This window comes from Anastrepha obliqua, chromosome 4 (assembly GCF_027943255.1).
Source record: "Anastrepha obliqua isolate idAnaObli1 chromosome 4, idAnaObli1_1.0, whole genome shotgun sequence".
NCBI classification, from domain to species: domain Eukaryota; kingdom Metazoa; phylum Arthropoda; class Insecta; order Diptera; family Tephritidae; genus Anastrepha; species Anastrepha obliqua.
Window position 1 is genome coordinate 15,732,008 of NC_072895.1, and position 53,895 is coordinate 15,785,902.

Genomic DNA, 53,895 nt, shown 5'->3' on the forward strand with positions numbered 1-53,895 from the left:
CAATTTGTAATATTAATATAAATTTTTTTCAAACAATGCTTTATGTCATTTTTATTATTATTATTTAATTTTTGTTTAATCTTGTGAGCGATTCTCTCCGTCGAAATATATAAGTGGTATATCCATGTATTTCTCAATCCATCTACACATTTCGGCTCATTATGGTAATAATGCGATTTTTTTCCATTATTTAAATTGCGCTAATACCAAGCCGCTCACGCACACACTCTGAAAAACAAAAGCGCTGGTCATCCCTATGCAATTTTACACATCCCCCGACACCCAAATGTACAAATAAGGATATAATCCATGGCGCCATCAATTCAATTTCGAGCATATTTTCCTTCCTTTGAATTTTGGGCTTGTGGCCAATAATAAAAAAAATCTCAAGCCTATTCACATTCCTACAAAACGTTGAAGAGAAATTATACACGCATGCATGTGCACACACACACACATACGTACATATTCGTATGTGTAAATGCGTGCTGTGTAGCGGCTCCACCGCTGAGTGGCTGTGCGAAATCCGCTTTTGTTTTAACCTCAAATCACGGTCGAGGATAATGGATTTAATGAGTTTATTATTGGTGGCCAACGCGGTGAGTTGGGGCAACATAACGGTGCTTGTGGCCTACACACCTACATGTTTAGCTGTGGAGGTACAAAAGATGAGGGAGTAAGTGCGTGTACGTTACGGGGCAATTGTGTACCAGTGCGAATAATTCTCAGACTGGAACTGATGTTGTTTGCGGCAAATTGGGACCAGTAATGGAAGTAGCTAAATGTGGGCTACTGGAAGAGGCTATAAAACAGGTTAATAACTCAAGTCAATAAAAAAAACTTTTTTTCTGGTTTTCGGCTTTATGCATGAACTTTGGTGTGAAGCGTCGAAAGGCACTAAATTATCAAAATTACTGGATTTTACAGTTTATTTTTCTCTATTTTACATCGATAAGAGAATTAATACGAAAAAGTCCAAATAAGAAAATAACTAAAAAAATTCGTTCTTCAAAATGATTTTTTAATATTTTTCACTTTTATGCTATTGTAAGTCATTATTTTTGAGTTACAAACAATTATAAACAATTAATGAAAAAAAAAATTAAAAATTGGAAAATGTTTTATGGTTTCTACAAAAGTGATATTTGTTAAAAAAAAAATATATGTCCCCTCTATTAGTAACGCAAAAAAAAAAAGAGATACTCAGCAGCCAGACCCAAAAAACGTGTCGACAAGTGTACAGCCCACGAGGAAACTATAGTACCACAATACTTTGACCAGTTTTTCGTAAAAATATATTTATATGCAATTTCTAGCAGACAAAGCCCAGTAACCTTGTTCGCCAGGCAGAGATATTATCATATCTACCAATCCCATATACATGCCGCGTGGCGTTATTAAATGCCACATTAAATTTATGGCAAGATGAAGAAATTTTGAAAACAGATTAAAAAACTTAAAATCTAGTAAATGTTGATAATTAGGTATAGAGTTTTTTACAAGAGAAATACTTTTCACATTTAACATTTAATATTTAGAATTTAAAAAAAAAATTTTTTTTTTAATTTTTTGATGAAGTTTTTTTTTTAATTTGTTTTTTAAGTTTTTTTTGGGATAAGATATACTTTTCAAAGATTTTTTGTGAAGAAAATTTTTAAGTTCTGTAAAAATTTATTGTGATTTTTAATTTTTTGTCATATAAAAAGCACTAACGGCCTACCATTCGGGAGTTCGTAAGTGTGAATCTCCGTGCAAGAAACAGCAAAATGATGGAAAAAGTTTTTTTCCAATAGCGGTCGCTCCTCGGCTGGCAATAGCAAACCTCCGAGTGTATTTCTGCCATGAAAAAGCCCCTCATAAAAATATCTGCCCGTTCGGAGTCGGCTTGAAAGTGTAGGTCCTTTCATTTATTGAAAAACATCAAGACACACGCCACAAATAGGAGGAGGAGCTCGGCCAAGCATCTAACAGAAGTGTACGCGCCAAGTATTTATTTATTTATTATGAATAGCACTCCAGTTTTTTTTTTGTCGGGACTTCTAGCAAGTACAGCATTCCATTGTGCTGCACTCGGATTTCCTTTTAATTTTCTTTAAATCTAACCGATCTCCGAAGGTGTCATGGAGCCAAGGTGGTCGCTTCTTAACACATCAGTGCCAAAGACCTCAAAACTGATTCGAGCGAATGCGGGATCGACGCATAGAAAATGGTCCACCGTCTCCTCCTTCTCTTCACAAGCTGGGCAGAGTACACTGTCTGACATGCACACCTTTTCCATATGCTACGCCCACAGAAAGTGGCCCGTCATCAGTCCAACCAGCTGTCTGTAGTCCCTTCTGCTTAATGATAGAAGGAACTGCGACAGCCGGTCGGACATGACAGGTAACATCAGTTTTGTCCATCTGCAGCCTCTCTCAGCCTCCCAAGCCCGCTTGTGGGTTGTAGTACTCCATTTAGTTTCTTTCGTTATTTAAAATTTTTTTTTGTTTATTGATTGCGGAGACTATGCTCAGTAATACCTGAGAGTTTCAAAGTGAGATTCACATAATTTTTTGAATTCTACTCAAATACACACAGCGAATAAGTGAAAAATACTGCGTGCCTGTTTACATATTTGGATACCAACGCTTCGTTCGATTTGTAAATGGGCGGAACAGGTATACGAGCAGTGCTTCGCTAGAGCAGTACTTTTCCACTGTTTCAAACGTGACAAGAAAAAAATCGCCAAATGACGGGAATGCCTCTCTGTTCGCTCAGAGATTTCACGATTAGACAGTTCTTCGTCGTAGTAAACTTTGATACTTCCGACTTGGTTCAAGCGATTTGCTAATCTCAGTTTTCAAATCGGGCACTACTTTTGAAAAAGAAATGAGTTCCTAGGTCACGCAAGGTTCATCAGCTGCTTACAGTCAAAAAAACGAATACGAACTAGTCATAGTTTCAAATCCTCTGGAATGGCACCAGTTCCAAAGCAGCTCATTTTTCTGCGGGCACTTTGGTGTGTCCGCGTATGTGCGGCAAAATGCATTAACGTAATAACATGACAACAAAAACATCACCATAGTAGCGAGAAAAGACAACAACATCAACCAAATATAACGATAACTTTGCGCCCTTTTTGCGCCCAACGAAATCACAAACAACTATCAGCAGCACTACAAACAACAACAATTCACCTTCAAAAAACAATAGTCCACACGGCACGCAGACGCATTCACAACAACAACAAAGCCTGTGTCCACTTTGGAGTTCACAAAAAATTAGAATAAGTATAAACGCCAAATATGCCGCGGGCGTGGCGTTGGCATTAGCGTACCGTAGTATTACCGGCCAACAACAACAACTACACTACCAAATTCTAACTCAACTACTACAACCCTCTCAACGAACCCCGCGATTTAGCGAATAATGTTTTGTGTTTATTTGTTTGGTTGCGTGCATTTGCGCACACAACTAAGTCGCTGTTTGGTTTTGGCCTATTGCTGTTAATATGGCTGCTGTGGCTGCCACATCATAGCGCACGCATTACGACCAATATGCCAATATTGGCAGCTGGGGTCACATGCACTTACTGCAGTGCAGTGGGAGGTTGAGTATGCTCCTGTGTGTATGTGTGTGTGCGTGTGTGGCAAAAACTCTTAATATGCCTGCTGGTCAACAGTTTCACCCACAACTTCGCTATGTTTTTGGCCACTAATAGTGTTGTAGATGATGACGACGTTCTAATTTATTAAATTCATGATTGATTGCTGAAAGTGTATTAATAAAATGCGCCTGTTTGCCTAACATAAAAAAACGAAAATTTAAATTTGAAATATTTTGTCAATGCCGAAAAAAATTCAAAATTTTTGAAAACAAATTTGTTTCAAATAAAAGCCAAAGCAATCACAAAAAAGCTAAGAAAAAAATATACATTTATTTTTTTCAATGTGTGCTTTATTTCTAAGCCATGGCTGAATAATAAAGTTAAAGTAATGGACTGACCGCGTTAAAGACGTGGAAGTCGTCAGAAGATGCAGAAAAAAACGAAAATTGCTGCAAAAAAACAGCCTACCTAGTACACCTCATTCGTAGAGCGAAATATGAGTTACCCCAACAAATAATCGAGCGAAAATTAGAAGGAAAAAGGGGCAAAGGACGAAAACAGATGTGCTGGTTGAGAAACATCCGCGAATGGACCGGATTGAGGACAATTAGACAACTCATCCGCATGGCCCAAAACAGAGAAGCATATTTCAGTTTTATAGGCAATATAATTTTAATAATTTATTATTTATATTTTTTTATATTGTATTAAGAAATAAATTTTATTAATAAATGTGACCACCAACATACATCAGTGGATGGGCAGTTAAAGAAGCATAGGGCATCTTGTTTTGACTATACATTTTTCACAATTCGGCTGCCTTATATTTTAAAATGTTGCCCTTATTCGTTGGAAGTTTCTTGCGCTGCTTCTTGGAAGGCATTTACATTCTACGAGGGGGCTAACAAAAGTACGATAAATTGAATTGAAAAAAAGGAAAACATTTTTTTTTTAATTTATATTTTTAATTGTTTTTTTTTTTTATTCTTAATCTTCATTACCTTTTAACTTCTCCACAAACTCGCCACTAATTTCAATAATTTTTTTTATTTGTAAATTCACTGTTAAAAACATTACTTCAAATCGCGTTTTTGCAGCTTCTTAAGCTCACACGAACCGCATTTATTAGGCAATGTAGAGCTCCTTGTTGATCGTGGCACTCTTTTCGAGCATTTCCCAGATCACCATGGCCTGCTAGTCTCACCAAACACATATCATGATCTGCTTTGGATGAAGACTAGGCTTGACACTCTGCTTTGGCGTATCTCCTGAAGCCACCCACTCTTTTCTTTGCTTCATATTGATGTATGGACACCATTTCTCATCTCCCGTGACGATTCGCTACAAAAGGCGCTGTAGGCGGTCATACCGCGTGTTACTCGATGGCGGGCGAGATGCTGAAAAGCAATTTGAAAGTGACTTTTTTTGCTATTTTCATTGAGCTCGTGAAGCATCCAGGCTTCCAATTTATTAGATTCAAAATCCCATTGAATGAAGATAATTGAGAAACGTTTTATGATCGCAGCCCATTTTTTCCGCCAAGTTATGACTGATTTGGCGAACGTGCCTCCACTCCTACAAAAGTGATTTGAGACGTTCTTCAACGAATTCAGAAGGCCTTCGCTGCGGAATGTGTGATCGACGTCAAAGTCGCCAATTGAATTTGAACTTTGCAAACCATTTCCGTACTACAGATTCACCTATCGAATCTTCTCCATGCACGTCGCAAGTGTCTCGGTCTGCTTCAACAGCTTTTTCACCTCGATGAAAAGCAAAGGAGAGAGGATGTCGAAAATGTTGATTTTTGCCTCGTGGGTATTCCATCTCTAAACATCAAAACTAATAAAAAATTAAATTGCTCAAAAATGCAATTAACATAGTTTTGCGGAAGCGAAAAGGTTCTAATAAATAAATACTTACCCCTTGCCAAACAGCAAACAAATCGTTGTAAAATAAAGAAAATTTGCAAACGCTATGAACTTATTCCCCAACCCAATACAAAAAAAAATTAAAATTATTATACAATGAAAATTCAATCCATAAATACAAAGTACATAAAACTGCGAATTGAAATTAGTAAACTATTCATCGCTACTTGATTATGAGCGTCCACGTTTATTAGAGACTGCTCAAAAAATGCGATCATCAGTAGATGTATCAAATATGCCCAGGCCATCTATCGAGTTTATTAAAAAACCAAATTGGATGCTTAATTTTGCGCCACCTTGCCCCATACAGATTTTCATCACTCAAAGTTATTTTTATATTCAGGAAAAAAATTATTCAAAAACCAAATTGGATGATTAATTTTGCGCCACCTTGTTCAATACAGATTTTCATCAGTCAAAATTATTTGTAATAGGTAATAAAATAAAAATTCAGTAAAAAATAATTTAAAAAACCAAATTGGATGATTAATTTTGCGCCACCTTGTTCCATACAGATTTTCATCACTCAAAATGATTTGTAATATTGTATATAATAAAATAAAAATTCAGAAAAAAAAAAATGGATGATTGATTTTGCGCCTCCCTTTTCAATACAGATTTTCATCACTCAAAGTTATATTTTTTATTCAGTAAAAAAAATTATTCAAAAACCAAATTGGATGATTAATTGTGCGCCACCTTATTCAATACAGATTTTCATCACTCAAAATGATTTGTTTTATTCAGTAAAAAAAAATATTCAAAAACCAAATTGGATGATTAATTGTGCGCCCCCTTGTTCAATTCTTGTCATCCAGCTACACGCGACCTACATATGTAGACATTACGCTGAAACTTTAATGCACAGTAGGAGTTGGTTAGTTCTAAAATCTACTTATTGCTTTTAAACGAACAATTTTTTCTAATAAGAAAGCCTTTTAGGAATTACATTTGGCTTAGAAAAATATTTTTTTGTTTTGAGATTCGTGCAAGAGCGAAAATTTCGTGAAAGAAATGTATTAGTGAACCGTGGTAATTCCAAAGTTCTGAAAAACAAAACAATCAATTTCAATCAAAATTGTTTACTTCAAGTAGATTAAATATTTGTAAGCATCTCGATACGCAATCTAAAAACTGTATTTGAGTCTTTATTGAATGCCTAATCGTATCTAATAATCTCATATTGTTTTTCATAATGCATCTCATTGGCGAATATTTGCTACAATGAACCTTACTACATACACAAATAAGTCGACTAACATCACACAGTAGTCTTCCTTCCCCTGTGCAAGTGCAATATGTAACTACACACATACATATGTACATGCACCACCTCCTCCTCAAAGCAAAGCAATCGCTCCTTTGCACGCAATTCTGCCGTCATATCATATCATCTTTGTAGCAATTTGTAGCATGCAAAGAGCAGATAGTATTAAAGAACAGCAGATAGCAAAAAAAAAAAACAATACACACTCCTCAGCAACCTCTAACAGCCAACAGTCAATATTAAGTGGCTATGGATTTATTAAGCAAGAGCTCAAAATACAATCCGCACTCGGCTGTACCAGGATTTACAACCGCGCACTGCCTGTATTGATATGAAAATAATGAAGCTGTTTCCACAGAAGAAAAAAGATAAAGCGTAAAAAAATAAACAGGCAAAAATTGAAAGCCGCAAAAAATGAGCCACGCCGCCACCACTCGTTCAAACTTCGCCGCAGCAACTCAAGACAATTTGAATTGATACCTACATACACACATACATGCATACATATTTACCACGCGTATAATCCACTGTGACGTTGGCACGCGTGGTCTAGCTGTCAGTGAGATTGTTGGCGACGATTGAGGGGTGGTTTAACTTTGGTTTATCACCGACAGTTGCAATTGATTTGTGCGTGCATTTGTGCCGGAAAGAAGACGTGGTTTTAACGTGACATTGCGGCAATACGTTGCCGATAACCTTACATTTCATTTCTTCTGCCATTCGATTTGTTTTTTGTTTGGTTTGTTGCGGGCGGCACACAACAGTTGTCACAGGATTTATTTATGCGTGAGCAACTTTTCGCTGATAAGGTCATTAAAGCGATGTCGTTGTTGGGTGGTGGTGGTGGTGGAAGATTACGGCTAAGCAGCGCTAAGATGATAGATAGATGGATATTCTATTAAAAAAATAAATAACTTTCGAAAGATGTTCATAGAAGTTGGGTGGGTATTAGGGAAGGTAATGGGAGAAAGCTAATGATATTATTAAAAAAAAATATGATTTTGTATGTATGTATGGGTGTACGCATGTACCAGCTTTTACTTACCTGCGGCTTTTACCTCACGTTTTTGTACATTTTACTTGTTACTGCCCACGTCCCTTTTTCAATATTCCCAACTATGATTCCATAAAGTGGCATTAATAAAATATGTTTTCATGCTTTACCTCAGAAATAACTTTTTCTTCTTGATTGGCGCGATAACCGCTTAAGCGCATTTGGACGAGTTTAAAAAAGCCTTTCTTTCCTCCGTCAGTCGCTTCTTTCTCGTGCTAACCGGCGCCAGATGCAAACACCAAGTGAAGTCAAGCACTGCTCCACCTGATATTTCCAACGCAGTTGAGGCCTGCCTCTTCCTCTATTAACTCCAGTTGGTACCGCATCGAAATCTTTCAGGGCCGGAGCCTTTGTATACATTCGGACGACATGACCCAGCCAACGAAGACCCTAGACCTTCATTCGCTGCAGAATGTCTATGTGGTCGTAAAGCCCATACAGTGCATTGTTCCATCGCCTACGATACTCGTCCTCGCTAATGTGCAAAGGTCCAAAAATCTTCCGCAAAATTTTTCTGTCAAACACTACAAGCGTCGCTTCATCGGATGTTGACATCGTCCACGCTTCTGCGCCGTACGTTAGGACGGGCAGGATGAGAGTCTTGTAGAGTGTTAGTTTTGTTCGTCGAGAGAGGAATTTACTACTCAATTGCCTACTCAGTTCAAATTAGCCCTTGTTAGCAAGCCAAGTAGCCCTCCGTTGGATTTCAAGGCTTATGTTGTTATCGGTGTGAGTGCTGGTTCCTAAATAATCGAACTCTCTTAAACCCTTTTTAGGTGTTTGACTGAGCTCCTGCTCCTATATGTGGCGTATGTCTTGATATTGCTCCACAAATGGAGGGACCTACAGTTTTAGGCCAACTCCGAATGGCAGATATTTTTTTATGGCAGAAATCCACTCGGAGGTTAGCAATTTCCTGCCGAGGGACGAAACAACTTTTTCGATGTCTCTTACAACCTCGAAATAATGACTGTCAACAGAGATGTGGGTGCCAATACGCGAATGCGCCGACTGTTTGTTTGATGGCAGGAGGTACGTCGTTTTGTCCACGTTCACCACGAGACCCATTCGCTTTCCTTCTTTCTCAGAAATATGCAGTATGACAATTTCGGTTTTTATGGGAGGTATGCCGCGCTTTCCTTGAATAATTTTTCTCCAATGGAATGGGATTGGTAAAAACAACTTTCCAAACATAGGGTTTTTCCAATAAGAAGTGTTATTTTAATAAAAGATCAATGGTTTCGTTGCTTGTGTGGCACGTAGCGTCGTCTTGTTGAAAATAAACGTTGTCCAGACCAATATCATCCAATTCCGGTCATAAATAATCGTTAATCATCTCTCGATCCATTCACCGTAACTGTTGCTCCAGCTTCATTTTCGAAAAAGTTAGCTCCAATGACTCCGCCGGAACAAACAGTCCACACCAAACAGTCACATGTTAAGGATAGGGAGGCTTTTCTACAGTAACTCTTGGATTTTCTGAGCCCCAGATCCAATAATTTTGCTTGTTGACGAAGCCACCGAGGTGGAAATGGGCCTCATCAATCAAGATGATTTTTCGATGGAATTCCGGATCATTTTCATGCATTTCAATGACCCAATCAGCAAAAACACGACGTTGTTTATGATCGGCCGGCTTGAGTTCTTGTGGTAACTGAAGTTCATAAGCCTTAAGACCCAAATCTATATGCAAAATGCGGTGTAATGACATTTGTGGAATGCCTCATTCCAAACGACGCCGAGGAATGGACAAACCTGGGTGTTTTTCAACACTTTCGGCTACAACAGCAATATTTTCGGCTGTTCTTGAGCGACGTGCACGAGTTTTATACTTCACATCACTAACTTGTCTCAACGGCTCGAATTTTTTTACCAATTCCTGTATTGCGGTCCGACAAGGTGCTTCGCGATGACCCTAAAATGTTCCGGTTTTACGAACCGTCTCTGCCAAATTTTCACCATTTTTATAGTGAATTTTAATAATTGCAATGTGCTGTTTATGAGTGTCTCGTTTCATTTTTATTAATGGCATTGTTTCTACTTATCAAATATCAAAAAAGGACAGCTTAAAAAATGGCATCTACCGAAATAGCGGGCTATTCAAAATAACACCTGTTATTGGAAAGCCCTTTATATGTATATATTTATAAATGCGTGTGTATGTGTAATATAATATTTGTAATTATCGTATAAACGCTTGCTTATTATGTCAACCGTCAGAGCTCAGGCACAGTATCATGGGATTAGTCACATAAGTTTTTTCCGTTAAGAAAGATCCGAGTGAAAATGAGCTCAATAAATCGTAAGCAAGATTTCACTTACATACATACATACATGAATATTTTTATTATTATTATTATTTTTTTTTTTCAAAAGCATATTACTTCATTTTTCTCTGTATAAAATGAATTTTTATTTGTTATTTCCCTTTTAATAAATGTTTTGCATCATTTCTTCATATTCTACTTGCAGCAAAATCGCTACCGTTGCATTGTGTCGTCGAATCGGTGCATTCATTGCAGGCCTCACTCGCCATCGATTCACGTAGTCCATGGAAGCGACGCACGAATATCGAGACAGACAGTTATGTGATTATGGCCGCAGCAACGCCATGGTCGGAATTGGTGCAGACAGCATTGCAGCGACTCGGCTACTCACAAGAGGCGGTCAATACGGCAAGAGGTAAGTGCGGAGCAGAACTTTCGGTATCAGTTTAATTGCTTACATGACCGACAATCACATGCATACACACATAAATTATTTACATACATACATTTACATATATATGCATATGTTCTTGTTTTGTCTCTAAGGTTCGATTATGATTAAAAACTGGAAACCCATACCGTTGGAAATGATCTCTGATAATCCGGTAGTGCCCGTGAGTGATATAATCGGTGAATTGACCTCGGTGGTCACACTACGTATTGTCATATTACGTTCCAAGCCATCCACATTCGGTGAAATCAAGGATAAATTACTGAAGTTGCTGGTTTTGCAATCACACACCGTACTGCGCTCCACCGGTTGTCCACTCGATGAGGTGAGAGTGCTGATAATAAATAATGATTTTACATCATTTTTTTTAAATATTTTTAATTAAGCATACATCAATTTTTTGCCATTTTATTATCCCACATCCTGGGAAAAATAGTTTTTAATCAAAATATATCACTCCAAAGCGAAAAGGTATTCACGTCCATAGCTCCCAAAAATCATATCCCGCGGCGCTTAGAAAGTATCAAAGCAATTTTGTCTTGCTGTTCAATTAAGAATTTTGAGAGATGTGGAAGCTATCAAATCAAAATTCACTGCAATTCCGAGCAAATTGATTGGTTCTAAACAAAGCTAATTATTAAAGGTGGTGTTGGTAAATCAGCTGAATTGTTTTTTTTTTCTTTCGCCGTGTCCATGTGGCTGTCAGCTCAGAATGAAACAAGGCGAATTCAGTACTTGTTTTCTAGTTTTTCAGTACTTTGCTTTGACAATCAAACGTACAGAACATTGTTGTTGGTCTAATGCCACCACCTTTAATGAATGCGCCTTAGTTTTATTTTACTTTAAAAAACTGTTAAAATTAAATGAGAAACAAAAAATAATCAAAACTTTCCAATAAATCCTTGTGCTAAAGTTATTTAACGCAGCGTATGTATGTACACATAGCAGATAATCGAAAACCGACTAGAGAGTCATGGTAATATTACAAAAAAAAAAATTATATTATATTAATAATATGGCCTTTCAATTTGCACTGACTTGGGTTTGTGTATAGGAGGGTCTCTTTCTATGCTAAATTACCACACTTGCCAACAACCCTCAATTGATCTAAGAGCGGATTAACTCTCTAATAAAAGCTGTGCTGATACATCTATAGGACACACATTAGCTACATATCTAAGCAAAACTTGTTGGGTAAGCAAGCAGTGAAGTGCTTCTACCTGTACAGATGGAAATGTGTAAGTGATTGAGGCGGCTTTTTATACTTTTATGTAAAATGTTTCAAGTATTCGGCAATAAACCGATTAGTGACATAAAATACTCATTTCATTAGTTTTATTGTTAGCGACAAAACGATTTTGGTGCACTTTTCTCAAGATCAAAGAGAATAGACAAAGAAGTACTAATTAGTGTTTTTAACTATGAGTTTACATGCAAATCCATGGTAATTGGTAGTGATGTAGTGGAGTGCAGTCGCTTTGGGGATTATGAGTGATAGGAATTAAAAATTCGTTAGCTTCTAGAAAAGCATAAGTTAATTAAACAGTTGCGGTTATTGAAATCTGTGCACTCTACACTTAATAGTTTTATATTTTTTTTCAACTAAAAGTTCGAGATTTCGTTTTTTAACAGTAAAAATTCATAGTAAAAAAATAAATGGTAGAAATGCTCTGAACTATGCTCATATTAGGGCAGCCCATTCTGGGATGTCGATGTTTTCAGGTCCAGAAAATCCCGGTATTAGCTTTTTTAATCGCGGGATTCCACAATATCAGATTTAAAACATCTATCTGAGGAAGTGAAAACTGGTTTAGTACAAAATTTGATTGCTCACAAAAACATTTGAATTTTCCCATATACTACAGGCTACCTGTTATGTTGTACCCTCCGTGACAAAAATTCAACGCACTTGGAACGAGTCGAGCAGCCACGCGTCTCATGCTCAATTGACGGCGGAAAATGTTGCGAATTGATTCGTGAGACCCGCTAAGGTCTCGAGCTACCTCCCTCAAACTTAAATGATGGTTTTTCATCACCATTCCCATGACTTTGTCGACGACTTTGTTTTCATCCGTTGAAGACGTTGATGGGCGACCAGATCGGGGCAAATCTTCCATGACTTTTCGGCCCCCCGCAAAAGCCTTATACCACTCGTAGACCCGTGTTTTTGATAAAGCACACTCGCCATAGGCTGTTTGCAACATTTTCAACGATTCGGCACACGAAATCCCGTTCAAAGCACAAAATTTTAGACAAATTCTTTGTTCGATATTTTTATATTTTTTATATATAGTGAAAATCGCAAGGCGCACCTGCGGTTGACTGATATAATTAAATGCCAAAAACAAGCTGATTGACAGATCAGGCTCAAACTCTGCGACACTATAGAGGATAGTTGTACCAACATTCCAGCAAAAAAAAGTTTAGACATACAAGTATGTGTAACGCCCGATTTTTAATCGAACAATTCCCGATATTTTTTTGACAGAATGTATATATGAATCTTTTGCTAAGCCAAAAGAAAATACGAAAGTTTTTACAATTAAATACTCAGTTACACTTCATCCTTAATAATAATTAATTTGTCTTCACAATAATTCATCCTGCGGGAATTAGACTCTGACTGACTAATTTATTTTATTGTACTTTACTTCTGGTAAGGCGGTGTTCGGAACCGACCATTTTCAAGTCGGCAGTCTAATTTTTAGGGCAACTCGACTTGCAAAAAAAATGTGAAATTTCTAAAAAAAATTGTAAATAAATTAAAAATTTAAATTGGAAGTAAAATTTTGTTTCGAAATCGCTAGTACACCTAAATTGCTTTATTGAAGCGATTTCATTGCACAGTAGTATGGAGTTAATGGACTCTGAAATATTTAAATTACTTATCATTCAATGGCAAACAAAATTTTGGCTTTATGGAAAGCTACTAAAAAATATATTTATAAAACTATGGCTAAATTTAAGATTTTTTAAAAAGTGGAGTTAATCGAGCTGTACACCGAACTGCTCATACTTGTATGTATGTATCTCCGACAAGCTACGCCGTTATCTCGCTGCCATGGCATTTAATTCTATATACAAACATTTGACTCATATTTCCGAGGAAAGGTTGTCTAACTATTTGACTCATTGCAAATATTTACGATTATGGGTTAACACTTGAAAAAATGAAGAGATTTCGATACCTAAACGAATAAATTATATCACTATTAAAAGTTTGCTGGAAAAATACACTCATATTAGATAGGTTAATGGCTGTACACAGGAAATTTTATTTCTATTTATTTTCTTTCATTTCGCACATTAATCTTTTTCTGTCCTGTGATAAACAACCCAAAAACAATAACATTTCTTTACATTTAGGTGATACGTTTTTTTTTTTTTGGTTTTTTATTTAATTAATTTGCAGTTATTTTATTTGTGTAAGCACAAAATGCCAAGTTACCAATGCACAGTGGGTGTCGACGGTCTTACTTCGATTTGATTTTATTGATTTAAATTGATTTGAATTTATTACAATTTTTTGTACCATAAATATTTGAGCTTTAAGTGATGAATAAAATACAACTAAAGTAAGCAGAGAGAGTTTTATGAAGTATAAACTATTTTTTTTTTAATTTTAGAAGCTCTATATTTTTAGTAAACATATAAACGCATGTCACAAATAGAAGGAGGAGCTCAGAATCGAATCGGAGTACATCAAATTTCATAAAGTTACCACCTTGAATTTCTTATTAGATAATAAAATCTTCCCGATAGTTTTGTAATGATCAGGCTTAATTTCAAAGCTTGCAAATTCATTACGGTCTGTAGAGTTCTGAGATTATCGATTCATGCTGATGGATTCTTTTTTTTTTTTCTTTCGGTGTCTCGTTTTTTTCTTTGCAGATGCATCTGAATAGGTTTCAATAGGCTCTAGATTTTTCGCATGCATCGGGGCCACTGTTATGTGCATTAGAACACTCTAATGGGAATAAGTCGCTTTTTTCGCTCTCCGTCCATTTTCGTATTGGGTACATTTTAAAACTAAGATCTGTATCAAAAAATAATTCTCTCTAGTGGAACTCTCACGCAGTTAATATAATTGAAAAGCTCGAAACGTGCCCTGAAATCGAAACAATTGAGGCGATTAATCTACTTATATATATATTAATTTTTATTTAAAATCATGTGGGAAACATTTCCTTCATACAAGTTTTTTCCGAGTGAGTTTTAAGTGTTTTTGAAGCAATCAAAAGTAGAATTTTTCAAAATCCTTATGTGAAAATTCCTTTGAGTGGCAATAATGTGAAATAATGCAAAATGTTATGTTGCTGTATTGCGGAGAGGAAATGCCAATAAAATCGATCAGCCTGCAAGAAGATTAACCCAAACAGAGGGGTTGAAAGGTCGAGGTTTGGCTTCGCGCAAATAAAGTTGAGGTTATGGAATGACCAGTTCAGTCCCCCGACCTCAGCCTATTCTTCTAGGAAATCTGAGGTGGGACTTACAAACAACTGTACACAATCCGAAACCGAGTAACAAGCAGTAACTTTGGGAAACTAAAACTGTTAAAGATGCGTGTCTGATTCCGATGCATGAAGATTCCGAAGCAGCGATTTAAGCAATTGGTGGACTCAATGCTCCACTGTTGTGCTGCCGTAATAAAAAAAAAGTGGAAATTGAACTAAATATTAGTTTCAACTTTGTGTTTGCAAACTTTGTCAATGCAGTTTTTCTTTAATTTTTTTTTAACTTCTTCAGAATACGTTAATTATAGGTATGACCGCTGCTATTTTAATGTTGGTCCTGAAATTTGCAAAGGACTGAGAGAATGGTAACTCCTAACTTAGGCTAAGAAGCCCATTGTGTTTGAAGTTCTGGAAAGTAAAAGGGTTAATAGTCAGGCAGGAAAGAAGAGAAGTGACAGAGAGAAAGAGATAGGGTAGGATAGAGATAGAGGTAGAGATAGAGATCGAGATAGGGATAGGAATACGGATAGAAATGGAGATAGAGATCGAGATAGAAATAGAAATAGAGATAGAGATAGAGATAGAGATAGAGATAGAGATAGAGATAGAGATAGAGATAGAGATAGAGATAGAGATAGAGATAGAGATAGAGATAGAGATAGAGATAGAGTTAGAGATAGAGATAGAGATAGAGATAGAGATAGAGATAGAGATAGAGATAGAGATAGAGATAGAGATAGAGATAGAGATAGAGATAGAGATAGAGATAGAGATAGAGATAGAGATAGAGATAGAGATAGAGATAGAGATAGAGATAGAGATAGAGATAGAGATAGAGATAGAGATAGAGATAGAGATAGAGATAGAGATAGAGATAGAGATAGAGATAGAGATAGAGATAGAGATAGAGATAGAGATAGAGATAGAGATAGAGATAGAGATAGAGATAGAGATAGAGATAGAGATAGAGATAGAGATAGAGATAGAGATAGAGATAGAGATAGAGATAGAGATAGAGATAGAGATAGAGATAGAGATAGAGATAGAGATAGAGATAGAGATAGAGATAGAGATAGAGATAGAGATAGAGATAGAGATAGAGATAGAGATAGAGATAGAGATAGAGATAGAGATAGAGACAAAGAGACAGACTATTCACGTGAGAATTTTCCAGATTCTTTGGCAAATCTGAAAATACCTTCCAGTTTGAGAACGCAAAATTCGTGGCCTTGCTCTAGCAAAGGCAGTACACTCGCAGAGTGCTCAGTGCTATCCAGCTTCTCTAAACAAGATAGGCAAATCCGGTTCTCAATGCCTCCAATGGTGGTCATATGCTGACCCAATAATGATAGAAAAAATCTTCCGAGGTCACCATGTCGTAAGAGTCCATCAGTAAACAAACAAGAATAAGGGGAATTACTTGCTTGTGAAAAAGAAGAGTAGGCGAAAGCAATAGAAACAACCAAACACTTTCTAGCCACGGCGTCTTCCGAATAAAAACGCAAACAAACTGCATTGGGAGACTTTATGTTAGTTTTTGCTTTTACAATTTAACACACGGTAGATCGTTTTTATTAGTTTGATTAATTTAAATCTCATAAATCACAACACTACCACGCCATTCACTGAATTTTCACAAAATTGTAATTTCTCCTTCTTTTGTTTGTTTTGTTCGTTTTTTTGTATTGCGAAGGGAGCTGACGTCAGACTTGTCGAAATCGCGAAAAATAATGTAACTGTGCGCCATGTTAGATACTCAATTCGTCTTGATGCAGACTCACTCCATGGTTTGTGTTCTATAAGACTACCAACCATTCAAAGAACTTTTTTTACACCAAGTTTTAGAAGAAATTTCGACAATTCATCTGTACGCACTTGTCACAAAACACTGTGGAGTTCTGCAGTGTTCTAGACTGGATCGTCGCTCTTTATGTAAATTGCATTTATATTGTATTGATCCAATTCATGATCCCTGTAGAACTGATTCCGATTATTGGCTCTGGTCCCTGTGCTGTAATCCCTAGCTATTTCATTTCGTAGAACACCGCGGTGTTCTGGAACCCATATAAATGCAAGCTTATTCCGCCTTGCAACAGAATTAACCCTTTGGTGACGACTGTCGGCATATAGCCGCACAAGCCGTTTTATCGATCCGGATGCGTGTTGGTATACAGCCGCCCAAATTAGTTCGTAGCTGCAAGGGCCGCGACGTCTGTCGTTCTGAGCGATAAAATACGCATAGGTATAGTACAAGAGTCAAGTTTTCATTCAAAGACATTAGGGACCATTAGCGATGAAGTCTTATCTTCCTCATGTAATATAAACTTACGATGTGAGAGGACGGTAGATGGAGAGACCAGACGAAAAGCAAAATCAGCAAAACGTTATGGCCCACCTACAAGCGCAAGCAAAAGTAAACATTGACAAATATGAAACGAAAGCACGCCTGCAGACTCACTCACGGCAGTGAAAACTAGCTTCTGGTCCATAGTAGAGCGGGCTGCCAAAGTAGTTATCCCTTGCAATATGTATATAAGCATACTATCATAACGAATTTCACTGCCAGAGGAACCAGCAGACTTTTTATATATTTTATATTTTATCCTACGCACAAAGGCTAAGCGATCTAGAGATGATACGTTAGATAGTGACAGTTCTGACGAATATTACTTTGAATCTGATAAGACGGCAGATGACGTCATTACTTCGTCATGTGGAAGTGAAATCCGAGCAATAAAGAATTCACTCAGGCATTTTAACATTACCAGTGATAGCAGTTTGTTTATAATCACTTTTTGATTTTATGAAATTTTTTTCTTGTGTTCAATAAAGCCTCAGTTTTTACACTTATTTTCTTTACTGCGCACTCCAATACCTCTCGTTGTTGTTGTTGTTGTTGTAGCAGCATAAACATTTCCCATACTTACATACAAGGAATGCAGCTGGATGACGGACCTTGGCCGGATATAAATCCGGATCGTTCGGTATTGTAGAACCGACTATCGTCTCGTCCTTAGCGTCATTCGCCCATCGAGCGGCTCCGTCCCCAAAGGGTGAAGCTTCTTCTTCTTACATTCTTGAAAAATCTTGGAGGTTGGCTTTGCGTTCTCCAGGGCTTGACTACCACTGTTAACACTGACTTGCTATCTTTTGTTAAAACATCTTGGTTTTTCGTAATAGAATTCATCTAAATACCTATGGGTTCAGTTAAAGATTAGAATAATATTTCAAAATAATCTAACCACAGCATAGACTGAAAATTAATAAAAAAATCGAATATTTGAAAAATCTAATATGGCGGCCGCCGTAGCCGAATGGGTTTGTGCGTGATTACCATTCGGAATTCACAGAGAGGTCGTTGGTTCGAATCTCGGTGAAAGCAAAATTAATAAAAACATTTTTCTAATAGCGGTCGCTCCTCGGCAGGCAATGGCAAACCTCCGAGTGTATTTCTGCCATGAAAAAGCTCCTCATAAAAATATCTGCCGTTCGGAGTCGGCTTAAAACTGCAGGTCCCTCCATTTGTGGAACAACATCAAGACGGACACCACAAATAGGAGGAGGAGCTCGGCCAAACACCTAACAGAAGTGTACGCGCCAATTATTTATTTTTTTTATTAATATTTTTTTGTTACTGCAAATTTCTTGACTTTAATTCGGCTTAATTCGGCTTAATTCGGCAAGTTGGTCGGACATCTTGAATAGCCTGTATGAAATTGGCATTCCGCCGCATCTTCTCAGGATATTAAGGAGTTACTTCTCTGATAGAGAACTGATGTATGAGAGCAGTGCTGGAACAAAAAGATACAAAGTTATTGCTGGCGTGCCGCAGGAATCGGTCCTAGGTCCTGTACTCTGGAATATCATGTACGACAAAGTCCTACTCTTACCGGTATCCAAAGAGGTAAGAATAATAGGCTTTGCGGATGATATAGCGATAGTGACGGTGGCTAAGCACATACAGGAAGTGGAACAGATTACAAATGGAGCGATAAAACAAGTGAAAGATTGGCTGGAACAGGCGGGACTCAAATTGGCAGAGCTAAAAACGGAGGCAGTTCTGATAACAAGTCGGAAAAAAGTGGAGCATATGAGAATCAGAGTGGGAGAGCAAATTGTTAACACACAACCGGCTCTGAAATACCTCGGAGTTATGATCGATTGTAGGTTAAATTTTAAGACCCATATTGACAACGCGGTAGAGAAAACCGCTAGCATACAAGCGGCACTCTCAAGGATCCTACCTAACATAGGTGGTCCTAAGTCAACTAGGAGAGAATTGCTGGCAAATGTGTCCACTTCAGTCCTCCTGTATGCAGCCCCAGTTTGGGCAAATGCGGCGAAACTGAAGGATAACAAAAGGAAGCTATTGTCTGTATATAGGCTAAGTGCCCTAAGGGCATGTTGCGGCTACAGAACAATATCGGATGGCGCGGCGTTTGTCATAGCTGGTATGATACCAGCGGATATTCTCGCGAGTGAAATTAAGCGAGCCCACGACAGATGTGCCGAAATAAATAAAAAAGCGGTGAGAGAAAAAGAGCGGCTTGTGTCACTAACAAGGTGGCAAGACCGATGGAATACCTCCAGTAAAGGGCGATGGTTTTATAAACTGATTCCCGATTTGCGACCATGGCTATATCGGAGTCTTGGAGGTACAACCTACCATGTGACATAGTTCCTTTCTGGACATGGAGGTTTTAGGAAATATCTGCATAGGTTCGGGCATGATGACAGCCCCTACTGGCCCTGTGTGCATCAATGTAGAAGAAGACGTGGAACATGCCAGTTTCCACTGCCAACGTTTTATAACAGGAAGAATAATTCCAAGTGCAACTGACTTAGTCGAGTTCATGTTGCTATCGGAAGAAAAGTGGGAGGAGGTAGCTGCATACGCTAGTAGAACTCAAAAAGAGCTCAGATACATTGAGCAAATGAGACACATTAGCCGATAGACATCGACGAAGCTATATAGCTAACTAGCCCTGCGAAGTAATACGTTGAAGCAGTTCCGCAAGGAGGGTGGTGGAGGAGACGGAGTTCAAGGGTTTAGTACGTACGTGTACTGTTTTGCAAGTCCAGACAGTATGAAAATTACTGACTGTGCGTGGTCCCAAATGAGGTATACCCTTAGCAAGCAGTATGAATCGTGCATGCCGTCTAAGTTAAGGGTATCTATGAAAGATTCACTCTTCGTTAACAAGAAAAAAAAGTACCTATTTTGACACCCTATATACCTATCTATGTGTGTGTGTGTATGTTCGTATGCGTGCCGTGTGAGATATTAGTTCTTTTCTGCTAAGCCCACAACTAAATCATGTAACTAAACAAATAGATAACCCGTTATACAGTGCATTGCGCATATATGTATTTATGTGCGTCAACAACAGCAACAACAACAAAACCAATATTGCCGCCACATAGCCAGAGGTGTAAATATTTTTTATAAACCTTTCTGCGTAATGCCAAATGTAGCTTAAGTGATTAGAATGTCTTCTTTAGCTGATAGTCGTAGCCGATATCGCTGCCCATTACCCGGCACATGCTTTTACAAACAAATGTGAGTGTGTGTGTGTGCATGTATGTATGTATGTGTGTATGTATGTATGTATTTGCGTACATATTTATAATTCTATTTTAGCTGGCGTATATCTTATGAGCTTAAATAATGTCCCATATGCCTCCAGTTCTCGATCAAAAAATTAAATGCACACACACAAACATACATGAACACATGCACACATACATACACACATACATACATGCACAAATAAATATGTATGCGGCTATCTGCTGCTTTTGTGTTAAAGTTCTTGTTATTGTTACGTTTGTGGCCTTTACTTGAAAGCCACTACTAATACGCGCACCACCGACCACCGCTGGCCGCTCAAATCATATCGCACAAAAATCAAGCAACTCACTCGCATGACGAATTAATGGCATAAGCGAAAAATCAAAAATACAATACTACATACCGACATACCGACACATTTTGACTGATATCAACTGCCAGCGTAATGAACAATATTTTGAAAATATCGAAGTGATTTAACGTCTTGCAATCACGCCAACCCATTTACAAGCTAAACGAATCCCACAACACTCGAGAGGTATACAAAAAGTAGTGCCGTGATTTTTATGGTGCACACTTAGCAGGTGACAGAAGTGGGTTGGAAAATTTATGTTTGCAGCAGTAAAGCGCATTACGGCGGGTACGTACGGACGCACACGTTGTTGAGTTCTGATATTAGTGGGGGATTAATTAGGTTTGAATTTCGTTAGATTGTTGGTTGAATGGTTTACTACTTACGCCCGAATACATGCATGCATACATACATATTATATATTGATAAACTCTCACACACACACATACATACGTTGCTACTTACCTGGTAGGCTGTGCGATTGATCGATGGCTCGACGGCTCGACCGGTTGACTGTTGTCTGCTGGCTGATGGCTGATGGCATTGCATTGCTGCTCAGCTTAAGCAGAGTATTAACTTGTGTGATTGCAAAAAGTTCCTAGTCAAGTGCATTCATTGCGAACGTTAATATTTATTGGCCTGATTGTGTACTTATGGGCTACAAAATGGAGCCATAGGGGATTACGGCAGTTGGGAAATTTCGGCATCAACAGTCATGGGATCCGTTAGATAATGACTGCAGTTTATCAGAGTAGTCACGAAAAAACTTATCGTTTGATTAATTTTAAGTTAAACATACTAAACAAGAAAATAAATAAGAAATAACACAGTAATAACGATAATTGTCATTGTTACTAGTTAGTTAGTACAGGGTGACTCACAAAGAGCGCAAGTTTTTGTTTTTATAAATAAAACGCAACAAAATTTGTCGAAATATTTTTTTTTTGTGCTTTCAATATGCTCTTTAGGCTATGGCATTTATATACCCTATGATCAGAAAGTACCGGGAATGTTTAAACAAAACAAAACAGACCTAAATTTCAAGCAAATTTATTTTATCTCCTTTAGCCTATGACCCGTCTGAAGCAACACACATGTGCCCACGTTTAACCCAGTCCTCCATGCACCCCTGGTAGGCCGACGAAGGAATGGCCTTCAGCTCTTTCATTGCATTCTTTTTGATCTCCTCTATCGACTGAAATCTCCTTCCACGAAGTGGTAACTTCAACTTGGGAAACAAAAATAAGTCGCACGGACCATATCAGGTGAATGCGGTGCACGATGGTATTTGCTTGGTGTTTGGTACAGAGAAAATGCTCAACAGTCTCCTTCTCTGAAAAGTCCCCACAGCTTCTGCAATGTCCATGTGAGTCGTCCAGTGATCGGTAAACACAGCTACGAGTTTGGAAATTGAATGGCGAGGAGTCCAAAGAACTTTCTGAGGCCAAAGGATTTTCGAAATAGCGCACGAAGAAATGGAGCTCTATCTTTTCTGCGCTTTCCTGAGATGCTGTACTTGGCTAGAAATCTTTCGGCAGCAACTTCTTGACGTCTTTCTCTCAGCTTTTTCCGGCGAAACAAAAAAGTTCTAAGTTGAGTCGCTTGATTAAAGTTGGGAAATAATAAAATCGAAGAAGCAGACGATAGGGTATTGTTAATTGGCTGCTTAGATCTGAAATTTTTATCCTTTTCAGTATTTTTTGCTGGGAGTCGTTAAGGAAAAATGTTACTCCAACTATCCAGAGATGATTGAAAAGTTGAAACAAGACATCGTTTATGTAATTGGTGAGAAAATGATGATGAGATGGTGATAAGAAATTCCGCTTATAGCATCAGCTACTTAAAAGCTACTCTGACTGACTGATAGCTACGCTTTTGAAACATTAATCACATTTTACCTTAAGCTTCCTTTATCAAAAATACTATATTAGCATTAATTCACTAAACCTCATTTTTCATTTCTCCCACAGATGACGCTTTCACAAATATGCCGCGCCTCTTACCAGAACCCATATTCATTTCCGGCGGGCGAGATCTCCGATGAGCTCCGTCGCAAATTCGATCAATGGTGGTCGCAACAACTCACGCCACAGTCAAGTATTACACCAAAAATGTTACCGTTCCTAACTGCGCCAACGTCAGTGCCCAACGAAATGGACTTTCCAGTCGGCTCCGCAGCCGTTGCAGCAGCCGCTGCTGCCGCTGCAGCTGCACAAGCCGGCCTACATGCCGCCTCGGGTGTGGGCAATGTGCCGGGCAGCAATATGCCCGGCTTGAGCGCTAGTCGTGATTCGCTGCTTATGAATGATGCCACACACCATGGTCCACAAGGTGCAGCCACAACACATCACGCCAATATGCTAGTGCATCCAGCCATGCATCCGTCAATGCATCATCACCATCACCACCATCCACACGCCCAGTACCCCAATCAGAAGACACGTATGCGCACCAGTTTCGATCCAGAAATGGAGTTGCCAAAACTACAGAAATGGTTCCAGGAGAATCCGCATCCATCGCGTCAGCAAATACAAACGTATGTGGTGCAGTTGAATGCTTTGGAATCGCGACGTGGCCGCAAGCCGCTGGACGTGAATAATGTGGTGTACTGGTTCAAAAATGCACGTGCGGCTCAAAAGCGGGCTGAAATGCGTGGCGGTTTGGCGGCACTCGGTCATCCCAGCCTCAATGGGTTCGTGCTGAATCAGCACGGGCAGCTGGGTCAAAGCTCGAGCAGCAGTGCTGGCAGTCACCAAATGAGCAGCAGCAATATCAATTTGGCCATGTCACATGACTACCTGAAGAGTCCGTTGAGCCTGAAGTCTGAGGATGTGGATACAATGTCACAGCACTCGGATGACATGGACGAAGACAACAGCCGCCCAGGCTCGCCACAATTACCGCTCTCTCTAACTACGCACGAGCGTAATCGCAATTCGCCACTCGAGGACGCTGAAGGAAATATGGAGCACAATGAGAATCGTCGTGATATCGGTGCTGCTGAAGGCGCGTTGAAAGATGAAGCCGCCGATTGCCAAGCCATGTTGAATGGTTCGCTTAATCAATCGCTACGTTCGTGTTCGCGCAGCTATACTGAGGAGGAAACCCAGGCGCAGGGAAAACAAAACGAGCCGCAAGTAGACGATCAACAAGGCGACAATTCCAATGAAAATTCAGCTAATAATCAACAAAATAACACAGAACACAACAACAATAGCAATAACAACAATAATAATAACGCAAGCAATGTCAACAATAATAACAATTGTAACAATAGCAATAATAACAATAGCAACAACAACAATAACAATGAACAGCTCTGTGATGCCGTTAATACACAACCGCAAGCACATTCCTCCCCCAAAATGAGTTCGCCGAAAGAAGAGGATGATGATCTCGATTTGGAAGACGATGACGATGACAACGAGAATGATACCTCACAGCTAGATGAGTACCGTTCACCCTCACCCGATTTGGCAAATGCCATAGCCCAACGCAAAGATTTGCCCTTTCCAATGGTGCCCAACTCGATGTTCTCACAGTCGTTCATGTACATGAGCCATTACATACCCGGTTTCGGGCAAGCGGCTGCCAATCATCCGCATGCACATCATGCCGCTGCTGCAGCTGCTGCTGCCGGTATGCCACCAAATGCGCTAATGAACCCGAGCGGTCTGAATTTGTCGAGTATGTCGAGTGAGGAGCGACGCAAGAGGAATCGTACCTTCATCGATCCGGTCACCGAGGTGCCGAAGCTGGAGCAATGGTTTGCTATGAATACACATCCATCACACAACCTGATACTGAAGTATACGGAGGACCTGAACACAATGCCATACAGGTGAGTTTGAAAAAATCGAAATCAATTTATTTATTTAGTAAAAATTTTATTCAAAAACGAAATTGGTGGACTACCGCCTGGACATGTGCGCGGTGTTCTCGTTGATTCGCTTTATGTGCTCAAATATAACTCAAAAAGTTATAGGAATCCCGTTTTACTGAGTGCCAGCAATTAAGGAAAAATTGAAAAATTTTTTGAGCGAGAGTTCTTTTTCAAAAATGACAAAGAAATTTTTTTAAAAAAATTTTGAAAAATTAAATAATATTAGGTGCAGAACTAAGTTCTCGCTGTTTTTTGTTTTGATGAAAATACAACTTTATTCTGAAAACATGGTTACAAATGAATCACTGAAAGTATTGCCCATCGCTGGCTACTACTTTTTCCCATCTTTCTGGTAGATCTCGTATACCGTCGCGCTAAAACTGTTGATCATTTGAGGATATCCACGGATCAAGCCATTTTTTGATGTCTTCATATGAATGGAACTGCAGGTCAGCTAGACCATGTGCCATCGATGGGAACAGGTGATAATCGGACGGCGCAATATGTGGAGAATATGGCGGGTGGGGTAAGATTTCCCATTTCAGTGTTTCCAGTTAGGTTTTAACAGGTTGGGCAACGTGAGGCCGAGCTTTGCCATGCTGTATAATCACATTTTCATGCCTCTCCGCGTATTTCGGCCGCTTCTTGCGCAGTATTCGGCTCAATCGCACCAATTTTCATGCCTCTCCGCGTATTGCGGCCGCTTCTCGCGCAGTGCTCGGCTCAGTCGGTGATGGCTTCGCTTGGTTTTAACAGTTCGTAATAAATAACAACAACTTGTTCCCACCAAATACACGGCATAACCTTCGCAGCGTAAATATTCGGCCGAGGCGACGACGTAGAAATATGACCGGGCAGTCCCCATGTCTTTCTCTTCGTTGGATTGCTGTAATGAATCCATTTTTTATCGCCCTCACGATGCAATGAAGAAAACTCTTCCTTTTTTGCCGCTGGAGCATTTGTTCACAGGCGAAACGCGAAAATACGACGTTCAACATCCCTTGGTTTTAACTCATAAGGAGCCCAAGTCCCCTGTTTCTGTTTTCTGAATCATTCCCAAATAATGCAATCGCTTGGAAATGAATTGGCGGGTAACTCCTAATACTGAAGCAATCCTTTCTTGTGTTTGACACGGATCCTCATTGAGCAATGCCTCCAATTCAGCGTCTTCGAAGGTTTTTGGCCTTCCTTCACGCGGACGGTCGTCAACATTAAAATCACCGTCTTTGAAGCGACGGAATCAATCTCGGCACGTTGTTTCACTTAAAGCAGCATCTCCATAAACTTTTTGTAGCTCTCGATGCCCTTCAGCCGTCGTTTTTTTTTAATGAAAGAGGAAATTCAACACTTCCCCCAAATGGCGATTATTCGGCACAAAATCAGACTCTTTCAAAAAACCAAAAGTAAAGGATACCAAAACAAAATCACTAAAGTGTCGAAGCAGTTTGTTTACCATATCTCTAAGGTTGGTTTATGACGTTTAGGTTATTTTAGAATCGACTAGCACACACTGCTGGCGGCATCTATTGACAAACGGAGGAGAATTTAGTTGCGTACCTAACATATATTTTTTTAATTATTTGAAGATTTTTCGCTAGAAAGTAATAACTAAAAGCTTTATTAATACACTTCGAAAAGTTATAGGAATCCCGCTTAGAAACGTTTACGTTTTAATTAGTGCCAGCTATTAAGGACAAAAGTGAAAAAACAAATTGAGCGGAAGGTATTTTCCAAAAATGACAAAAAAATCTTTTCCAAAACTTTTGAACAAAAACATAGAAGTTTTTTTTTGTTTTTAATTGTTTTACGAATATTTCTCCCTGAAAAGTAAATACTTAAAAATTTTTTTTCATTTTCAATATTCGAAGTTACTAAACAATTTCGCATTTCATTTGATCTTTCGCAGACAAAAGTTCCCCCGTTTGGAGAGTAAAAATGTGCAGTTTTGGTTCAAGAATCGACGTGCCAAATGCAAGCGTCTCAAGATGTCGCTCTACGACAGCTCTCAGCTACAAGGCCTCAACTCATTTGTGAGCAAATATGAAGAACGCGATTAGAGGGGAAATGGAACGGCCGAAGCGGTGTAAGGACCTACAAAGGATGATTCTCCTAAACTGAAAGTATTGTAAAAACAGCAGGTTTGTGCAAAATTTGATGATGCAAAAGAAAAGAAAAAAAACACACACAAATAATTGTAAAATCAAGCGTGTCGATTACCAGTGATAAAGCGACTGATTGTTGTTTGAAATAAAATACAAGAAAACAAAGTTTCACTACGAACATTGTGAACCAATCATTATAATTTTTAGCGCCAATGTAGTATTGAATTGAATTAACGAGTACTGAAGGTACGATACGAATGCACACGAATGAAGCTCACACGAGCCGAAGTCATCATTTGTATAAGAAAGTTAGTGAAAATTTCTACGCAGCCACTTGTGTGTGTGCGTGCGTTGCAATTGCTTAGCCCATGTGCGAGCATGTGAGGGAGAGAACGTGCATTATATGTGTGCGTGTGTGTATGCATGCATGCAATAATACACGTACAAAAACAACATACGCGAGAGAGACCGCATGTACATAGAGATGCAAGCTCATTTGCTGTAAGTTTGCACGACCTTTTAATTAATTTATATATCACACATACATATGTATGTATGTATGTACATATAGTATATGTGGACGTTCTTGTATATTGTAACATAAAAAAGAAAATGACAAATAATTAATTATAACTTGAACTAAATGAGAACTAAAAAAATTTGAATATCGAGAAAAGGATACAGTTTAGGTCATACAAATAATTTTAGCATAAAAATATTAGACATTTTTGCACTAAGACAATTTTGAAAAGCTTTTAATTTTAAATTAAATCGGTTTGAATAGCGGTAAATCTAGATTAACAAGCTTCACTAGTAGTTGTACTGTAAAGTTTATTGAAATACTTGTCACCTAATCGGTACTTTAAATAATGAATTCTATTTGTAGTTAAAATGTAGTGAAAACCAAAGATGGCATTTCTAAATAGGGTAAAGCAAGTATGTAATATGTAATGTGTATGTAACGAAAGCTATGAAAGAAAAAAGAAAACCAACAACAAAATACAAATCCTAAAAACCAAGCAAATGGAAAAGAGGAATTTCTTATTTCTTAACTTAACGCTAAGTAATGCAATTTTTTAAATTTAATTAAATAAGAAAAATATTTCTTTTGCAAAGCTTGCCGAATATTGAAAAAAAACCAATAACAAAAAATATTTAAAATCAAAAATATCCTATGCAAATGAATAGTAAAAAAAACAACAAAATGTATAGGGTAAGTCTATGCAATAAGCAGTGTTATTGTAATTATTATATAATTTTTACAAATTATTTTAATGCACGAATGCACATATCGACTATTTAATGCAATTTTTAAAAATTTCCAAAACATAGTATACTGTTATGCAAACATTTTGAACGTTATGTTTAGATTTATTTAAAAAAAAATTAAGTTTTTAGGTATTTAATACCAAGCAATTTGAATATTGAGCGACAAAACAGCAATGCAGCAAAAGTTTATTGAAATTTGTGTGAAGTTCAAAAATTATCAGGAAATCTGATTTAAGTAACGTGGAAAGTTTTAACAAAAAATTAGTAACAAAAAATATAAAAAGAAAAACAGCTACAATTCACTTAGAAATTGGTGGACGTACAGCTTACATAACCAGTACATTTTTACAGGGTGGCACATACAACATTTGGAATTTGAACTAACGCTTTTGCCGACTGGCTGATGATTTTGTAAAATAACAACCGTGATGTGTCAGAAATTTAGCTTTTATTTTTTCAAGTTTTTTTATAATAAACGCTTACACCCTTTTTGGGCACTTGGCCGAGCTCCTCCTTGTATTTATGTTGTGCGTCTTGATGTTTTTCCACAGCTTTAAGTGGTTAGGGGTAATCAGAGGCCCGAAAAAATGATGACTTTCAATAACTTTTTTTTTTGCTAGTCAGTTGCTTTATTTTACAAAAATAAAAACACAGCATTAATACATCATGTTTCCACTTGACTTTAGCAAAATTTCAAAAAAAATAAAAAAATTAATAATTGTAAAAGTTATCGCTGTTTGTGAGCAGTCGGTTTCTCCAGAAGCCCCTTGCGGTGATCATCACAAATCCTTGGAGATTCAACTAAAATCAATCGGACAAGAGAAATTAGTTTTATTAATAAATAGATAATCTTGTGCCTGATCGAAGCTTTTTTTCAAAATTGGCAATAGAATTTTTTTCAAAAATAACTCAGAAAATAATTTTCAGACTATCGAGAAAAAATACGACAATTTCTCCTAAAATCAGTGTATGCTTTTCAAAAATTTTAGAATACCTCCTATTTCTGTAGAACTGAGATCTTCCAATTCGTTAAAAAATTGTCTGCCTAGAATAGCAAATCTCTGTCTGGATAGAGCAGAACAATGGCACAGAAGGTGTAAGATTGTGCCTTCCTCTTCCCCATCAAGAAAACTTTTGCAGAAGTCATATGCTTGCACACCCGTAACATCAGGCAAAGGACCACCACGACCACGCTTACAGGACAATATCTTTTTCGTGAAATTTTCCATAACCGAATGGCAAAGTGGCTGCCCTATGTCCTCGATAGCCTCACGAGGTTTTGAGGTTTTGAATCAACCCTGGGCTATTGTCGTAGACCTTCTCTTTCACGTGGCTCCAAAGAAAAAAGCCCCAAGGTGTTAAATCACAAGATCTCGGTGGCCAATTGTGATCACCTCTTCGAGAGATAACACGGTCCGCTAACTTTTCCCGTAAAAGATCAATGGTTTCGTTGCTTGTGTGACACGTAGCGCCGTCTTATTGAAAATAAACGTTGTCCAGATCAATATCATCCAATTCCGGCCATAAAAAATCGTTGATCATCTCTCCTGTTTAATACCTAACAAATGTTATTGGAAAACCCTAAACTTAAAAAAAATGCAAAAACAAAAAATTGAATTTTTTGAAAATTCTGACTACCCGTAACCCCTTATGATTATTTTTATTTTTGTAATAGGCGCTTCACAATGTCAGTTTTTTCGCAAAAAAACACCTGTCATGACCCGACAGACGTCAGCCAATCAGCTGATACCTTTAAATTCGCTGAGAGCCGTTTAACGATCTGGTCTTGGTCGCACCTTCTGAATTCTTTTCATCAGGCGCCTTTTTTTTACCGCAACATGAAATTAAATTGAAAATTCTAGATGTACCACCCTGTGCTAGATGTTCCTGCTATAACTCCATAATTGCGTTTTATGCTTTTTTTGTTTTTGTTTTTTTTTTTCTTATATCAACACACAAATCTGCTACTCTCAGTATACCCAGCCCAGCAGCTGTAAAAAATTTCAAGTTTCAAAGCAAAAACAAAACACATGCATATAGGCATGTAGGTGTATGTATATGCATGTGGGTATATGTATGTATATGAATTCTACCTTAAACTACTTATGCAAAATTGCACCAAAAAATACTACTTTAAGCAATCACACAAACCTATGTAAACGCAGTAAAACCAGTAAAATAAAATGAATTAGTTATAAAGTGAAAAAAAAAATGTTTTATTTAAAATTTAAATTTAAAGTTAAATTAAAAAAAAACAGAAGTGTAATGTATTTAATACCAGAATATGACAAATTATTTGTTTTTTTTCTTAGCTCCTAAGCTAACTGTAAAAGGTATAATTAAATAAACATAAAATATTTCAAGTTTGTAAAATAAAAAATACGATATTCGTCAATTTATTGCAAAAATTCCATTAATAAAACAAGAAATAAAAATTTTAAATGTAAAACTAAAAAAATTAGTGTTTCAATTGTTGTTGGCACAAAACACGCAACCCATTGGAAAAGTAAGTAAAAGAGCTTCAGAAGATACTCCAACTAACAGAGCGCATGGAAGTAAAAGTTGAAGCGATTTATGAAAGTAAGTATCTTGAAAGTTTTTAAAATTGAATAATTGGCGCGTACACTTCTGTTCGGTGTTTAGCCTAGCTCCTCCTTCTATTTGTGGTGTGCGTCTTGATTTTGTTCGACAAATGGAGGGATCCACAATTTCAAGCCGACTCCGAATGGCTGATATTTTTTATGAGGAGCTTTTTTATGGCAGAAATACACTCGGAGGTTTACCATTAAGTGCCGAGGGGTGACCACTATTAGAAGGAACTTTTTCTATTATTTCAGGTTTTGCTGTCGTTCTGGACATCGAGGGCCCTCTCAATAGCATACTTCCGGCAGCAATTACCAAATCTCTAACGTAAATGGGAGTAAACACAGCACTTGTCTCGTTCATAGAACGAATGCCAATCAGGCGGACGATACGCGCAGATTTCGGTGAAACATACATTAAAAACTTCCGATCAGGGGTACACCACAAGGTGGGGTATACTCTCCACTTCTGTGGAACCTGACCGTCAATAATCTTGTTCAGCAAGTTCACAACTCGGGCAAACACCTTCCGACACTGTGTGATCTTCAACAAAGAGCTCTCAACAGACTATCACTTTGGTGCAAAAGTCGAGTTGGTTGGTTGGTTAGTTAGAGTGGTGATTCATCCAGAATCCAACTAGCGCTTCCGCACCATTTTGTTGCCACATCCTCGTTACCAAATTGTTTAACAGTTATTTGCAGCAGGACTATATCCAGTCTGTGCGGTTTAGGAACCTTATTAGGTTGTTGACGTCTACGCCAGACAGTTGCTCGAGACTCTCGAACAACGGTTTGCCCAGGGTTAACATTCTGTCCTTCCATAGGGCAGGGCATTCACAGAGGAAATGGAAGATTGTTTCTTTTTCCTCCGGTTGTTTGCAACTATGACAGTATGTGTTGTGAGGGATGCCCATTTTGGCGGCTTGTTCTCCGATAGACCAGAAGCCAGTTATGACTGCCGTAAGTCTGCAGGTGTCCCGTCGTTTCATGTTTATTAATGTCAACGATTGCTTGAGGTTGTAGGTGGGCCATAACGTTCTGCTGATTTTGCATTTCGTCTGCTCTCTCCATCTACAATCTGCGATTCGAAGGTATTTTAGGGAAATTGCATTCGTGACCGCACCTAGTGGAGTGAATACTGGTACTGCAAGAGCACTATTCATGGCAGATCCCCCTCTTGCCAGTTCATCAGCTTTTTCGTTACCTTCTATGTTCCGGTGTCCCGGGACCCAAATCAAGGTTACTCTATGGTTTTCACTCAAGTTGGTGAGGCTATTCCTACTTTGCTCCACCACTTTAGAGGTTGTTATAGTCGCGTCCAGCGCCTGGATTGCGGCTTGGCTATCCGAAAGAATAGCGATATTGCCCTTAAAAGAGAAATCTGCGATTAGTAACCTACAGGCTTCCCCAATTGCAAGTACTTCCGCTTGGAAGACGCTGCTGGTATTAGGGAGACGCACAGATTTTTCAATTCCAAGTCTATGAGAATATATACCAGCTCCAACACCACAGCCCATTTTACTGCCATCTGTATAGACTGTGGTATCGAAGTTGTTTAGAGAGAATCCCTTATTCCATTCTTTTTTAGATGGAAAGAGAGTGGCAAAATTCCTATTGAACGTTACCATCGGGACGATGTAGTCAGTCCTCACCGAGGTTAACTGAGTTTGTCGCGATAACAGACTAGCGTGACCATAAGTTTTTCCTTTCCAGCGACCCGCTTCATTTAACCTAAATGCACTCATGGTTGCCGTCTTCTTTATATGTAGGTCTATTGGAATAACGTGTGTCAGTGCATTGAGAGCCTCTCTAGGACATGATCTAATTGCACCGACCGTTATTGCACAGGCTGATCTTTGTATTCTGCCGAGTAATTTGGTATTGTACTCTCTCCCTAGAGCTTTCCACCAAACTACGGAGCCATACGATAGAATAGGTCGTATAACCGCCTTATGCAGCCATAATGAATGCTTAGGTTGAAGACCCCATCTTCTTCTAAGCATACGTTTACAGGCATATAAAGGAATTACTGCTTTTCTTACCCGTTCTTCGATGTTTAACTTCCAGCTAAGTTTGGAGTCCAAAATTACCCCTAAGTACTTTGCACTGGTTGATAAAGACAGAGTTTGTCCGTTGATATTTGGTAGGGTAAAAGTTGGTACCTTGTATCTGGTGGTAAAAAGCATAAGTTCTGTTTTACGCGGGCTTAAACTTAGCCCACATCCTGTGGCCCAAGAGTTAAGCTCGCCTAACGCCCTTTGGATGATCCCACTGATCGTATTTGGACACAGTCCTGACACCATTACCACCACATCATCAGCGTACGCCACCACTTTTACCCCACCTCCATCAAGTTTTATTAAGATTTTGCTAATCACACATAGCCAAAGAAGTGGAGATAATACTCCCCCTTGTGGAGTGCCCCCGTGGACCTTCTTGGTTATGTTGATGTTACCCATGTTAGCTTTGATGATCCTGGTTTCTAGCATGGAGATGATCCAGTTACTGATGCAACTGTCCACCTCCAGGTCTATCAACGCCCGTTGGATGGCATCTGTGCTAACATTGTTAAAGGCGCCTTCTATATCCAAGAACGCCGCCATGGTATAATGTTTGCTCTCTAGAGAGCCCTCTATTGTTCCGATTACCTCGTGAAGCGCTGTCTCCGTAGATTTGCCTTTAAGGTATGCGTGTTGTGCAGTTGATATACCAGAGCTCTCCAAAGAGCTTCTGAGGTGCGTATCCAAAAGTCTTTCAAAAGTTTTTAACAGGAAAGACGAAAGACTGATTGGCCTGAAGTCCTTCGCTGATTCATGTCCTCTTCTACCTACTTTTGGTATAAAGACGAACTTGACTATTTTCCAGCTATCTGGAATATGGCCTAAGTTTAAACACGCTTTAAAAATTTCCTCTAGCCATGGTAGGATACAGTCCAAGGTTTCCTGTAACATCTTTGGAATGATCCCATCTGGCCCCGGAGATTTAAAGGGTGAGAAAGATTTGATTGCCCATGCAACTTTTTCTTTCGTAACAATTTCATTTGCAAGATGCTGTGGATTATATTGGCTCCGCCTAATGTTTCCCCTCTCACTTTCGTAAGCACTGCATCCCGGAAAATGCGTGTTTAGCAGAAGCTCTAGCGATTCTTCTGCTGTAGCAGTCCAAGTTCCATCAGGTTTCTTGACCCAAGAAGCCATTGAGTGGTCTTTGGAAAGAACACGGCTGAGCCTAGCAGAATCCCTAGTGGATTCGATTGACGAACAAAATTCCCTCCAGCTCTCTTTTTTGGCGGCCCTGATTGCCTTCTTGTACTGTCTCCGACTTTCTCTGTACAATTCCCAATTTCCCGTCGAGTAGCTGAGGTTAAACGTTGATCTAGATTTTTCCCTTAGTTTTAAGAGCTCACTGCTCCACCAAGGAGGGTGAGTTTTGTTGCTAAATTTTATGGGGCAGGACGTTTTGTAGGCCCTACTGAATGCCTTTTCCAGTGTTATGACCCTACTCTCAAGGTTTTCCGTGAGAGTGATTTGAGGGATAGGAGTCTGTCCTATCCCCTTGTTTACTACATTTTTGAACCTCTTCCAGTTGGTTCGTAAAGGATTTCGATACGGTAGGGGTGGATCTACCTTAAGATCCAAATCGTACAGGATCCAACTATGATCAGAAAAGGACCTTTTATTGGATACCCTCCAATTATCTACCCTTACTGAGCTATTTTCAGACAGTAGAGTAACATCAATCACTTCCTCCCATCCTCTGAAGTACTCCGTACTAGGAAAGGTGAAAGTGGGAGTGTTACCCCTGTTACATACCGATAAGTTAGTATTAATAATAAAATTATATAAAGACTCACCTCGGTCGTTTGTCTCGGAGCTTCCCCACAACGCATGCCTCGCGTTGGCATCGCATCCGAGCAGCAGGTTCTTGTTTCTGGCTTCACGCACGAGCCGACGAGCCTCCTCGGGTGGTGCTGGCCGATCATGTGCCATGTAGATGGAAGCCAATATGATGCCGACACCGTCAGCGGCTTCTACCTCCACAGCCGTCACATCCTGTGAACAATATGATGGGATTAAAAATATGTTCAAATGTTTCTTAGCTACAATACAAGATCTGGGGTTACCTTCAGTCCGTTTGTAGAAAAGGTTGTGGTTGTTCCCAGTAAACCTCTTCACCTCGGTGCTCCGCACCCAGGGCTCCTGGATTAAAGCGATGTCGACGTCCTCCTCCGCCAGGAGAACGGTTAGGTTGTCCGTTGCAGTCCGCGAGTGCTGCAGGTTTATTTGGACAACCTTGAGACCCATGCTGCTGGTCGCTTTACAATTTGACGGCGTCGCCAAGCTGCACTCCCGGGTGCTGCTCATTAGCGCCATCGTTTTTGGTAGATGCGGCGTCGTCAAGTTGCATGCCTGTGAGCAACACGTTGGCGCCGTCCACCTCGTCCTGTTCATCCTCCGGATTTGCAGATCGGAATATCTTCAGTTGCGTTTTCCTGACGCCGAACCGAAGTTTATTGTCCACTTTTCCCAGTGGCTCGATGCCCTCCTCCGATATTTGGAGAAGGAAGGACACACTGTTCTTTTGCGGAGCCTCCGCTTTGATGATGCTCCAGTCATTCATCGGAACAGTGCGGTTGTGTGCCTGCAGGTATGGAATAAGTTGCTTAGCTTCGAATTCCATGTTCGGAATCCAGATGCGAGCCCTCGGCCGTCGAGGGATTTCGCTGGCCGGGATTAGTTTGAGCCTCAAACCTTCCCAGTCGCTCTGGATTTTGCCCACAACTGTTTGCAGGAAGTTAAGGGAGAGTTGATCATCGCACTTGATCACCCTGTATCCGCGGACCACCTCCATTGAATCAAATCCTGGCACATGACCCTCCGGGTTTGCCATGACGTGATCGACGACAATGCGGGACAGCCGTGCCTCGATTTCGGACCACTTATCCGATGCAGGTTTACCGCGGTTAGTTATTTCGTCAACCAGCGCTATTTGCAGGTGATCCCGTGCCACCTCATTAAATGAGCGTTTGGTTGGTTTTAGTATTGAAGCTGTGTGAACCGACACTTTGTGCTTCTTCGTTGGTTTGTCGCTTTCGTCCTGCGAACGATTGCGTTTCACGGCTTCTGCCTTCTGGGTGGCCTGGAACGCCAGGTACTCATCGACCACCTTTTGGCACCTTGCCTTATCGGCCGCGTCCTTTGGATGAGTTTTCCCTTCGGCCTCATTTTTTCTTATTCTTCCGAGAATAGTCAGAGACCTCTGGTAAAGCTTATACCTGGACGGGCCTTTTTTAGCGTTTTGGCGCTTTTGCCCCTTGGCATCAGCGGATGTGGATGGTTGATTTAGGGTTGATGGCGTGCTGTGGCCCACAGCTTTGCCATCAACCGTCTCTTGGCTGGAGGCCAAGAGTTCGTCCTCTGAGGAAGTTCCCAACTTCCCCAGTTCGTTAGTGTCGGTCCGTGTTGTCCATTTGTCTATCTGTTGTGTCAATGGGTGCGTCCGTATATCCGTTCGTTTTGGGTTTGTGTCCGTCCGTTTGTCCGTCTTCTTTGTAGCGTTATCCGAAGTTTTTGTTAGTTTTTGTTGTTTGTTCATACTGTTTCGTACGGTCACCTGCCCTTCCAGAAGGCTGCACATGTCGCCATGTGCGGTGACCAATGAGGATTTAGGGGAAATAAACGGTCCGCCATGGCAGCGCCCCATACCATGGTAAGGCCACCGTTACAACCTGAGGCGGCCTGGTGTCAGGAGGGCTCCGTTAAAAGACAGCCTAGTTTTATCCCCCGGCTGCCAAACCCACCCAATAGGCACGGGTCGCGTCACACCTTGGGTTGAGGGAGTTTTTTTAACGAAGTTTACGTCTTCGACCTGTGTGGTTCGCGGGAGACCTACTCTCCTACCTTGCATATCTGGGAGGCGTTCCCCTATCCACCACCTGGGGACGCGCCCTATAGGGATAACAGGATCCCCCAAGGGAAAAGTCGAGTACTAGAAATACACTTATGCCAACGATTTTTCGAATCCCCGAAACATGCCAAATAGTCCATTCCCGGTATAGCCATCAGCACCTTCTTCGATTCAGCTTTTATCTCCTCAATCGACTCGAACGCCTTCCCCGGAGTGGTCTCTTGAGTTTTGGGAATAGCCAGAAGTCACACGGAGCCAAATCAGGCGAATACGGTGGTTGCGGAACGATATGCGTGGAATTTTTGGCGAAATGGTCACGAAGAACGAGTGCAGTGTGAGACGGTGCATTATCGTGATGCAAAAACCAAGAGTTGTTGGCCCATAATTCTGGGCTTCACGTACCGATGCATAACGCTCAAATAATATTCCTTATTAACAGTTTGGCCAGGTGGAAGGAATTCATAGTGCACCACACCACGAAAATCGAAAAAAAACTGTCATCATGACCTTTATTTTTGAACGACTTTGACGTGCTATTTTCAGTCTGGCCTCGCCTTTAGCACGATATTCGCTTGATTGGTCGGTTGCTTCAGGGTCGTAAGCATAAATCCAAGTCTCATCTCCCGTAATGATGCATTTGAGCTTGCCCTGATAGTCTGAAAGCATTGTTTCACACACATCAACGCGAAGACTTTTTCCAAGAAATTGAGAGTTTTCGGTACCAAACGAGATTTGACTTTTCGTAGGCCCAAATGGTCTTTCAAAATGGTTTTCACAGATCCTTCTGATATTCCGATCATATCAGTAAGGTCTTTAACAGTCAACCGACGATTTTTGAGGACTAACTCCTTCACTTTATTGACGTGTTGGTCATCTGTAGACGTTGATGGTCGTCCGGAGCGCTCCAAGTCATCAACACGTTCTCGACCCACTTATAAACATTTTTCTGCGACATGGTCGAATCACCAAATGCCTTCTGCAACATGCTAAACGTTTCCGCAGCCGAAATTTCATTCCGCAAACAAAATTTGATGGCACTTCTCTGCTCAATCAAATCAGACATTGTGAAAATCGAAAAATGCACTCTTGGACGTTTGGTAAACACAAGCGTAAATATATTACTGATAATGACATTCACATGAAAGTTGGCCCAGATGTTATTAACAGTGCTGCCAACTCATGAAAAAAATAACTAGAGCGAAATTTTAATCCCGCGCAGTTTGACAAATAAATTCACCTTACTTTTTGCCCACAGTAGTAAGTCCAGAAAAAATGGAACTGATACTGTAGAGCAAAATACATACAACACCTCCTCTTCAACAAGTATTTTTAGGGGTAAAGCCTCTTAAAGTAACAGAAAACGCTAAATATCTAGGACCCAGTACGAGGAAGCTAAATGGGGGGCTCACAGTCGCAGATAAGGTACGAAAATCTACGACGGCGTTATACTTCCGCGGAAGGCTCATTGGGAAAAAGGCGTGAACATTAAAAGAGTTGACAAAGTCCAAAGACTCGCATCTGAACTCATAATCGGTGCAATGCCAACCACACCATCGAAAGCACTGTACGCGACTGGTAGAACTGCAGCCAAGGTACATTGCGCGCAGTGCGGCAATAAGGCTGAGCACTTCAAGTAAGTGGTCAAACACAGACTATGACCACAGTAAAATCCTGGATAGCACGTTGAGGCTTCACGGACAGGTGGACTATACAGCCCCGCCATTACTTACCATTGCACGACTCTCCTGCCCTCGAGGGAAGAGAGGGAACGGGACCTGGTAAGACAGTGCGAGTCCATCCATGTATGCACAGATGTCTCAAAGCCTGAGGGCAGGATGGGCGGAGGTGAATACTCCGAGCATCTGGGGATCTCCTTCTGTTTTCGGCTTCCCGAGTACTGTAGTGTCTTTCAGGCTGAACTAATGACAATAATGAAAGCCGTGACACTGGCACAGAGTGGTGCGATACCTGGAGCTGATATCTACATTTTCACTGATAGCCAGGCGGCGATAAAATCCCTCACAAAGCAGTCGACAACCTCCAAGGTAGCCATGAAATGCCGCGCATCCCTTAACGAGATGACTGAGTCATTTCACCGAATGATAACATGGGTTCCTGGCCATTGTGACATTGAGGAGAACTGCAGAGCCGATGAACTAACGAAAATCGGCACAAAATTGACCGATGAGTACATACATAGACAATACATAGGCATACTCTTGCAAACATGTAAACTACATATCTTTGAAGAAATTGTAAGAGTAGCGAATTAACGATGGCGTAATGAAGCCACTTGCAAAATCGCCCAACAGCTGTGGCCGACTCTCAATGCTAAACGCAGGGAACTTCTTCTAAGAAGAGATAAGCACAGTCTTAACATACTGATTTCAGTTATAACGGGGCACTTCCTAATAGGTAGGCAGGCCCAAAGGATGGGTGTTCAAACACATGACTTCTGCAGAAATTGTCTAGACGAGGAAGAGGAATAGACGATCCCGCATCTTCTGCGTCACTGTGTCTGATCTATCCACACGTAGACTCGCCATTTTGGGTAGACAATCCTTTAATTAATTGGAAGATCTCGGATTTGTCCAAATTAAGGATCTTCATCATCGAAATTCTTGAAAAGTATCCACTGGTTCTAGGAGGGATAAGGGCAAATACCCCACGCGGCATCACAATGGGTCATGAGTCTGAAGTGTGTCACACACTGGACAACCGCTTCATCCTATTCTAACGTAATCTGATATTCATGCATGGAGATTCGAATCTACGTACTCCCAAATGTTAGTCACGCACCAACCCATTCGACCATGGCGGCCGAAAATTAAAGTTAAAAAAAAAATAGACTTAAATGAGTTGTCATGAATGGCAATAAAGTTCTACAACGATTGAAACAAGTTATGAACATTTTACCATTTACAGTGCCGAATATGCTGACATGCAATACTCCTATAAGTGGTGACCTATAGAAGATCGTATATGTATAGGCAAACGATAAGATAAGTAGACAAAAAGAAGTTCCGCAAATCCTTTTTGAACTTTTCTGACTATTTAAAATTAACTGTGGCTTACAAACGGACTGCCAAAATTCAAAAGTCAAAGGTCGTACTGTACATAAGAATATTATGGAGGCGCAATGCAGCTATGTAATTAGCTAATTAATCCTTAGAAAGCCTAAATAGGGGGAAAAAATGCCGGGCTTTTGCATTAGAATAATGTGCCGCCCTACAGGCCAATCGAATTTTCTGTGAAGAACTCAACATTCAGTTAATTTTTTTTGACGTGATAACGTCTTTTAATTCGCTGTAGCCGGCTCCACGCACCAAAAATGCAGCGTTATTTTGCTCAATCGTCGTTATCTGGCTCATGCGTCGTTACCTTGCTTGAACTGCAAGCGAGACGCGGAACGAACGACAAAGAGCACAATCGGCCCCGCGTTCGGCAACGTTCGACATCTGGCTCTCTCCTACTTGAGTGGGCATTCATAAATATGTATATGCGCATATGTATATTAATTCACATATTTGTATTTGCATATGCCTTCTTCCTGTGTGTATGGTAATGAACCATTTCTCTGTTGAGAATAGGACGATGATAGAAAAAGTAGGAAATGAAAGGGGGTGTTTCGAGTGTAAAGTGTCTTGAAAAAGGCAAATCGATGTTGGTGCCTCTTAGTGTTGTTGACTTATTAACGTCTGATGCACAGTCGAAATTGAACATATCTTTCATGAATTTGATAAATGTTTAGTCATTTTTCACGTTTGTGTAAATTTAACTTGACCTATTCCATTGCGATTCCATTTGCCTCCTCCTCTATATCCATACAAGATATATATGAAACAAATAAAATTAAAATTTTGTTTTGAAAATTGCAACCATTCCATCAGTATTTTCTTATGACGTTGTCACGTTAAACTATCGTCAGTAAACCGACTTTACAGACAACCTCTGTTTGTTAAAATATGTTACTATATACTGGAAGACAGCAGAGGTACTTATGATTCTGAAAGCCAGAAAATTGCCAAATGATGTGTCTTCGTACCGACCTATTTCTCTGCTACCAATGCTGTCCAAACTTTATGAACGACTGTTACTGCGTCGAATGTTGCCGATTATAGATAACCAAAGAGTTATTCCAACGTACCAATTTGCCTTTCGAAAAAACCACTCTACAATCGACCAAGTACACCTGGCAACGCCTATTTTTCAATACATAAAGCAAGAGCCGGGCTACCTCAAGGAAGCATCCTAGACCCTCGCCTATACCTCTTGTATACGCATGACTTACCGATTCACGAGCAACACGTTACCGCCACCTTTGCAGATGGAACGGCTATCCTAACAGTTGGAGAATTAATCGAGGCTACAACGCGAAATTGCAATCAGCGGTGAGTTCTATTGCAACATGGGCAAAAGAAATAGCGTATCAAATTAAATAATTCAAAATCAGTGCACATTGTATTCGACCTGAGAAAACCAATTTACAAGCCAGCCTACATAAACAGCGCAAATATACCGTACGCCAACGAGGCAAAATACCTTGGAATAACCCTTGATGCTAAACTGCGTTGGAAGGCGCATGTCAAGAAAAAGCGTGAAGAGCTGGAATTAAAAACAAACAAACTTCTTTATCTTAATGGCAGACACTCTTTTCTATCGACGAACAACAAACTATTGCTATATATGTAATCAAATTCTTAAACCGGTCTGGACGTATGACATTGGGCTATGGGGATGCTCAAGCGAATCTTGCACGACTATTATCCAATGATTCCAAAATAAAGAGTTGCGCAACATCGTCAATGCTCCTACTACTATGTGAAAAATCTCAACCTCCATCGGGATCTTGGTACGCTGCTCGTCACTGACTTGGCGAAAAAGTGTGTCATGGCTCACAGACAGCGTCTAAATACGCTGAGGCATTGGCTTTGCTCCAGCCAAGTACTTATCGTCGGCTTAAGCGTAAAACAGCTTCATCAAATTCACAAATACCTCCTCAAGTGGAAGTCAGGTTCAAAAGTTTTGCATAACCTTTTGGTGTGGACTTAATAACCTTTAATTTCATAGAAAGAATTTGTGTTGCGAAACTTATTCATTTTATAATTTTGCATTCACGCTTGTTGCGAAAGGTGCGATGGCAACCCATCGCACTCATCTGTTTGCCATTTTCTCATTTTCTCATTCTCTCATAAAAATGTCAAACTCATTCTTTTTGATTTCTACATTGTTCGAGCACAGGCGCCGCAAGCGAACAAAATGTAAGTTTTATATTGTACATTCTTATTATTAAATTTGAACTAATTGTAAAATAAAGATTTCAGCCTACAGCTACAAGGACTTGAATATTGTTTAATTTGCGGGCCGCCTATTGTTGGGACAACATTCTGAAATATTTTGTTGCGGAAACAAATATTTTCTCTTTTTGGATTCTGAAGTTCCCTTGGCCATCGAAGTTCGGAAATGGAAGACTCCGAACATATTAGCGTACTTATGGAAGGCAGTGAAATACCACCGGCGGCGACCATTGGTGAGGCTGACAAACCTAGCAACGACACAGCAACTGGAATTGGATCGACATTCACAGCTGGTAGTGCACCGTATTGTCACGCATCAACGCCCACTACTCACTCTTCGACATTTACAGTACCGGGCGTGAACAACGCATCCATGATAACATCAGTTCATGGAATTCAACCGCACTACATGGTATATAGCACCAGTGCACCGCTGTTTCAAACCGCGGCAGTCAACGCATTTACAAGCACGTGGGGGCCCGGCATTGCTAATGGTGCCATACCTAACCTCACTTCGGCTGCTATGCCTTGTAGCGCGCTAACCTATCCAACGTTCGGCAATACATTTCGGCCATTTTGTTCACAGACGAATATGCATAGCCGCGTGGCACCACAACCGAATACTTCTGTTTTCATGCAGCCGAACATTACGCCATCGTGTAACCAAACGCGCGACCCCTCTTATAATGTTTTCAGCCAATATAGCACATCCGACGTCAATTTAACACCAACGCAGATTTCCAGCAGGCAAGTGATAACCAAGGATTTACCGACCTTTTCCGGCAGGCCTGAGGACTGGCCCCTATTCATCACGAATTACGAGCAGTCTACCGAACGATGTGGCTTCACCGATCAAGAAAACCTGATCAGACTACAAAAGTGTTTAAAGGGACCAGCTCTCGAAGCGGTGCGTGGTAGGTTAATGATGCCAGCAACAGTAGGTCTGGCAATCAACACATTGAGAATGCTTTATGGTAGGCCTGACATTATTCATCAAACGATGCAGATGAAATTAAGACAAGAGCCAGCAGTTAAGGCCGATAAATTGGAAACGCTCATAGCATTTTCACTCGCAGTGCAAAACTATCGCGCTACAATCCAGGCGGTAGGCCTGGCCGATTATTTAAACGATCCTGTGTTGCTTAATGACTTGATAGCCAAATTGCCAAGCGATCTAAGGCTCAATTGGGGCGGTTATCGTATGTCGCTCAGTCGCGTCGACATTGCTGTGTTTGACGATTGGCTTTTCGGACTTGCTACATGCGCGAGTCAAGTTACAAGATGTGAGCCACCCACAACCACAGCCGCCTTTGAAAATATTGAAGTAAAGAAAGGCCGCAATTCCCACAAGGCGAGAATTTTAGTTCATGAAGTTATCGGAAGAAATGTAGAAGTAAACGCGAAGGTGACTATATGCCCAAAACGTGGCGCCAACCATAAGTTGTCAGACTGTGCAGAATTTACTGCGCTCTCGCGAAGTGATCGATGGCTGTTTGTACGAGAGAAAAAACTTTGCTTACGCTGTTTCAATTCTCATTATGTTCGCCGATGCAATCTGAAGAATAGGTGTGGGGTTGACGGCTGCCAGATGGCACACAACGCTCTTCTGCATACGCCTGTTCCCGTTAAGAGCAACGTCGGTCATGAGCAAACAGCGCTATACCACGAACGTCATTCAGGCTCACCAAAGGAGAAGCAGAACTCGCTATTTAGGTACGTCGCCATTACTGTTCGTAACGCATCCAAATCTGTTGACACATATGCACTCATCGATGAAGGCGTATTTTGCTATTGACGCTATCGGTGTCTATGCGCCAGCTAAACCGCTTCGGTCAAAGGATGATGAACGTGCTTTACAATTGATGGAAAAATTCACCAAGTTTTTGCCAACAGAGAAGAGATGGGAAACAAGATTGCTATGGAAACAAGACGTCGTCGATTTACCCGATTCACTTCCTATGGCGCGCCGTCGACTAATGTGCTTGGAAGCCAAGATGAAGCGGGATCCTGAACTCCACCGTTTTATCGTCGACAAAATTGACGATTACAAGAAAAAGGGTTACATACGCAAATTGGAGTCACTTGAAACATCGATAGGTGGCAGATCGTGGTACCTTCCCATATTCACGGTGCTCAACGTTAACAAAAACAAAACTAGATTGGTATGGGACGCTGCAGCCAAAGCTGGAAATACTGCACTTAACAACATGCTGTTAAAAGGACCTGATCAGCTAAATTCGATGATGGGCATTCTTCTTCGATTCCGCGAAAAGCCTTTTGCAATATGCGGAGATTTACGCGAGATGTTTCACCAAATTAAGGTAGCCAAAGAGGACCAAGTGGCGCAGAAGTTTTTATGGCGCGACGGTTCTAATCGGCAGCCAGATGTATATGCCATGTGTGTGTTGACTTTCGGCGCTTCGTGTTCTCCTTCGCTAGCGAACTACGTAAAAAACCAAAATGCACAACGTTTTTCCGAAAATTACCCCGAAGCTGTACAAGCCATTATAAATAACACTTTCGTCGATGATTGGCTTCAGAGTGCAGACAATGAGGAAGAGTTATCGCGTTTGGCTACTGTTGTTCGCTGGATCCATAACGAAGGAGGTTTCGAGATGCGAAACTGGGTATCCAATTCCAAGAAAACTTTGACTGCACTCTCTGCTAACAGCACGCTGCTATCCAGATGTTTTGAAGAGCCTGAAGCTACTATCGAAAAGGTGCTTGGAATGTGGTGGCTACCAGCGTCGGATGAGCTTACCTTTGTGGAAAAGTTTCCTAAAGAAGTTTTTGATGAGTACACATTTCCATCAAAGCGACAAGTTTTGCGTACGATCATGAAAATATTCGATCCCCTTGGACTGCTCGGGTATGTCATCATACAAGCAAAAATCATCCTACAGGACATTTGGCGTTCAGGTGTTAATTGGGACGAGCCTATCAGAGAGGATGATCGCAGTAACTGGTGGAACTGGTTGAAAAGAATTTCTTCGATAAACAACGTCAAAATTCCTCGGTGCTACTTACTTTCCAGCTGTAGCCAGAGTAACCAGTTGCACATTTTCGTGGATGCAAGTATCAACGCTTATGCTGCTGTGGCGTATTTGCGTGCTGAAGTTGGTAACGCGGTGAACTGTTCATTGCTGGCTTCGAAGACAAGGGTCACACCATTGAAGCCCATTTCAATACCGAGGTTGGAGTTAATGGCAGCAGTTCTGGGTCTGCGGTTGGCAATTTTTATAGGCAAGCAACTTTCTGTTCAGGTAAGCCGTAGAATTTTTTGGACAGATTCGAAAAACGTGATATGCTGGGTGCGTTCAGATGCAAGAAAGTTCCACCAATTTGTTGCGTTACGTGTCGGCGAAATTCTTGAGGGTTCCAGCGCTAAAGAGTGGAGGTGGTTGCCATCTTCTGAAAACATCGCTGATGAGGGCACAAAATGGTCCGACGTTCGCAATTTTGACGACAATGCACGCTGGTTTCGAGGGCCAAAGTTCTTAGCCCAGCCCGAATCTAGTTGGCCTGTAGGGGAGCTAGTAGGCGCTACATCAGAGCTGCACCACATAAGTACAAGTACACCATTGTCCCCCACCCTGTCAGTAATTTCTCCAGACGTACGAAGGTTTAGCACATGGGAGAGACTGCTTTCCACACAACAAATTGTTTTGCGTTTACTGCGCCGGATCTTGAAGTTTACGCCACGTTCGCTACTAAGACTTTTCGAATTGCGCGATATTCAAGCAGCAGAGCAAATTCTTATTTCCGTAAGCCAGGAAAATGCGTTTAGCGAAGAAGTCAAAAGCCTACAACACGGTCAAAATATTCAACGGCAGTCTGCTATATATAAATGGTCGCCGTATCTGGACGAGGTTGGGATTCTTCGCGTGAAAGGTCGAATCGACTTCTTAGAAGGAGTAGCAGTCGATGTGAAGCGACCTGTAATACTGCCGAAAAATCATACAGTAACGCGTTTGATAATTGATTTTTACCATAGAAAATTTCACCACCATCATAATGAGATTATTGTCAATGAGATGCGCCAGCGATACTGCGTCGGTGCTTTGCGATCGATGGTAAAGGAGTGCGCCAAAAGATGCCAAATATGTCGCAATCGTAAAGCTCAGCCGCAACCGCCTCAAATGGGAAGTCTACCTGTAGAACGACTGTCACCATTTACAAGGCCATTCACGTTTACAGGAGTGGACTATTTTGGCCCTATCGACGTAGCTGTTGGCCGGCGGCGTGAAAAACGTTGGGGCGTGTTATTTACGTGCCTGACGAGTCGTGCCGTTCACATCGAGATCGCCGCGTCGTTGTCGACGGAGACATTCCTGCTAATGTTGAAGTTGTTCGTGTGCCGCAGAGGAGTCCCGAAGCGCATTGTGTCAGACAACGGCACAAATTTTCGTGGTGCCAGCCGAGCACTTATCAGCGAGATAGAAAGGGTGTCATCCGATGACCTAGAGAGAAGACATCCCCAAATCGAGTGGTCCTTCATTCCGCCCTCGGCTCCTCACATGGGTGGGGCATGGGAGCGAATGATACAGTCAACAAAATCAATTTTAATGGATATTACGCACGAAGCAATACTACGTGAAGAAGTTCTAAGGGCCACTTTAGCGGACATTGAAAATATTCTTAATTCAAGACCTCTGACATATGTGCCCTTGGAGACTGCAGACGACGACGCACTTACGCCCAATCACTTTTTGTTAGGAAACTCAAGCGGAATTCGCGAATCAGGTTGTGATGACGACAGTGGGCCAGCTCTCCGTCGATGCTTTCGAATTTCAAACCAGCTAGCTAACCAATTCTGGAAGCGTTGGATCCAAGAATACCTTCCGTGCCTTACTAGACGTTCTAAGTGGTTCCACCCGCCGATTCGACCTATCGAAATAAACGACGTCGTGGTCATCGTTGACAACAATGCGAAAAGGAACTCATGGCCGAAAGGAATAGTTATAGATCTCCACCATGGAAAGGACGGAGAGGCTCGTAGCGCTGTGGTGAAACTAGCAAACGGTCTGTGCACCCGACCCGTAATTAAATTAGCAAAACTCGATGTCACTAGTCATAATTGAATTGGTAAATTTCATACTAGAATTCGTAGGAAATTTACGAGAGGGGGTATGTTGCGAAACTTATTCATTTTATAATTTTGCATTCACGCTTGTTGCGAAAGGTGCGATGGCAACCCATCGCACTCATCTGTTTGCCATTTTCTCATTTTCTCATTCTCTCATAAAAATGTCAAACTCATTCTTTTTGATTTCTACATTGTTCGAGCACAGGCGCCGCAAGCGAACAAAATGTAAGTTTTATATTGTACATTCTTATTATTAAATTTGAACTAATTGTAAAATAAAGATTTCAGCCTACAGCTACAAGGACTTGAATATTGTTTAATTTGCGGGCCGCCTATTGTTGGGACAACAAATTTGAAAATCTTAAAAAATGTAAACATTAAATTTAGCTATAACTCGAGAACGCCTTTACTTTCTTAATACCTGACTTCATATTTGGACTGCAGTTCAGATTTTTTTTCATAATTCTTGCCGCCAAAATCATTGTATTACGCGGTCCAAGTTGATTGGAGCTATAAAATATATGTAACACCTACTCACTTACACGTGAAATATTACATACACAGATAAATCGATCAGACTTTGCCGTTTAACTAAGCATTTATTCAAATTTGAGAAAATTGCGGTCATAAATAAGCTAAGATGCATTTTGCTTAATTTAAAAGTTTTGCGATAATAAATGACTCAGAACAAAACATGGTTATCGCGCTGAGCAACGCATTCATTTTGTATAATATTTTAACATGCATGTAAGCGTGGGTGTGTGTGTGTGTGTGAATATACATGTGGCTGAGGTGAAAGATGAGGTGCACCCCAAAGTGGCTGGCTAGTGGAGGTACTCTTTTAATGGCATTCACTGATTTAGGACATCTCCGAAGCAGAGCAACCGCATTGCCTGCAGTCATATTCAGCCAGGACTTGCACGTGTGAAAGGCAACTCACTCCATTACAGACACACACACATACATATATGGGCTTCATAAAAGGAGCGGCGCTGGTGTCTACTTGTGTTCCACAGATAACTCATATGCTTGGCTGTATCTCGAAGACGCTGCAAACAAACACACACACACACACACACACACACATGCGTACGTACATGCATAAATAATATAATACTTCGCAGCATACGAGAAAAGTAATTTTACATTTTTACGAATATTTATTTCCATTTCGCTTATCAGCGCAGCAAAAGCAAGACAAAAAAAAAAGAGCAATTCGAGTTCGACTGAAACAACTCGAAATGGCAAGAGAGCACAAAAAATGTTAAAAGGTAAATACAAGTAATAAAGCAAAGCAAAAGAAATATATGGAAATTATTAGACAACAGCGCCAACTTTGCAAGCCAGTACTCGCACTCGTACATATCCTCACACTACGCAATTCGTATAGCCGACTGGATGATTGGGTGGCTCTACAATTTATTCCTTGTTATGAAAAAAAAAACAAAAAAAAAGTGAATAAATAAAGCGTTCATGTGTGTACACTGCACCGTTTCCGCTGGTGCGATTTCCGCTTTGCTAGTTGTGTGTTGCATTAGCCCTCGTGTCAGCGGTGGTGGAAGTGGTGGTAGTAGTGCGACTGCCTGCTGCGACTGTTGCTTTTACCATTCGTACATTTTTTTATATCTCTGCTGCTTATTATACTTTTTTTTGTATTTACGAAATTTACCTCATTTGTTACAGATGAACATTTAGGTTGTGCTCATAATTCATTGGCTTCACACAATCGCCACACCAATGCCGCCTCTACGCAGATGGATGCATGTAAGTGTGTGTGTGTGGGTGTGTGTGTGTGTTCAGTTCTATACTGTTTTTCAGTGAGTATCTCGTCTTTATTTTGCATACACAGGTAATGGAATGTGTGGAATTTATTAAACACTTTACTTTGCTCAGTGTTGCTGATGAGAAACTATTTTCAGAGTTAATATTTTATAGTCACCAGCTTTTTTATGAATGAGGTACATCCAAAACATGCATTCTGAATGCCGCAACCGCTTCTTCAGGTGTCGAAAAACGTTGTCCTCTCAGTTTGTTTTTTATGTACGGGAATAAAAAGAAGTCATTCGGTGCCAAGTCAGGACTATACGGCGGGTGACCCATTAATTCGAAGTTTTGGGTGCTCAAAAATGCAGTTGTTTGAGCTGATGTGTGAGAGCTCGCATTGTCCTGGTGAAAAGTGATCCGTCTTTGGCGATTGGTTTTCCTAATTTCTTGGAAGACAACTGGCAAACAAATGGTTGTGTACCACTCAGAATTTACTGTTCTGCGTTGTTCTAGTGGTACGGTTGCGACATGTCCAGTTTTTTCGAAAAAACAGGCGACCATTTGCTTGGAAGTGCTTCGTGCGCGAACAACTTTTGTTAGATTTGGCTCATCTTGAAACACCCATACAGTCGACTGCTGTTTACTTTCGGGCTCATACGCGTAAATCCATGATTCATCACCTGTCACGATGTCATAGACGTGTTTCGAAGCCCCGCGATCGTATTTTTTGAGCATTTCCTTCGACCAATCGACACGAGCCTTTTTTAAGCGATTGACAAATTGTGTGGGATCCAACGCGAATAAATTTTTTTGACAGTCAAATGTTTATGCAATATTGAATGTATGCTGGTCCCACTAACGCCTAAGATTGTCTCAATCTCACGATAGGTCACATGGCGATCTTGCAATATCAGTTCGCGCACAGCATCAATGGTTTTCGGAACAACAACTGATTTTGGACGACCTTCACGAAATTCGTCTTGGAGTGAACTACGACCACGATTGAATTCACCATACCATCGATAAACACTGGTCCTTGATGAAGCTTCATCGCCAAAAAATGAATTAAGTTCATCCATGCAATGTTGCTGAGGTAATCCACGTCGAAAGTTGTAAAAAATAATCGCACGAAAATGTTCACGATTTAATTCCATTTTTGGACCGAGATAAATCTTTTAAGTTACTGTAAGCAACACCAATAGCGCTGGTATTTCAGAACGTTCTGAGTACGTAAAAGCCAAAAAATGTCAAACTTTGTGATACAGCTGTCAGTTGCCAGATTGCAACACCAGGGTTGCCAAATCCCGACATATAAAAGGCACCCCTCGTATTTATTTATTTATTCATTTAGTCTAGGGGAGCTTCTTATAGACTAATTACAACGATGAGTAGAATAACTCATGAACACGAAACAAGATTTAACACTAAAACTACCGGCTGTTGTTGTTGTTGTTGTAACAGTAATACAAGCCCCGTCAGTGTAGGCTATACCTATCACCGGTCGTCTTAGTCTGGCGCATCTAAAGGTAGGCCCAGGAAACATGCTGTTTCGACAGGTTGGCTCCAGAGGGAGAGGGGGTTAGATGAGTCGGTTTAAGGGGGCATGTGAAGAGGTGGTTAGTGTCGTGCGGGGTACCTTCACACGCCGGACATGTGTTTGGTATGTCGGGGTCGATTCTGGATATGTAGGAGTTTAACCTGCTACAATATCCAGAACGTGATTGTGCCAGTGCTACGCTGGTCTCACGGAGAAGCTGAAGCTCTTCCATCTACTGTACGTGGTGGTTGGACTCCGATTAGGGTATTCGGTAGACGGGAGCTTAAGAAGATGGTAACAGTCTCCCGGTGAATGTCGTTTAGTGTCTGTCTAAACACTGTCTGGTCCAGTAGATGTCTGTTAGTTTTGTCCTGGATCTTGTCGGCGTAGTTTAGTAGGTGTCTCCTGACGTGCCTGGGAGGCGCCACTGGCTCAAGAAGGTGTCTGCAAGGGTGATACCTGCGGTAGCATCCTAACAGGAACTGCTTGCTGATCAGTTTGTTATGCTCCTTCACAGATAGTATATGGGCCTCGTCATGAAGGTGTTGTATTGGGGACATCAGGAGGCAACCCTTCGCTCTCCGAATGGTTGTGTTTTGGCATGTCTGAAGCTTTATCCACTGCGACTCACTGGTTCCAGGCGACCAGACAGGCGCAGCATAGTTTACAACTGGCCGGCCAATTGCCCTAAATGTCGATAGCAACAATTCTTTGACTTTGCCCCAAGTGCTGCCGGCAAGCGATTTGAGGATCTTGTTGCCATTTTGGACTTTAGTGGCAATTGCGGTTGTGTGCGCAGAGAAGGACAGCATACTGTCGAAGGTTACACCCATAATTTTGGGATTGTTTACCGTCGGAATTGGTGTGTCACCGACTTTTACCTTGAGGGGCAGTTTGACCTCCTTTGTCCAGGTGGTAAAGAGGGTCGCCGTGGGCTTAGTGGGGGAAAGTTGGAGATTCCCCGCAGTGAAAACGCGAGAAAAGTCGGTGAGGTAGTTGCTCACTTTGGAGCACAGGCCATCGATGTCATTGCCCGACGCCATTATCGACTGATAAATATCATCTAGTAGCGTGGAATGGCTGACAGTATCTAAATCCTTCTTCAAGTCCAACGCTACTAGGGCAGCCCTCTCGCAGGGGCGGTTTTGGTTAATCCCGAGGTTTATCTTGGCGTTTATGACGGTGAGTGCAGTGGTGGTGCTATGCACTCGTCGAAAACCATGCTGATGTGGGGCTGGGGCTAGGTGTTTCGTGAAGAGTGGGAGTAGCAGGGCTTCGAGTGTCTTCACTACTGGGTAAAGGAGAGTTATCTGGCGATAAGATTCCCCTTGGTTGTCGGGCTTCCCAGGTTTCAGTAGTGGTGGCAAAACAATTGGTTCTGTCGGCCGGAGGAAGCAGTATAATAAGTTGGCTAAAATAGCTCGCGCATCTCTTAGGGTTCGACGAAGTGCAACCGATAAAGGTGATGGCCACCTGGTGCGCAACTAAGTCCTCGCTGTTTGATGAAAATACAACTTTATTCTGAAAAAATGATTACAAGTGAATCATTGAAAGTATCGCCCACCGCTGGCTACTACTTTTTCCCATCTTTCTGGTAGATCTCGTATACCGTCGCACTAAAACTGTTGATCATTTGAGGATATCCACGGATCAAGCCATTTTTTGATGTCTCCATATCAATGGAAGTGCTGGTCAGCTAGACCACGTGCCATCGATCGGAACAGGTGATAATCGGACGGCACAATATCTGGAGAATATGGCGGGTGGGGTAGGAACTCCCATTTCAGTGTTTCCAGGTAGGTTTTAACAGGTTTGGCAACGTGAGGCCGAGTGTTGTCATTCTGTAGAATCACTTTTTCATGCCTCTTCGCATATTGCGGCCGCTTCTCGCTCAGTTCTCGGCTCAATCGCATCAATTGAAGTCGATACCGATTCCCAGTGATGGCTTCGCTTGGTTTTAATAGTTCATAATAAATAACACCAACTTGGTCGCACCAAATACATAGCATAACCTTCGCAGCGTCAATATTCGGCCGAGGCGACGACATAGAAGCATGACCGGGCAGTCCCCATGACTTTCTTTTCATTGGATTGCTGTAATGAATACATTTTTCAACACCCGTCACGATGCGATGAAGAAAACTCTTCCTTTTTTGCCGCCGGAGCAGTTTTTCACAGGGGAAAAAAGGGCGTTCAACATCCCTTGGTTTTGTTTTAACTCATAAGGAACCCAAGTCCCCGGTTTCTGTTTTCTGAGTCATTCCCAAAGCATGCAATCGCTTGGAAATGGATTGGCGGGTAACTCCTCATACTGAAGCAAGCTCTTCTTGCATTTGACACGGATCCCCATTGAACAATGCCTCCAATTCAGCGTCTTCGAAGGTTTTTGGCCTTCCTTCACGCGGACGCTCGTCAACATTAAAATAATAGTCTTTGAAGCGACGCAACCAATCTCGGCTCGTTGTTTCACTTAAAGCAACATCTCCATAAACTTTTTGTAGCTCTCGATGCGCTTCAGCCGCCGTTTTTTTTCGAATGAAAGAGGAAAATCAACACTTCCCGCAAATGACGATTATTCGGCACAAAATCAGACATTTTCACAAAACCAAAAGTAGAAGATACCAAAACAAAATCACTATGTTTCGAAGCAGTTTGTTTACCATGTGTCTAAGCTTGGTTTATGACGTTTAGGTTATGTTGGAATCGACTAGCATACACTGCTAGCGGCATCTATGGGCGTGAACTTGAAAAAAATTTGAAATTTGAAAAGGCCGAGCTAAGGAGCACTAGGAGATTTGGTGGCTCCTAAAACACTCAGGCTAAAAAGGCCATTGTATTTAAAGCTCTAGAAAGAGCGGAGATAGTCAAGGAGGGAAGGAGAAAAGTATCAGAGAAAGAGATACGAAAGAATAGAGACAGAGATAGAGATAGAGATAGTTAGTCCTGTGAGAACTTTCCAGATTCTTTGGCAAATCTGTAAATATCCTCAAGTTTTAGAGAACGAATATTACTCATTCTCATGACATCGGAACCCAAAACTCGTAGCCGAGCTCTAGCAAAGGCAGGACACTCACGGAGAAAGTGCTCAGTGCTATCCGCCTCTTCCCTGCATGACAGGCACACTGGGTTCTCAATGATTCCAATGGTGCTCATATGCTGATCCCATGGGCTGAGTCCTGTAATGATACCGACCATCAACCCAACGTCTTTGCTTCCAAGCGCGAACTTAGTTGTGCACCTAATATTTATTTATCAGCTTATTATTCACCAGCCTACAAATGAACGAATTTTTAAAAGAATTTGCGTGAGTGTCCAAAATACTTGGACCACTTGGCATGGCATCGCTCGTATGCTTTTTTAAGAATTTCAATAAGTCATACCTCATTCAGTAGGCGTCGTCTTAAAAGCATATTTCATGCGACCAATTATTAGCTTTTATGCAGCACACTTCATCAAGAAAACTTTTAAAAACTGCACTTCATCTAAATTTATCCTCACTCTTAGTGGTTTATTCTAAGTATTCGAAAATTGCCTGCA

At 40.7% G+C, this 53,895-nt stretch overlaps 2 protein-coding genes across 2 annotated transcripts; one reads left to right on the forward strand and one right to left on the reverse strand.

Moving 5' to 3' along the window:
* Positions 1-10,092: 10,092 nt before the first annotated feature.
* Positions 10,093-27,094, forward strand: LOC129245353 (uncharacterized). The gene is made up of 5 exons (XM_054883460.1): positions 10,093-10,137; positions 10,308-10,517; positions 10,649-10,878; positions 22,902-24,772; positions 26,721-27,094. Exons 1-5 carry the CDS (start codon positions 10,122-10,124, stop codon positions 26,869-26,871), a joined length of 2,478 nt encoding a protein of 825 aa, XP_054739435.1. The 5' UTR covers positions 10,093-10,121; the 3' UTR covers positions 26,872-27,094.
* An 870-nt stretch (positions 27,095-27,964) lies between these two features.
* On the reverse strand, positions 27,965-38,476 carry LOC129243446 (uncharacterized). Its single transcript, XM_054880477.1, has 4 exons — positions 38,405-38,476; positions 35,115-36,245; positions 34,621-34,819; positions 27,965-27,975 (listed from the first exon to the last, which is right to left on the reverse strand). Exons 1-4 carry the CDS (start codon positions 38,474-38,476, stop codon positions 27,965-27,967), a joined length of 1,413 nt encoding a protein of 470 aa, XP_054736452.1.
* Positions 38,477-53,895: the final 15,419 nt, after the last annotated feature.

Coding starts and splice junctions, on each gene's coding strand:
- LOC129245353 (XM_054883460.1), top strand. Junction 10,518..10,648: donor GGCGGTCAATACGGCAAGAG/GTAAGTGCGGAG, acceptor TTTGTCTCTAAG/GTTCGATTATGATTAAAAAC. Junction 24,773..26,720: donor CTGAACACAATGCCATACAG/GTGAGTTTGAAA, acceptor GATCTTTCGCAG/ACAAAAGTTCCCCCGTTTGG.
- LOC129243446 (XM_054880477.1), bottom strand. CDS start 38,476: ATGGATGGACTCGCACTGTCTTACCAGGTCCCGTTCCCTCTCTTCCCT. Junction 36,246..38,404: donor GGCAGGAGAGTCGTGCAATG/GTAAGTAATGGC, acceptor TTGACACAACAG/ATAGACAAATGGACAACACG. Junction 34,820..35,114: donor CTAATGAGCAGCACCCGGGA/GTGCAGCTTGGC, acceptor TATTGTTCACAG/GATGTGACGGCTGTGGAGGT.